This window comes from Cryptomeria japonica, chromosome 4 (genome assembly GCF_030272615.1).
Source record: "Cryptomeria japonica chromosome 4, Sugi_1.0, whole genome shotgun sequence".
NCBI classification, from domain to species: domain Eukaryota; kingdom Viridiplantae; phylum Streptophyta; class Pinopsida; order Cupressales; family Cupressaceae; genus Cryptomeria; species Cryptomeria japonica.
This window is the reverse complement of record NC_081408.1, coordinates 494,662,425-494,734,513: the sequence shown is the minus strand read 5'-3', so window position 1 is coordinate 494,734,513 and position 72,089 is coordinate 494,662,425.

The window sequence follows — 72,089 nt, the reverse complement described above, 5'->3', positions numbered from 1 at the left end:
CTCCTAGGAGATCACATACTCCAATTTAACATATCATGGTCTCAAGAGCAATGTATCATGTCAAACTCTAATGCGCAAACAAGAGTATACTATGACATAATACCAACATACTCTAAACCAAAATCACCTGTTAAGCACCACTAACACCTCAACCAAAAACTCCAAGAGTCCTCCATGGTCTCGAGATGTTACCCATCCTCAAATAGTGTACATGCAAAGGCGAAAGAACCCTTCTGCAACAACATGATCTAAGAATCCTTCCAAACCATCTGCATCACTAAAGAAGATCATCCATCACAAAGTGATGAATACACAGTCACTGCTAAAGCTCCCATTGAACCGTGATACCAATCTCTCCAAGCACATGACATACCATCTCCCAAATCTGAAAATCATCTAGGTCCACACACATACAAATGTAGTGCTAATCACAAAGTGAATCCAAGATCTCCAAACCAAGGAAATACACCATGCTAGAAGACCCCATAACTGACTATCCAAGTACTCACTTATCATCTATCCTTTCATCTCAAAGAAACCACACCAATGCACAAGTGACCACAGACAAGGCCAACTAACAAGTCTGCATAAATACTAAATCAAACCTCATGGATATAGACAGTCCACATCCGATTTCTCCCACTGCAAACATGAAGGTAAAGACAACCCACAATACTGCATAACTTGTAGATCCAATCACTGAAACATGCAAACTCACTATCACATTATTGACATGCAAAATGAGATCTCAAAGAGAACAATCATGCAGACAACATGACTCAAGCACCAGATCAAGCACAAATCCGATTTGCCAATCATGTCCACATCGAGCACCATAGTCTAAGAATCCACCAAGCATCACCATAGATTTTGAAGGAAAATCTATAAACCCCTAAAATCCAAAGAACATGAATCTAAGTCATGCAAGTACAACCATCCATAACGAAAAAGTAGTTTAGGAACTCCAGACCCATTTGTAGGTCAACTCCACAACCACCACTAGTACATGCATCCGAGAGAGAGAGAGATTATTTTAGAAGCTTAAAAATCATACAATGATAAAATCCATAGCCTTCATGTATTCAGGGATAATGAAACAATGCTTTCCAATATCAGGGACTACAACAAGTACCCAATATAAGCACATTCACACCATAGTCTAGACAACCCAAGTTTCTCCATATTGCTAGGGAGCCAAAAAAAAACACCCAACATGAAAACCTTGCTGCCCGCGACCATGGAATGAAACATCACCACCATGAATTAGTGCATTAGGGTTATAACACTATCAAATAGGAGCTCTAGATGAATATCATGTTAAATGAAATCACATGATTAACTCCACGAAACTCCATCTTCACCATCCTTCAAAATGCTTGTTGTCACCTGAAAAACTAGATCAAGTGCAAGACTTCCACTCATCAAAGGATTAATCATCAGTCGATTCATTCAAAAAAAATTTCCTCAAGCATTCCAAGATAAGAAATATGCATGAAAGTAATACCTAGAACCAGAAACACCATGAATTCCCACATGCAAGAACCATGCAAAATATGGAACAAAGCTCTGATACCAATTGAAGGGAAATGGGACATCCCAGAAAGCCATCTAAGATTAGTATGCACCTCCAGTATCCTGTATCTTCTAAGTGGGTACCAACTTCCTAGAAAATAAAGAATATGCCATTTCATCACCTACCATGTAGGATTCCACCTCACCAAGAGTTCCCACAAAGTGAATCACAACTTAGGAATTTTATATCTTAGAATAAATCAATTAGGAAACAATTAATTAATTTAGCATGTTAGGACTCTAAGGTTGAGACACCTTAATCCCAACATAATCAACTCCTTCTTCCTGTGAATAACCTTTACAAACCAATCTAGCTTTGTTCCTCACAACCTGACCTTCCTCATTCAATTTATTCCTGAAGAACCCATTTAGTTCTAATAATTTTCTTGTCTTTAGGTCTAGGAACTAGCTCCCATGTCTTATTCTTTTCTATCTAATTTAATTCCTCTTCCATTGCTTTTATCCAATTTTCATCCTTGCTTCAATAAATGAGTTCGGTTCAATTTGAGAAATTAAACATACCTCTTCAACAACTAACCTTCTTCTAGTCATCACACCTTTCCTTTTATCTCCAATAATTTTATCTTCAGAATGATTTAGTTTCACATACCTGGGAGTCTTTGAGTTTTCTTGATTTTTTGACTCTCTTTGCTATTCATCTGTCGCTGTTGAACTTTCCGATGTTACTGGTGTCACTGGTTCACTGTTCAGAATTGATTCTTGCATTACCGATTCAGGTCTGATAAATTCATCTTTCAGTCCATAGTCATATGATCTGATCTAATTACCGTCATGCTCATCCACCTTGACATTTATGCTTTCAATTATCCGATTCATTCTTTTGTTAAAAAATCTATATGCTTTGCTCTTAGTATAATATCGCAAAAATATTCCTTCATCACTTCTAGGATCAAACTTTCCTAATGCATCATCTCTTCTAATGTAACATTTACTTCCAAAAATTCTAAAATATCTGATAATAGGAGTATGACCAAACCATAATTCATAAGGAGTCTTATTGGTATCACTATTAATGTATACTATGTTGAAAGTATATACATTCATATTGACAACTTCTCTCCAATATATATCAGGCAATCTAGCTTCTGTCATCATTGTCCTTGTTTCATCCAATATAGTTCTGTTCTTCCTTTCTACTAATCCATTCTGTTGTGGGGTTCTAGGTGCATAAAGTTGTCTTCGGATTCCATTCCTCTCACAAAAGTTATCGAACTCACCAGATGTAAACTCACCGCATTGAAATGATCTTAAACATTTTATCTTCAGTCCTGTCTCAGTCTCAACCATAGATTTAAATTTTTTGAATTTCTCAAGAGCTTCAAATTTTTCCTTCAAAAATGCTACCCTCATCATTCTAGAATAATCATGAATAAGTAACATAAAGTATCTATCACCTTGAAAGCTTTTAGTCCTTGCCAGTCCACACAAATCAGTATGAATAAGATCAAGAATTTCATTAGATTTATCATGTATACTCCTGAAAGAAATTCTAACTTGCTTACCCATTTGACATTCTCTACATACTGGATTATGAGGTTTAACAATCTTGGGCAAATCTCTGATAGCTTGTGTTGAATTGATCTTCACTATGCAATCAAAATTTACATGACATATCCTTTTATGCCATAACCAACTTTCATCAATCCGAGCAATCAAGAAAGCTTTCTCACCAAAGTTCAAATGAAAGATATTACCTTTGGTCTGAGTTCTAGAAGCAATTTCCAATCCAGATCTATTGATGATATTACATTTTCCATCCTTGAATTGCAAATGAAATCCTCTATCCACCATCTGATCTACACTTAGAAGATTATGCTTTAAGCCTTCAACATAGTAAACATTATCAGTATTAGTCTTATCATCCAATGATATTGTTCCCTTTCCTTTGATCCTACATGCCTTGTTGTCTCCAAATCTGACTAGTTCGCCATCAAATTCTTGTAGTGTTAGAAATTTCCTCTTGTCACCAGTCATGTGATGTGAGAATCCACTGTCTATAACCCATTCATCCTTTTCTTCAATTTTAGCAGCCAAAGCCTTCTCCTCAGTATGAGTTGCTTCAATGATAGGTTTCAGAGAATCATCCTTGATAGCAATAAAGATCCAATCTTTACTGGAGGAAGCTCCATCATCATCATCATCATCATCATCATCATCATCATCAACTCTGATATTTCAGATTAGGCTTATAACTCTTTACAAATCTTTCATGATTCCTAGCAGCTCTTTCAGGGCATCTAGAAGAAAAATGACCAATCTTATTGCATGAAAAACATTTAAAAGGGACTTTTCCTTCATACTTACTTCTAGTTGGTCCTTTAGGAATACTTGTAGCAATCAGGGCTTCCAGCTCTTCAAGTTCTCTTTCTTCTCTGTCAATTTCCTCCATACATTTAGCATACATTTCCTTCCAATCTATCTTCTGCTTACTGGAGGCAGATGCTTTAAATGTAGTCTCAATTTTAGTATCACTATGATATCCAAGTTCTTCAATCTCAAAAGCAGTCAATTTCCCAAGTAATGTATCTTTGGTAACATGGGCACTTGACATAGTTCGGAGTTCATTGATTGCAGTAGCCTTCATCATGTAAGTCAAAGGTAGAACTCTCAGAATCTTTGACACTATCTCATCCTCACTGACTGACCATAACATTTGATACCCATGACAATCTCATTTACTCTATCCATGAAAGAACTAATCTACTCATCTTCTTCCATCTTTAAAGTTTCATATCTTACCCGAAAACCTTCAAGTTTTGCAATCTTTACTGTCTAGTCATCTTCATAAAGAGTTTCAAGCTTCAACCAGATCTGCTAAGCATTCTCCAATTCTATGACATTTAATAGCTTTTCATCAGATAGGGCACTCAACAATGCTTCATTTGCTCTAACATCATTTTCAACTTTCTTTTGTCCATCAACAGGTGTCGATGTTCCAAAATTAGGATCATGAGGTATATACTCTTTCTCCACTATCTCCCAAACTTCAGCTCCAAGACATCTGAGATGAATCTTCATTCGCTCCTTTCATATTTTGTAATTTGTACCATCAAATCTAGGATTCTCCTTCTGATAGGGATTGAATGTATAACTTGATGCTAATGCCATCAGATCTCCTCAAGAGGTTAAGCTTCTGCAAAGAGGACCATGCTCTGATACCAATTGTTAGACAGGTTTGATACCGAGAGTAAATTGAGGGGGGGGGGGGGGGGGGTGAATCAGTTTACTATCAGAAATTAGAACTATAGCATATCATAACCTTTAAACTAGAGCACAAAGAAATCAACACAATGAAAGATAGAACATGAAAGCACAATACACACAACACCAATATTTTTTACGTAGAAAACCCAGTAAAGGGAAAAATCATGGTGAGAAACCCTACTGACAATCAGATAATACTTTTGCAATAGTATGTGAAATAATTACAATGGGGATTACACTTACAATCAGGCCAACTGCCTAGAGCTCACTGCTCATCACAAAAATAACTCTCACTGACTTACATAAACATCAGACTACAATCCGGAAATAATGAACTGTGAAAGTAGCATCTACTAATGCTTGATACAATTCTGGTTAAGCACATATGTCTGCCCTGCAACACAAAACCTTCTCAAACCTTCATTGAATGATATAACCTTCTTCGCATATAAACCACTCTCTGATAATGTAGAAATAACCATCCATCAACCCAATTACATGAATAAGTCACCTATAAATATAGATCATCAACCTTATTGACAAGGTCGACTAAACTCTAAACCCATAAACCCATAATTATAAATATTACATCACACAGTATCACCAGACCAATATTATGATTTAAATTACATAGAATGGACCTAAATCAAGTATCCAAACAATTAAATTCATCAAAAATTCCATTAAGACCAAAATCCAATAGGCTTCACCAACTGGTATATCCCTCATCAAGAAGGTCTTGTATCAGATGTCGTAATTTATTGCAACTGTTAGTCTTGTGACCCTTGTGTCTATGATAGTCACAAAAGTGATCGTCATTTTACCATGGGGGTTTGACTTGTGGATTATAATCTCTCATTTTAGTCAATTTTATAAGATTGTTGTCAAGGAGTTCCTTCAATGCTGACTCGAGCGGTTGTCCCAATGGTGTAAAATTCTATTTAGGGAAGCTTACTTGTTTCTCTTTTCCTTTATCTAAAGATGAACCCTTAAGGTTGTAAACATATGATAATTTTTTAGCATTTTTTGTGTCAACAAATTCGTCATTAACCACATTCTTGTTCTTATCCCAAAAGGGTGTTTTGTGGTTTGAACTCGATCCTTTGTGATCTTCATGATCGTTTATCTTTATAATACCATCATTGATAAGGGTTTGTTTGATCCAGTCTCACATTTTTTTTACCCCATCAGAAGAGTCCAAACATTTGAGGTGAAGTTCTCTTCCAATTTCCTTGTTTATATTGCAACAAAAGAGATCAACATGTTGCTTATCAAGAATGTCGTAAGGTTCTCCTTTTGTCAAATGTCTCCATCTTTGCAAAAATGATATGAATGATTCTCCTTGTTTTTGTTTGTTAATGAAGAATTCCATCATGGAAACCTCATGTTCACAGTTATAAGCATAGTGTGAGATGAACTTATCAACCAATACTTGGAAATATTTAATTGTTGGAGGTGATCGAGAAAACCATTCCATAGCGCCTCCTCCAAGACTACAAGGGAATAGTCTCATAAGGTATGTTTCATCCACTGCAAATTCTAAGGTAGTGACACAAAATTCTCTCAAGTGATCTTTAGGGTCCCCTTTTCCTCTATAGTTATCTAGTTTTGGTATCTGCAAATGACTAGGAAAAGGTGGCATCAAAATGCTTGGATAAAAAGATAGGGACATATTTTCTCAATAGAAAACTTGTGTGACAATGCCTTCCTATTCTTAATAGTGTATAACTCTTGTCTCAATGCTCTCAATTCACTCAAAATGGGATCATTGGTAGGTATAGGTTTCAATGTTGTTGTAGACCTTTTGTATCTTGGTTGCAAGTAGAAAGGTCTATGATCTTTTATCCTCTTATCATTATTTGTCTTTGTAGGTTTAGATTCACTAGATCTCAACTTATCATTAGCTGTGAGCAACGATATGTCAAAATCAGGTGGCAATTTAATTCCCTCATCAACAAGAGCTTTGAAGTATGATCATGGATCACGTTTAACCACATCTTTAAGGAATTTATTAAATATATGATTGTGATACACCTCATCAATGGTGGATCGAGTTATTTCTTCATCGCTCGTTTTCCTTGTTTCACTAGTCGCAACGCTAATGTGTTCTTCTTCCTTAAAATCAATAAGGTTGTCTCCATCTTGAAACAAACATTTTTGAAACATTTTGATTCTCATTTTAGGAGACATAAGCGATTGATCTGATCTTTGACCTAGGACTAGAGTTATGCAAATGTATGAGACTTAGGATGGAATGCAAACCCTAAAAATATAGACTGAACTATATGATAGGATACTTATGATATGAGGCTCTAAATGAGTACTGATGACCAATGATGAACCTAGTATGATAAAACACAAGGATTTAAGGCAACTATAGGTTTGAAGGAAATTGTGATGCAAGGTGTTAGTTGTGCTATGATGAATAGACACAGGGACAAGTGATCAAAAGAGGGTGTTCCAAGTAGGAGATGATAAACTCCAAGCAGACCACCCAACTCAGAGATGCTAAAATGTTCCCTAACTCAAGGATGATGTGCCTCAAGTGATATGAGAGGATTGAAAACCAATTTTTATTTCATGATCTTTTAAGAGAGACCTAAATGCAAGGACAATATTTTTTTGACCAATGAATGAGTGTAAGGATTGAATATACAATGAGATGAATTGATCTAAAGCATGCAAAGACTAAAAGATGTAATGCAAGGAAGAAATGTATGATTGAATGGGATGATCTTAAAGATGCAAACGGTAGAGTATAAAACCAATTGAGACAATCTAAGGATGCAAAAGGATTCAATATGAAACAAACAGACTAAAGATGACACTAGATGTGATGATCTAAATATGAAAGGACTAGGTATGACTAAGTGAGATCCCAAGAACTATGCAAGAATTAAAGGTGCGAATAGGGGGAGATTATGCAAGGACCGAAAAAGATCATAAATGCAAAATGAAATCCCAAGACACATGGAAGAGATGTCTCTACAAGATTACTAGTGTTGGGAGATAAGATGATTGAATGTGTTGTCCTCTATTATGTGGTTGTGATAAGGCTCTTCTAAAAAATAAAGCTTGTGATATCAATGGTTCATGTTTAAATACTATTGTAAGACCATTTAGGGAGTCTCGATAACAATGTAGAAATGTATGATGTTTCAACAAAATTTTGAAGTTTTTGTATAAGAAGCATCCCCTCTTCTGTATAACCTTTGGGTTGCACTGATTTTTAATATGATGACGGTATATGGACTTATTCATGAACTTTTGGGATTTATAGATGTGGGGCATAAGTGTGTTGCTGGATGGACCAATGAGAGTATGGGTTTAATGTTTCAGTTTCAAGTGTGGTATTGATTTGTTGATTGGAAATGTTTGTTTTGAACACACACATAAGACATGACAGATATAATGCTTGTTTGATCTTCAAAATGAAATAAAATCACATTCAAGCACAATCCTAGGCTGGCAAGGACAATATTTGTTGGTTCCCACTTGGGATTTCTCCCAGCCATGCCTATTCAGAGCGGATGACCTAAGAACTTGGTAGCACTATCTTCCCTCCACAACACTCACTTCTCAGGCATATTAAGTTTTGAATTCCCTAAGACCACAAGGATTGTAAGAAATTTTCCATCTCTACTAAGAACTATGAAAGTGTGGGACGGCTTTAGAGGTAGGACCTCCTGCGCGAATAAATAGAAGGTTTTTGGCTACTAAAACAATAAGTTTCTAGTAAGGGCATCCATTTAGGTGGTCATGCATGTGGTGTTTTGCTCAAATTAATGATTCCTCCTAGCCCTTGCAGGTTTTTATGCATCACATGGATGCTAAGGGAGACATTCATCAGTATGACACATTGGCACGTTATACTTGCAAGTTTTCTCACACACATTTATTTATAGTGGCTTGGAAGAGCTTGACCTTAGCCTTGTTACCACTTGGGTCATTCCCTCTCACCCAACCTTAAGGGATTCTCAAGAGTTAATCCTTCTAAAAGGTAAAACACAAAGAGCCTATTGCTCAAGACATGGAGAAAACTGGTTAATTTTAAAGTGCCAATTGAAGTGTTTGCTATACTAAAAGACAAATGGTTTCAAAATCAATTCTTCGTCAAATGTCCTGCACCAAATGTCCTTACTAGTTTCAAGATATTGGCTTCGACAAGCAAGAATGGATGCCCTGCATTAGACAAAATTAAAAAGATTAGCCTCCAAGTATTTAAACAAACACCACAAGAAAATCAAACCCTATAGTTAATAGAAAAAGTTTAAACTAATACCGAAAAAATCTGTAATGACCCCTTTCTAGCACATGTTGTATGAGGTTGTAGTTAGCCTATTTCTCCATGGTCTCCTAGGCTAACTAGGACATTTAAGGTGTCTTGAGGATATTTAGCGTAGACAATTTCAATTGCAAGTGATTATGAGGTATTCTGGTGTGTTTTTGGGATACTATTTATAGTAAGTTAGTTGGCCAGGTTTGTATCATTAGAGAACTCATGAATAATATCTTGTTCATGATAATATTGATTTTGATTGGAGAGTTTAATAATCACTTGCGATTATTAATTTATTTGACAATAAAATTAAGTTATTAAGTTAAATTAAATATTTAACTTTATTAATAAGGGAACCTAAGTAAAAGGAAAAGTTATTTAAAAATTAAAAGTTCCATTTCACTAAAAGTACTTGGAGACTTGAATATTAAAAAATAAGTATAACTATTTATCCCACATTGGCTGGAAAAGTGTGTGAGCTCTCCCAAGAAAGTTATAAAAGACTCTTAAGAGTTCATTTTCAACATGCTTGGTTTATTATTTTTTCTCTTGGAGAATTTGGGAGCTTTGGCTTTCAACAGGTTTGAGGACAAAAACTTTCGAGCTTGGAGGTAGTGGACGAAAAACCATTGTCAATTGAAGATATCATTCAGGTATCTCACTTGTGTTTCACTTTTCTAGAAATGAAGGTACTACTGATCATTTGATAGGGTTTGGAAGAGCAATTTAGTTGTTTGGTGAAGACTTTCCTGGATGAATATTTTGGAGACTTTTCAAGTTTCTTGGAAGTTTGATTGATCAAGGGCTTTGAGGACGTAATCCCTCAATGCTAACAATCTCTACGTTGTTGCAATACATAGTATGGAGATTAATACAATTTTAGCAGTCTAGAAAAAATCATTGTGCACAAACAACTTTCCATGTTAGAGATTTTGATGCATTTATAGCCAAGATTTGGAAGGGCAGTTTCAAAAGAAGACAATAATATTAGACAGTTCAGATAACTAGTAGACAATTGAGAGGGGGGGGGGTGAATTAGTTGTCACAGATTACGAGAACCATTAGTAATTTAAACTTTAATACCAAAACCTAAAACATTAATATCGAAATAGCAGATAAACCAATTAAGCATAAACAATAATCACAGAATAAAAGCCATCCACATAACACCAAAATTTGTATGTGGAAAACCTGATAAAGGGAAAAACCAAGGTGGGAAGCCTACTCACAGTCAAATTATACTTCTGCAGTAAGTATGTGAATTACAATGAAGGGGCCTGCACTTGCAGGAAGGCCAACAACCTAGAGCACACTGCTCATCACAAAAGGAGCTTCACTAACTACATACAAATCAAGACTACAATCTAGAGAAGTGTTGAACTATAAAAGATAATATCTCCTATGTCTGAGTACAATTCCAATTAAGCTCAATACCAAAGGACTAAATCCTCTTACATAAACCCAATTCAATCTCTAATGATTGACCAATTCCTCTGCCTAAATGATATTACATTATTCGCACATTACATTCCTTGACCATGACCTCTTACATTAACCATGGTGATCTACAATGAGATCTTACATCTATATATACAAACCCTCAATCATAAACAATCAAGTCGACCACCCAGAAAATAAACTGATTACATAATTACAAACCATGTCAGCCTTAGACCAAACAAATAATATCAACACATAAGACATCCTGGAAATACATCAATAGGTCCTATCCACACGTTACATTAAAGTCGGTCCATAACCTAGATCAACCGGGACCCAGTATAGGTCCACACGCTTCAGCAATGATCTCCAACCACCAAGTCTTAAACACAATCACCAACAAAATCCTGAAACTCCACTAGAAGCTACACCAACACCACTTATGTAATTCATCAAATATCTCCATCAAAAGCACTACTGGTGAAACCCTCGCCGGAACCAGAAACCAATCTTCTAAGCAAGCAGGATAGCATCCAATCTCCAGACAAAAACCAACTGACCAAATATGAGTATACGTAACATGAACAAGCCAATTCCATTATTAGACTATATTGGAGCCTACGAGATCATGTTGGATCCAAGTTAACCAAAAACCACTCAACCTACCGGGACCAGAAGGGTGCCAGTAAAGCATCCAAACAACTAGTGTTGACATCAATGACAAAACATCAATGCAACACATAATCAATTCCACCAAATGGCCAACAATCTCCCCCTTTGACATTGATGGCAACACTAGATGTGAAAAACATCCAAGTACCAAGAAATGTCAAACAAGTCTCCCCCTGTGGAAGACAACCAACAAACTCCCACATATAGCTCTGAGAATCACTCCCCTTTTCACTTTCTTTTTCACATCAATATCACTCCCCCTTTGACATCAATGCTAAAAATATGACAAAAACATCAAAGCAAAAACATAAGCCTCTGAATCATACAGCTGACTACTCCCCCTGAGCAGTAGTGTCCCACATCAGTGCCAGAATGAATAGTATCTCTGATAGTGCATGTCTGACTGATGCCAAGCTGCATCAATCAATTCTCTATTGGAGGGGCAGAAACTTCCAATCTATCTCTCAGGTACTCAAATGATTCTTTGGACAAAGGTTTAGTGAAAATATCTGCAATCTGCTCTTTAGTGTTCACATAAACTAGTCTAACTCATTTGCTTCCACCTTCTCCTTCAAAAAGTTATACTTGATAGATATGTGCTTTGTTTTAGAATGAAATACCAAATTCTTTGATATATCAATAGAAATAGAGTTATCACAATTAATAACTACCAGTGCATCACAATCCACCTTTATATCCTTCAACATTTGCTTCATCCATAAAACTTGTGTACAGTTAGCAGTAGCAACAACATACTAAGCTTCAGTAGTAGATAAAGAAGTACATGACTGTTTCTTGCCAATCCATGAAACCAACTTCTTTCCAAGAAAGAAAGCTCCATCGGAAGCTGCACCAACACCACTTATGCAATTCATCAAAAGCTCTGTCAGTGAAACCCTCACCGGAACCAGAAACCAATCTTCTAAGCAAGAAGGATAACATCCAATCTCCAGACCAAAACCAATTGACCAAATATGAGTATAAGTAACATGAACAAGCCAATTCCATCATCAAACTATACTGGAGCCTACCGGATCATGCCAGATCCATGTTAACCAAAAACCACTCAACCTGTTGGCATATGATAAAGCGGTGACAATGTATGTTGCCATTGATGTCAATAAGTGCTCAAGAAGGTGAACCGGTATGCACCGATATGAAGATTGGAAGTGGTTATGGTCAACTGGGATGGAGTGGACCGGTGTCGGGGTTCACTAAGTGTGACTATTGGTTGGTAGTCTCAGTTCAGCTATAGGGTTTCCAGTTTGGCTTGTGCGGTGCAACTGATGATGTTTTGTGATGAGTTAGTTAAGAACATGGATAAGGATTAAGATGCCATGTCAGCTTTGTGCACATGTAGGACTTCTTTGAGGATCTTGTGCATGAATATTGAATGCATTGAATGTCTACCTCGGGAATGTGCATTTTTCTTATAGGTATGCGAAAAGCGCGTGATGGGTTATTGTTTTCTAGATGTGGTGAAGATTGGACGATGCAGAAGGACTTGAGATCTGTTTTAGATCATTTCATTCTATGTAATGTATTTGACGGTCAGGATTAAACCGCTTGTAATTGTAAACCTAAAATGTTTAGGGTTTAGGGTTTATGCTACCAACCTAATTGTTTTCTAAAAATTCGATGAGTTTTTTTATTGAAGTGTTGACAAAATTTGTATGTGTGTCCACATGTTTTGATACTTGCCAAACCAAAGTGAGGAATCTGCATAGTGTGATTGCAAAAGAAAGGAACTTAAAAGGATCTGCCTTAGCAAGGAGTATTGTTATCAGATCAGAGTTTTACCTATTGTCTTCTAACCATTTCAACAGAAGGTAAACCCCTTGACCGGGTAGCTTTAACAAGCTTTGTTGTAAATCCTCTAACCAGGTGGCTCAAGTTCATTGAGTTATTTAAATCCTCTAGCGAGGTAACCTTTAACAGGGTATATAGACATCCCTTAACCGAGTGATCTCTAACAGGATCAGTTCCTAACAGAACCTTTATTGTAAATTCTTTAATCGGACTAGGATCCTAACAGAGCGGATTTCAAAAGAGTTCACAAACAAGCTTGTGGGTATTCATCCCCACCGTGGTTTTTCCCATTTGGGTTTCCATGTGAAAAATCTATGTGTTATGGGTTGTGAGTTTTTTATGTGATGATTGTGTGATTATGATTAAGTTAGATATGCATGCAGTGTTAAATGGTTGTGATACTATTGATACAACTCATGCATGATTATATTAGTGAAGTAGTCATCAAGGTTTGAGATCTGTTGAATGTTGTCTAAAGTATTTCTGTTTAACTGGTATTGCTATGGTTAAGTCTAGCGATATATGACAACCAATTATATGTGTTTTGATTTGTCAAATTATGTGAACAAGTTTTTGTGTGTATGATCCACCCCCCCTCTTAGTACCGGTTAGGACCTTAGTAGTTCATCATTATTCATCAATTGGTATCAGAGCACATCCAGGTCCTTGGTGATATAAGCTTAACCGCTTGAGGCAAAAGATCCCATTTTAATGATGAAGAGGGAAGGTCCTAAGTTCAACAGGGACAACTTTACAATATGGAAGGATAGGATGAAGATATACATCAAGAGTTTGGGTGCACAACACTGGAGCTATGTTGAGAATGACTATGTAATCCCCAGTGGCACTCTCACCGATGATCAGAAAAGAGAGATACAAGAAAATGGGCAAGTCATGGAAGCCCTTATTAGCAGCTTGTCTGATGTAGAGTTCATTGATGTACAAGATAAGGACAATTTGAAAGATGTGTGGGACAAACTGGAATCCATTTATGGTGGTGATGAACATGTCAAGTAGGCTAAGGAAGAAAGCCTTAGAGGAAAGTTTGAAGATATGAGGATGGTTGAAGGAGAGACCATTCAACAGTATGGCATACGAATCAAGACAATGGTTGGAGAGATCAAAAGCACTGGTGGTACAATTGATGATGCCACTATTGTTAGTAAAGTTCTGAGATCACTTTTACTAGTCTATGCAATCAGGTTTGCCGCTATTTAGGAGCTAAGGTCTATCGACAAAACCAAGGTATCTTTAGACTCTATTATTGCAAAGTTGATTGCATATGAATTGAATAGCTATGATGGTAGTGTTCAGAAGACTGAGTCAGCCTTCAGAGTGTCTGTTTCCTCTGTACCGACTAGGAAAGGAAAAGAGGTCAGTACTGGTTATGAATCCAGGCCAAGTAGAGATATGGAAAATGAGGAGATTTTGATGGAGTTTGAAGCTCTTCTTGCCAAGAGACTTCCAAAAGGCACTGAAAAATATAGAGGTAAGCTTCCTCTGATGTGTTTTTCTTGCAATAAGATAGGACATATAGTTGTTAACTGTCCTAAAAATGACAATAAGGACAAACCGGAGAGGTTTATGAAGTATAAAGGAGTAGGTAGGAGAAATTATCTTGTTGCAGTGGATGAAGGTGTTACTGATGAGGAATATGAGGATGAAGAGAATGAGGACATAGTGTTTGTGGCTGTCGAGGAAGAGTTGTCTGACCAGAAAGCCCTTGTCTCACATATTGACAACTCTAATGAGTGGATCATTGATAGCGGGTGTTCTCACCACATGACCAGTGACTAGAGAAAGTTTCTATCTCTTGAAGAATATGATGGTGGTGTTGTCCGGTTTGGTAATGATGCACCTTGCATGGTGAAAGGAAAATGACCCATCTCACTAAATGGAAAGAGTAGTGCAGATGATGTCTACTGGGTGGAAGGCCTTAAGCATAACCTTTTGAGTGTTGCTCAGCTGAACAACAAAGGACTCATTCTAGAGTTCAAAGGCAGAGCCTGTAGAATAATTGGAAAGAGTGGTGAACTTATTGCCACTGGTAAGCAGACCAGAGGAAACTTGTTTCAGTTGAAGGCCAAGATTAGTCAGTGCCTGATGGGGAAATTTGATGATAGTTGGATATGGCATAGGAGACTCTGTCATATAAATTTTGACAATATTGTAAAGGCTAGTAAGATCAAGGCAGTAAGAGGATTGCCTTTGCTCAACAAACTAGATCTTTGTGCAGAGAATGCCAACTTGGGAAGATGTCTTCCTCAACATTCAAAGGTAAGTCCTTTTCAGCAGAGAACTTACTTGATCTAGTGCACACTGATCTGTGTGGTCCAATGAAAACTAGAAGTATTCAGGGAGATCGGTACTTCATGGTTCTTACCGATGATTGCTCAAGAATGATATGGGTCACATTCTTGAAAGACAAGTCTAAGGCATTTGGAAAGTTCAAAGCCTTTAGAGCATTGGTGGAGAAGGAGAGCGGAAGAAGGATAAAATGCCTAAGAACCCATCAGGGAGGTGAATTCACTTCTAATGAATTCAATAAGTACTCTGAGGAGAACAGTATTAAGAGGCAATTGTCTGCCCCAAGGACACCACAGTAGAATGACATAGCAGAAAGAAACAACAGGACCATGGTTGAAGCGGCCAAAAGTATGTTGATCCAAGGAAATGTTGCTCACACATTTTGGAGGGAAGCGGCGAGCACTATAGTCTATACCATGAACTGGGTACTCATTAAGAAAGGAAAAGACAAAACCCCTTATGAGTACTGGAACGGGAGAACTCCCAATGTGAGTTATTTCAAAGTGTTTGGGAGAAAATGCTATATTAGGAGAGGTGAGCACCTGAGCAAGTTTGATGCTAAGTGTGATGAAGGAATATTTCTGGGATATTCCACTAAAAGAAAAGCTCTCAAGTGCTACAATAGAAGGACTCAAAAGATTGTTGAGAGTATCAATGTCTGGGTTGATGAATCCCCTGAGAAGCCTAAGGAAACCACATCAAGCAAACGAAAGATGAACCGGGTTTAGCCTTCTGGGAACCGGTTAAGATAGAAACAAGTGACAAACACTACAAAGACCTCAGTGTTTCTGTATCGGCAAAAGCTTCAGTAGGTGAAGAAGAAGCTGAAGCGAAAAAAGAAGAGGAAAAGCAAGCTGAACTAGCTACGGTCATTCCTAGGTATATAAGACTACATCATGATCCAAAGAAAATCATAGGAGACAAAGATGCAGGAATACTTACAAGAAGAAAGGTGAAAGAATTTTTTTGCATGATTTCAAAATTTGAGCCTAAGACCACTAGAGAGGCACTTACCAATGAAGACTGGATAAAGACAATGGAAGAGGAGTTGGACCAGATAGAGAAGAATGCAACATAGTTCTTGGTACCCAAACTGGAACACAAGAATGTCATAGGTACCAAATGGGTCTTCATAATTAAGTTGAATGAAGAAGGCATAGTGGTAAGGAACAAGGCAAGACTTGTATGCAAGGGATATGCTCACGAAGAAGGAGAAGACTATGGAGAAACCTTTGCCCTAGTGGCTAGAGTTTAAGGTGTCTGAATGCTACTTGCATTTGCAACATTCAAGGGATTTAAGGTATACTAGATGGATGTGAAGTCTGCCTTCTTGAATGGAATCTTGGAGGAAGAAGTGTATATTGAGCAACCAGATGAATTTGCTTTGTCATAAGATAGTGACATGGTGTGCAAGTTACACAAGACCCTGTATGGATTGAAACAGGCACCAAGGGCATGGTACAAACAGTTACACTCTCATCTTGTGAAGATAGGATTTCAAAGAACAAGTGAGGATAAGAACATCTACCTGAAATATACAGCTGATCAGATTTTGATATGTGAAGTATTTGTAGATGATATAATATTTGGTGGAGATGATGATATGAGTCATACATTTGCAGATGAGATGAAAAAGGAGTTTGAGATGTCTCTGATTGGAGAGATACAATTTTTCATTGGTCTATAGATTCAAGAGATGAAAGAAGGTATCTTCATTACCCAGTCCAAGTATATCAAAGAGGTATTGAAGACCTTTGGCATGGAGGAGAGAAAACCGGTTGGAACCCCGATGGTGACCGGATGCAAACTAACAAAGGATGATGATACAACATTGGTGGATGAGAAGGATTACCAGTCGATGATCGGTAAGCTGCACTATGTGGTGCACAACAGACCGGATATTGCTCATGTAGTGGGTATAGTGGCCCATTTTTAGAAGAGTCCAAGAGAATCCCACTTGGTAGCGGTAAAGAGGATTCTTAGGTATCTGAAAGGGACAATTGATCATAGATTGTGGTATCCATACATTGGTCAGAGTGTTACTGATGCAAATTGGGCAGGTAAGGTGGACGACCCAAAGAGCACAATCGATGGAGCGTTCTTCCTTGGTGGAAGACTTGTCTCATGGATGAGCAAGAAATAGAGTTGTATTTCCTAGTCTACAGCTGAAGTGGAGTATGTGGAAGCATTTATGAACTGCACTCAGGTAATCTGGATGAAGCATGTACTGAACTTCAAAATGACTATATCTGAACTGGTGAGTATTTTCTGTGATAATACTAGTGCAATAAATATTTCCAAAAATCCCATATTGCATGCTAGGACAAAGCATATTGAGCTCAAGTATCATTTCTTGAGAGAAAAGGTTCAAAATAAAGAAGTTGTATTAGAACATGTTTCCAGTAAGGAGCGGCTAGCAGACATATTCACTAAACCCTTACCGAAGGCTACATTTACCTATTTGAGAGGTGAATTAGGGGTTCTTCCCCTTCATGAAGTAAAATAAAGTTGTGTGCTCCACATTAGTCAGGTACTACCATGTCAGATCTTATAGGATTGATGTGTTGAAGGATGCTACTCCATAGGGGGGAGCAACATAGTGGAGCTTGGAAGCTTGTGCCTCCACTTTGGCATTGATGTCAAAGGGGGAGAAGATATCTGATGGTGAAGATATACTGAGGAGAGGATATATGGCTAAGTGGACTCTGACTAGTTCAAGTGGTGGTGGCGATCTTTCTAGTTGAGTATGTTATTGAGTATGGTACAGATATTGAGAAATGATACATTGAGTATTACCATCAATGTCAAAGGGGGAGATTGTTGGCATATGATGAAGCGGTTACAATGTATGTTGTCATTGATGTCAATAAGTGCTCAAGTAGGTGAACCGATATGCATCGGTATGAAGATTGGAAGTGGTTATGGTCAACCAAGATGGAGTGGACCAGTGTCGGGGTTTACTAAGTGTGACTACTAGTTGGTAGTCTCAGTTAAACTCTAGGGTTTCCAGTTTGGCTTGTGCGGTGCAACCGATGATGTTTTGTGATGAGTTAGTTAAGAACAAGGATAAGGATTAAGATGCCATGTCAGCTTTGTGCACATTAAGGACTTCTTCGAGGATCTTGCGCGTGAAGATTGAATGCATTGAATGTCTACCTTGGGAATGTGCATTTTTCTTAGAGGTATGCGAAAAGCGCATGATGGGTTACTGTTTTCCAGATGCAGTGAAGATTGGATGATGCAGAAGGACTTGAGATCTATTTTAGATCATTTCATTCTATGTAATGTATTTGATGGTTAGGATTGAACCGCTTGTAATTGTAAACCTAAAATGTTTAGGGTTTAGGGTTTATGCTACCGAACTAATTGTTGTCTATAAGGTCGATGAGTTTTATTATTGAAGTGTTGGCAAAAGTTGTGTGTGTGTGTCCGCATTTTTTGATACTTGCCAATCTAGAGTGAGGAATCTACAGAGTGTGATTGTAGAAGAGAGGAACTTAAAAGGATCTGCCTTAGCAAGGAGTTTTGTTATCAGATCAGAGTTTTTGTAGGATTTTGCCAAGATCAAGGGCACAATAAAAAGCATAAAAGAGACAATAGAATGACAAGAACAAACTGTATTCTCATCAATATACAAATGATCAACTGGATTAACCAATACAATGAATAGAGGCCTGCTTATATAGGCAAGGCCATATGGATGTATGAGCACACAAATATGACATGTGGCTCAATGAGAAACAAGGGTAGGTAAGAAATACTAAGGGTAGGTAGGAGAAATAATATAATATTCCACAAGAGGTGGATGACCCACTGAATGTGGAGTGTAACAACAAAATAAGACCACAAAAGGTGGAATTTCTCCTACAAGCTCTATCCCTAAGTGCACACTTCCCTAAGTGTCTCAAATCCAAACTACGAAGAGATGCATTATCCTAAGTTAACTTAAGTAAGTGTAATAATATCCAAAATGAATATTTATTTACACCAACAGTTTTACTTGCTGTTTTCTAACCATTTCAATAGAAGGTAAATCCCTTGACTGGGTAGCTTTAACAGGCTTTGTTGTAAATCCTCTAACTAGGTGGCTCAAGTTCATTGAGTTATTTAAATCCTCTAGCGAGGTAACTTTTAACAGGGTTTCAACCTTTAACAGGGTATATAGCCATCCCTTAACTAGGTGATCTCTAATAGGATCAGTTCCTAACAAAACCTTTATTGCAAAGTCTTTAACCGGACTAGGTTCCTAACAGAGCGAAATTCAAAAGAGTTCACAAACAAGCTTGTGGGTATTCATCCCCACTGTGGTTTTTCCCATTTGGGTTTCCACATGAAAAATCTATGTGTTATGGGTTGTGAGTTTTTCATGTGATGATTGTGTGATTATGATTAAGTTAGATATGCATGCAGTGTTAAATGGTTGTGATACTATTGATACAACTCATGCATGATTATATTAGTGAAGTAGTCATAAAGATTTGAGATCTGTTGAATGTTGTTTGAAGTATTTCTATTTAACCGATATTTCTATGGTTAAGTCCAACGATATATGACAAATGATTATCTGTATTTTGATTTGTCAAATTATCTGAACAAGTTTTTGTGTGTACCGATTCATGCCCCCCACTCTTAGTACCGGTTAGGAACTTAGTAGTTCATCATTAGTCTTCACAACCTACCGGGATGAGAAATGTATCGGTAAAGCATCCAAACAACTAGTGTTGACATCAATGACAAAACATCAATGCAACACATAATCAATTCCACCAAATGACCAACAAATAAAGTTCATTTTCTGAGTTTATTTGCATTTTTGAGCTATACATTTCAACAACTTAGAGCAATACTTTCATTGTTGGGGTTTTCTTAACATTGCTAGGTCACATCTATCTATAGTAACAACCTTGCTCAATATACCATATCATCCTTGTCGACCTTCAACTGGCTAGAGATTAGAGTCTTGTTGCCATCGCAACCCTTGGAGAAGGTATTTGGTGATCGAGGGTCCTAGATGGCTAGAGATTAGAGTCTTGTTTCCATCACAACCCTTGGAGAAGGTATTTGGTGACTTTAGGGGTCCTTTCTTATGCTATAGCTAAGTTGGTGCTAGACATCCCTATGTATTTTTCAGTTTGGGACAATGTCTATGGTTTAAAATTATAGATTTGAATTTAAAAAAAATAGTTAATAAGGATTGCATCTTATGGGTATGTCACAATTTGATTTTCTATGAAATTTCCTTGATGAAAAGTAACTTGAACTATTGAATCAGATTTGCAAATTTAGATATAGTGGTGTTGTTGAATATTCTACATTTTCAGTTGTTAGATTATAGTTGTAACTATGTTAAATGCATTTAATTCAAACACATATCATCTATATAAACACAAATTAGACTGCAACATGAATTCATTCCAAGTGTTTAACAAAATGTCAAACATCTCAAACTAAAAATTTTAGGCCAAATTTTGCACGAACATTACAGTGGTATTAGAGCACTTGTATCCTACCATCCTAAAGGGTTAATCAGAAAGATGAAGACTTATCAAGATCTACAAGAAGATCTTTAGTACTTGCGTGAGCATCTTGGTTGGTTTAGATCCATATTTAAAAAGAAATCAAAACCAAAGAAAAGGACTTTTTTAGTGACAAAATTCAAAATGTCAGCAAGAATGAATTAAGAAGGAAAAACCTATGCTTCTTGTGCAATAAAGATTGGAAGCCTAATCATCAATGCATGGGTGAAAGGTTACTGGAAGACATCCCATCTACTTCTAAGTCTATCTTGCCATCATTCCAAGAAGAAATACTTGAGCGAGCAATACAAGTTTGCTTCAAAAAGATCATTTGGATGAGGAAGCTAATTCTAAGAGTGAAGTTGTATCTAACAAAGAAGAGGATAGGTTCCAACATAATGAATCTTCTAATTCTTTACGCAATAGTTGCATGAGCCTCTTTGTGGGCAATTTAAAGATTATGCTTGATGATTCTAGGAAGGTAATGGCTTCTTTTGATGACTCCATGAGTTATGCTACTATTGCTCCACTTTCTCCACATAAAAAGTTTGATCCAAATTATGATGGTGATTCTATGATTGAATCTAATGCTGCTCTACTTCTAAATTAGCAAGAGTGCAAGGAAGACATCACAGAAGAAGACTTTGATGAGAGTCAAAACTGTCAAGGTCCATTAGCTACCTCATTATATGAAGAAGAAGTTGTTTATAAGTAGAATCCTAGTGAGCCTGATGATTTGGAGGATGCACATAAGTTTTGGGATGGTCATGAAGACACAATGGATCTAGCTATGGGACTAATTCTAATCTTAGCATGCAACATCACAACAATTCATCACCTTTGTTTGATCATGACTGGACAAGACATTTCTTGGTATCTGTTGAAAATGAATTGCATGTTTTATCAAGATTGGATAAAACTCATAAGAAAGTTGAAAAATTTATTTGTAGAGCATCAAGAAAAAAAAAACCTAATATCTCCCTTGTTGATTTGTAAACAATGAAGAAAGCTATGGAAGAAATAAAAGCGGCTTACCTACACATGACTCATGACAGGGATGTAGATACTGAGGTTGTGGATGAAGTTCATACATTATATAAGGAGACTAAGGATAAGGTAGACGAGCTTACCTTGGAGCTTAGAATAGATAGAGTAACTTTGGAGGATACTCATACTTCATTACTCGAAGTTGAAAATCATATTAACATCATCAAATAGAACAAAGGACAAGAGAGCAAGGAAAGGGCTAAGGAGATCAAACAGGTAATGGATGAGCTTGAATACATTTAGGAAGAGTATGACCTTGCACATTTCCCCCTAAAATATGAAATTAGGAGCTTGGATCATCAATGTGATTGGATGCAACATAGGGATATTGTTAAACCTCAATAGATTGATAACCCACTCTTTGAGATGGGTGTTGATTGGACATTTGATAATCCACTCTTCGAGTTGGATGTTAGAGTTCTTTCTGATACCAGTGATGAGAAACCAACATTTGAAGATAAATTGATTGAACACTATGAAGAATCCATTAGAGGATCTGAAACAAATGTTGATTTCGTATCAATGAACAACAGTCCTTGTGATCTTGTTTGTCATAAGAAATTAGGTATGAACTTTCAAGTCAACATAGGTTTGGAAAATCAGCTTGTTAATGATTAAGATTGCAAGTCTAAGCATGAAGATGTCTTCATTGTTTCAAATTCCTCATAAGGTATGAATTTCCCTTATTATTTGAGGATTAGCATAAAGGAGTATGAGGAATACAAAGTTCTTGTTTGTATGGATATACCTAGAAGTTTAAATGAACATTAGAATCATGGTATTGAAGAGTTGATTGTTAAAAATAAGAGGAAGACAATGCAATTTGAAATTGCATGGTTTGTTAAAATAAAAAATCTTTCTAGTTATGATGAGCAACAAATCAGGGATGGACTTTCAGATTTGGCTCCTTGGTTTTCATTTAGCTCTTTAATATTTAAAGGTTGTCCTATGTTGTTAATCATGAAGATTCCAAATTTTGTAGTGATGATAATTGTTGATTGCGTGATTTTGTGTACACATAAGATCTTCATAACAATTGGGAGTTGAGTGTGGATGAGAACTTACTAGTTCATGACAACAAGGGCACTCCTGAGGTGATTATCAACCAGAAATTTAGAATTAATACTGCTGTTATGATTTGTTCCAACAAATTTGAGGAAAAGAAGAATGTAGATTTTGGAGATGACCAAATGGGGTATGAATTATTGCAATTTTCAGATTTCAATTTGGCATCATAGATGGGATTCCAACTGTATGTTTACATCAACATTCAAGGCTTCTATGTGTCTGAGTTTGGTGGAGGTTGCTTTGGGAATTGAGTGGATGCAACCACATTAATAACACAATCATACAGTGTTGAAAGCTTTGGTGGATGATACAACATAGATGGCAATGGTTGTGGGTGGTCATAATGAGGTTGCATGGGCAGTCCATTTGTATGTGCTTCTTCAATTTCCTTCCTTAGGGGATATGTTAACTCAAGGAGCTAGCGTTGGTAAGTTAACCTCACCAAGTATGTCTTTGGGTAATGAAGTTGCTATTCATGGTTTCATAAGGGCATATCTTTGTGAGAGCTTGGACTTGGTGATATGTTTGGATTGGCAAAGGTGTATGAATGGACTACTTCATGAGAGCTAATATTCAAAATGGTGATATCAGTTTCTAGAATTTGCATTTTTAAATACAACTGAGTATGTGGTCTGGCGTCAAGAGGATTATACTTTCAGTTTTGAATAATGGAGTATTGATGAAACACCAACATTTGGAGTTTGGATGAGAGATACGTATTTCATCTTGCAGGTCTATAATAGCCTTATGGTTTGGATTCCATGGAGAAGTCAATTGCTTCACAGGATGTTGGTTGTATTAGAGTGGCATAATGTAAGATGGTGGTTCCTTTTTTAGATTGATTTGGAACCCTTGGATCACTTGGGTTTGCAATTCAATAGTTGAGGATGATGAAGCCAATGTTGGCTTACTGGAGTTTACTCCCATGGTGTTCCAGTTTAGTTTTTTTAGAGAGAAGTTTCTTGGGGAGTTGAGAGAGATGGTGTAATATTTGATTGCTCTACTTACTAGTTGTTATCAAGAGGTTTCTTGTGTTGGAATCCAACAGGGCAGTGCTTTCAATGGTTGGTGCTATAGATCCCCAAGGTTGACTTGGGACCCTGGGATCATACTCAATTTCAATTTGGTTCAACATAGTGATCTTGGGGCTTCATTTGAATTGCTTGAGGACAAGAAAATTTGGGAAAGGCAGACTGTAATGTCCCCTTTCTAGCACATGTTGTATGAGGTTTTCATTAGCTTATTTCTCCATGGTCCCATAGGCTAACCGGGATATTTAAGGGATCTTGAGGATATTTAGCCTAGACAATTTCAGTTGCAAGCAATTCTGAGGTGTTTTGGTGTGTTTTTTGGATACTATTTATAGTAAGTCAGCTGGGCTAGGTTTGTATCGACAAAGAACTCATGAATAATATATTGTTGATGATAATGTTGATTTTGACTGGAATTTTAATAATCGCTTGTGATTATTAATTTATTTAACAATAAAGTTTAGTTATAATGTTAAATTAAATAATTAACTTTATTAATAAGGAAACCTAAGTAAAGGGAAAAGTTATTTAAAAATTAAAAGTTCCCTTTCACTAAAAGTACTTTGAGACTTGAATATTAAAGAAAAGGTATATCTATTTATCCCAATTTGATTGGAAAAGTGTGTGAGCTCTCCCAGGAAATTTATAAAAAACTCTTAAGAGTTCATTTTCAACATGCTTGGTTTATTAGGAGAATTTGGGAGCTTTGACTTTCAATAGGTTTGAGGACGGAAACCCTCGAGCTTGGAGGCAGTGGACGGAAAACCATTGTCAATTGGAGATATCATTCAAGTATCTCACTTGTGTTTCACATTTCTAGAAATTAAGGTACTATTTATCATTTGCTAGGGTTTGGAAGAGGAATTTGGTTGTTTGGTGAAGGCTTCCTTGGATGAAGGTTTTGGAGATTTTTCAAGTTTCTTGGAAGTTTGATTGATCAAGGGCTTTGAGGATGTAATCTCTCCATGCTAACAATCTCTACACTATTGTAATACACAGTTTGGAGATTAATACATTTTCAACATTCTAGAAAAAATCATTGTGCACAAACAACTTTCCATGTTAGAGATTTTAATGCATTTATAGTCAAGATTTGGAAGGGTGATTTCAAAGGAGGATAGTAAAGTTTTTTTTGAGTTTATTTGCATTGTTGAGCTGTAAATTTTAACTAATGGGAGTTGTACTTTCATTGTTAGGGTTGTTCTTAACACTGTTGGGTCATACCTATCTACAGTTGCAACCTTGCTCGCTATCCCATATCATCCCTATTGACCTTTAGCTGGTTGGAGATTAGAGTCTTGTTGTCGTAGTATCCCTTGGAGAAGGTATTTGGTGACTTCAAGGGTCCTTTCTTATGTTGTAGCTGAGTTGGTGCTAGAAATCTTATCAATTTGGACATCATCTAGGGTTTAAAATTATAGATTTGAATTTAAAAAATAGTTAATAAGAATTGCATCTTATGGGCATGTCACAATTTGAGTTTCTATGAAATTTCCTTGATGAAAAGTTACTTGTACTATTGAATCAGATTTGCAAATTCAGATATAGTGGTGTTGCTGAATATTCTACATTTTTCAATTGTTAGATTATAGCTTTAACTCTATTAAATGCATTTACTTTAAACATATACCATCTATATAAACAAAAATCAGACTACAAGGTGAATGCATGCCAAGTGTTTGAAAAAATGTTAAACAACTCAAACTGAAAAATTTAGGCCAAATTTTGCATGGACATTACAAAATCTAGCCTAAAACCAGCTAGCTTAATATAAAATTGTACATAAAAACAAATCTGTCTAATTTGTTAGCCAACTAATCTAAGCTAAATTAGTCTTACTTAAGCTAATTAAAGAAAAAATTAAACTGTGATCTAATTAACAAAACTAACAATTTAACATAAATAATGAAAATTAAAAAAACTAACTAATCTAATTAACAAAATTTAAATCTAATTTACTCTAATCTAATCTAACTAATAATCAAAATAAATTAAAAATCAATCAACAAAACAAATTAAAAATCTCTTTGGCTGCCGCTTTCTATGTCTATCCTTGCAACTTGTTTTGTTTTGGAAGTTGCTATCTGATTCTAATCCTCTTTGAATCATTTTGTAAAGGGTTTCAGGGCCCCTTCAAAATCTATTTTTTCTTTAATCCAAAACAAAATTAAAAAAAGTCTATTTTAAAAAACTAATTTAAAAACTAAATTAATTTTTTTAAATCTTAAAAACTATTTAAAACTATGCTAATATTAGCCCTCACACATGCCTGGCACTGAGTGGGGCTGTAGGCTACAAGTGGGTGGTAGGGAGAGGGTGGTGAAGGTAGAGCTTGACATAATGTCTATCTTTTTCACATCTCTTGCCATAAGCATCGATCATTCCAACAAAATCAAAGACTGGTAGATTCTTTCAGGTCGCATGGCTATAATTGTTTTTGTTGCAATTCTCTATTTAAAAATATGGATGTGTGGGGCAGTGGGAAGGTGCATGGGAAGAGGAGGGGGTATATGGAGTGTAGGGGTTGAAGGAAGGTGGAGTGTGGGAGGAGTGTGACTACTGCAACACATTCAATAGGAACAAGTGCAAAGGTGAAGCCAAAATGGCATGTGTAAGAAGGTGGGGTGATAGGGAGTGTTGGGTGTTAAGAAAATGGGAGATGCGTGGGAGGTGTAAGATGAAGGGAGATGTGGGGTGAGTGTGGGAGAAGGGAGGTTATGTGAGGAGTGGGAAAAAGAGAGCGATATGTGGGGTGTGAGTATGTGGTGAAAAAGAGTAAAGAGGCAATGTGGAGAAGGGTGCACATGGGATATGTTGTGAGTATAGAGGGGTGTGAATGCAACCTCAAAAATTGTAAACAAAATATAAAAAATCCCTAAACACAACCCGCAAACAAGATATAAGAAATCTGTAAACAAAACCCCACAAACAAAATATCAAAACCTCAAGCAAACCTACAATAAAACAAGTCATAAATCTAAAACTTTTGTCAAGCGAAGGCAAAACCATGAGAGGACAAGTGCAAGTCCCACTGGGCATGCCAATTGTAGATGCAAAAATTTGGTATGAGATCTAATGGGAGAAGATTTAGATAGATTAATCATTCAAGGATGAAGTACCTACAGTAGACACACATGCAAATTAAACCATAAATCTAAACTAAAACACATATGCATGCTATAAAAAACCACTCCATTGCACTCCTATTCCTCAAGATTTCGTATTTCAGCAATATTGCTCTCAAAAGAACATGCACGAAAGGCTATGAGAAACTAGAGATTTGAAAATTTTAATTTAGAGAAAGCAAAAGTGTGAGATAATAAGAATGCAAGAGTGCAAAGTGAACTAAAATTCTAGATGATTGAAAGAGAGAGGGGTTGGGTTTAAATAGTTGTCCTCCAAGAGGAATCATGCATCAGGATGAATATAGGATAATAAGAGATTAGTAGTATAGGAAGAATGAGTGGTAAGGGGAGAAGATAGGTGGTAATGGGAAATGGTAAGGAGTGCTTATTAAAGCTGTTTTATTTTAAATAAATGGAACGGATAAATGATAATAATGGAATATATATTTATTTAATGGGTTTCATGAATTATTGATATGAATATTAATAATATAATAGAGAATGAATATATTATAATATAGTGAATAATGGGTAATGGAAATAATAGAATAATAATATGATATTATGGATAATAAGAATATTATATGATAAAGATCCATCTGATGATGTAGGAATAATTAAGATTAATTAAGAGGAAAAATTAATAAAAAATGTCTACAAGGAAAAATGTCTTAAAGCATTCATTTCTTGACAAGATTACACATACCTGCCGTATTTTGTTGTAATTCCTTCACTTGTTGTTGCAAATCATCGTTAGGTGGTGTATTCCTTTGATTTATCCCTATGCTTGAGCCATCGAGTGGAGGAGGAGGGGGAATTCAATTATTGTAATGAGTACTACAAGGAGGAACGAAACAAGGATATCAAGTACTAAGTGGATGAATGTAACTATATGGGTCTTTAGGAGGTAGTGGAGGAGGAATGTAGATGTTGTATTGACCACCTGGGATATGACTTTGGTATTGATTATAAGGCCTTGAACAAGTGTGAGCATCATGACTATGAGTATGGTTGGTATTAGAAGCATGACCTTGGTTGTGGTCATCAAATAAAGCTTGAGGTCATCTAGTGGAAGCATGACCATGATTATAACCTTGATTGGGATATTGATGTTGACCTTTTCTATGACCTTGGTGGTGATCATCAAATAAAAAATGAGGTTGTCTCGTGGAAGCACAACCATGATTATGACCTTGATTGGTATCATGATGTCGATCTTGGTGTTGGTCATTAGTATGTGCATTGGTGGTTCTTCATCCATGAAGGTCATTGGTATGAGATTACTCATGGGTTTGAATTCTGAATGAATTAAGAATGTTAGGATAATCCCTTCTTCCTTTGTTTGATTTGGAAAGGAATTGATTAGATTATGTAGTGCAAAAGTGACAAAGAATTGATTATAAATTGAGATCAGAATATGGGATGAAGCTATGCACTTGGATTTGGCAGTAAAATGTCGAGATGAATTCGCCTTGCAAATTTGACGAAAATTTGTCTGGACCGTGGCGGGAATGTACATGGTCCTCCGAAAAATCCACGAAATGAAAAGGGTTTTTCCACCTTTGCAAATGAAGCCCAAATCTGAAAGTATAGCTACGCACCTACAACCTACACACAGAAAAGAGAGGGAAATGTGTTGGGATTGGGGGTTTGCCTTTAGGTCAAACCCTAGTTTTGGAATTAACCAAGTAATGAAAGAAAGTACTTGCAAGTAGATGTAAATGAAAGACTAAATTGTAAATCACCTCAAGGGAGATAGTAGCAGCAGTGTTGATAGAAATGCTTGTGTGGAATTGTATGTTGAAATCAATCTCCTCTTCAATGGTTGAATCCTTGAATTGAATGCAAAACCTAGCCTTGAAGGGAGACTTGAGAATGCTCAATGTTGGAAAAGAATGCTTGAATGCTTGATCACTTATGCAACATGACCTTATCTAAATTCCACTTATTCAACTTATCCAAATGAGAGGATGAATTCCCCTTAAATACATGTTGGTGGATTTGAATTTCATCATGGGCCGACATTGGGGAGGTTTCCCGCCTGAGGCACAACCCACAAGACATGCTCTAGGAAGGGTCTTGCCCTAAAATAGGGTAGGGATAGGGGAGCCATGCCCCTGTCCTAGGAGGACAAGGGTTCCATGCCCCTGTCTAAGGGGGGACAATGGTGCTATGCTCCTATCCTACCCCTTTCTCCAGAGTAGAATGCAGTCAGGTTGATGCAGATGCCAAAGAAGAAGCTGCTTTCGCAAGTCGAGCACTCTCCAGTCTTCAATCAAGCTAGAGAATTCAAGTTCACATGCGTGAGGACCCTAATGCAGTCGTAAATTACTAGGGTCATAATTTTATGACACTACATTTAGCCACCACTTTAGCGGGAGTATAAGTGTATGCCAATACTACTGGTAAAGTACAAGGAAACAAGTTTTAAAGACTTTCACCATGTCAAGGAGGCAAGATGCACCAAGCCCCCAATGGACTTAGGATCTTATGACTTTGATTGAAAAAGTAAAAGGGAAGATCAAGAAGGGGAGAACCATGATTGCAAGTAGAAAAGTTCCCTTCACTATGAGTCGTGAAAGCAAGGATAAAAAGATTACAAAGCAAAGCAAAGTTCACTAAGTAATTCTAAGTATCACAAGAAGGAAAGTATGAGCAAAGTGTATGACCCCACATTAAAGCGATTGCACGTGCCTTATGGGGAGTGATTTCTTTAAGGTAGGATACACCCAAAAGAGAGAAAAGAAAGGGAGCACATTATCACAAGGATTTAGCTCCCAATCAAGGTATAAACCCAAGGATAATGAACACAAAACATGAGGTAGTGTCCCTTTCCTCGGGGTCAGTATGCTGTATGATAACTCATGTATATCATGTATGTATATACATATAATAATCTTCATTACCCAAAGAAGGACACTACCTTAGAAGAAAGGGAAGAGAGGATGTCTTTTGAGCCAACATAAAAGAGACCAAGAAAAGATCTCAATGATTTGCATCGTCCCTAACTAGACATTAAGGGAACAAATAGAAGAACATGGATACATATAGAAGAATGGTCACAAAAGAGAAATAAAGGAGAGAAAGATATGCAATGCTAATATTGCTAATCTAGCATGACATCCGCCTCCCGATCTTGTTGATCACTATTTCAGGAAGGCAAGCAACATGCCAGAGGAGCGATATCGAGCACAACAGATAGAGCTATCACAAGATCCAAACAAGGACTATGCTCATGTTGTAAGTCACTTTGTTCAATTCTAGGAGCTAGGCTTAAAGTTTGTGAAAAATCATCCAATAAATGTTTGTCCACATCAACATACTCATACTCACTATCAGAAGCATTAGGAGTTGTATTGTCATTATGAATAACATTTTCACCCATTTCTTTATCAAAGTTTAAAGAAAGAGGAGCAAGAACACGAATAGGAGTAAAAACATCACATGTTTTAGGCAAATTATGATTTGGAGATGTTGGTTGAACATCTTGCTTAGGAGAAAAGGGAATCATGTCAACTATTGGAGTCTGAGGAGACTGAGTATTTTGAGGGATAACTTCATGATCTTGAACACAATGTCTTCGTCGATATTCTCTTACACAATAATTTCATCGAGTCTTGGTGGAAGGATGAGAAGGAGGAGGAAAATTTGAAGAATTAGGAATGATTTTCTACTTTAAAGTGGAAGGTTTAGGTTGAGGTCTTTTTGGTTGAACAATAGGAGAGGTAGGCCTATTCTCTCGATAAGAGGAAGGAGGTAGAATTGTGCCATAGAAAGGAGGAATATTAGGTGTAGGGAGGAGAGCAAGTCCATCATGGGGAGGAGGGATGGATCTAACCTTAGGAATAATATTGGTGTTCTCCTTAAGAGAAAGTAAAGTCACATCCATAGGAGTAGATGGACAATTTTCCTTAGGAGGGAGATTAGTTCTATCCGAGAGGGGAAGAACCTCATCTTGAAGAATAATAGGAATGTCAAGTGTTGGAGATCTAGGTTTATTTAAGGATAAGATCACATCATTTTTCCATTTTTTATAAGATTGAAAAAGAGAATCGCTACTTGATGGAAGAGATTGAAATTGTTTAGGCCAAAAGAGATCAATAGGAAGACCAGGGCTTCTTTTGGATGGACAGAATAAGCTGTGGTTCACGATTGTGATTTATCCATTGTGATGAAATTTAAGACACTTGTGGATTAGAGAAGTAATATCCTTCATGGAAGATAGCCAAGGATATCCCAACTTCACATGAAATTGCTCAGAGGAAGGTATGATAACAAAGTCAAAATCCATGGATTTACTATGAATTTGAACAAGAAGGGTGATAGAACCAATGGTAGGACAAGAGAAACCATAAAATAACTTCACAACTACATTAGAAGCATCATATAGTGGTTTATGCAATTGTAAAGTGAAAAGATACTCTTCAGTTATGACATTAACCATGCAAGAGGGATCGATCAGTGCACCATGACAAGGGATATCCTTAACCTTTGCAACTATTTATAAAGGTCCATCAGGTGCTTTAATGGTTTCACTAGGGTCAAATGTAATATGAGGATCCTTAGGAATATCTTGTGTTTCTACCATATTAACCAAATTTGGAGCCATATAGATGAATGCTTCAGAAGTGAGAGAATTAGGCACAATCTCAATAACGTTAGAGGTATGAGATGGCAAGGGATCACTGAAAATATTAAGATTTTGATTAGGAGGAGCAACTTATTTATTCCCTTTATCATTCACACCTTCCACAGATATAGTATTATTGTCAATCAAGTCTTGAACCTTATTTTTCAATGCAAAGCATTTCTTAGTATCATGACCAGGTTGATGATTAAATTGGCAAAAGGAATTGTTATCAAAATGAGGAGATGCAAGTTTGGAAGGATCAACTTGTTTTATAGGAGGAAGTTTGATAACATTTCTATGCAATAACTGAGACATAATACTATGCAAAGATTCATTTAAAGGAGTAAATTATCTTTCTCTTTGGAAAAATTTAGAAATAGGAGGCACACCTGTTGTAGCATTCACATGGTTGTTGTTGATTGGATCATTGAACTTGATGAAGATTTTTGTTGGTTTGAACTTCGCAAACGGTTGTTGAACACTCTCCCCCTTATCACTCAAAACCATAGGAGTGGATTACTCCATTGACTCACAACCAGTTGATAATTATGGAGTGTTGGGCACAACTGCGGAAAGGAAGTAAACTCAGACAAAAGAAGCTTTTCCTTGATATATTTTTGTAAATTAGAAATAAAAATTCTTTGAATATCATTATCAGGCACATGAAAAGAAATTTGAGCACACAAATGCTTATATCTACCAATGAAATCAGTCACTTTCTCTTTAACACCTTGTTTACAATGCATTAAATCAGTCAAAGTGAATTTAGGACCAATGTTGTTTTGAAATTGTTGGATGAAATAAATTGGTAGTTGTTGAAAGGAAGTGATAGAATAGGAAGGCATCAAGCAATACCATTGTAAAGCCTTATCTCTTAGTGTTCTTGTAAACAATTTTGCAAGCAATCGTTGATCATAAGCAAAATCAGTACACAAGGTTTGAAATGTTTTGACATGCGTAAGAGGATCACCTTTTCCATTATAGAGTTCTAATTGAGGGATATCCACATGTTTAGGTGGCACGACTTTAACAATATCAAAGGAAAGTGGGCTCACAATATTAAAGGTGGGTACACTAAACTTGGATTGACTCATAGAAGCAATTTGTTGTTGTAAGGAAGACACAGTTTGAGCAAGATTGTTAATTGTCATTTCCGTAGAAGAATTCATGTTGGACATAGGTTATTGAGAAGGTGGTGTGATGTTGTTGAAAGAAGGCATGGACTGAGAATAAGGTGGTGGGACACTATGATAAGTAGGCATAGGTGATGATTGGGTAGGAAAATGGAAACTTAAAGGAGGAATAAAGTTGTTGAAGGAATTGCCCCCTTGTGTCACATTGATTGGTTGAGGAATAATAGAAAAACTCATGGAAGACATAGGTAACGATGGAGGATTAAATGAAGAAGAGGGATTTCCCCCATGCCCTATGGTTGTAGGAATGACATTTTGAGTTGAATTAGCCATGATGTTAGATGTGAAAGTAGGAATACTAGTTAGATGTGAAAGTAGGAATACTAGTCATAGGATTGGTCAAAGGAATAGAGGAATTGACTTGTGTTGAAGGTTGTTAGTAACCTAGGGTTTTGACACAACTCTTGATAAGCATGACATTATAATCAACAATATGTGCAATGCCACACAATATATCAATTCCATTCTTATCACTTTGAAGCATGCACTTAAGACCTTCAATTAATGGAAGAGCTTCACTATTAGGGTATTCATGGGACATCAATTGTTGAAAGCTATCAAATTGATTGTCCAATGTGGAAAGTTGATCTAAAGAAACATGAGTTAAAGCTTCTTCTTCATCATGGGATCCATGAATGGGGTGAATAGGCACATGAATAGGATGAGAAGAATTAGCACGATCCTCATTAAAGAAGTCACCCAAATTAGGTTCTATCTCCTCGGTAATTAAACCTTGGGAAGCCTTAATTATAATGCTTTGTCTAACGGGGATAGGATAGTTAGGACTAATAGTTGTAAAACTCATGCACTAGGAAAACTTGAATTTTGAATTGTAGAACAAAGCTTACAAAATCGAGTAATGCAAAATTTAAGAAAATAATGATTACACAATTTGAACTTTGGAGGAAGAAGAGGATGACACAATTTCCAAAAATGAAAGGAAATTGGAATTTTAAAATTAGGGCCAAGGGAATACCACTTAATTTTAAAATTAGAATTTTAAAGTTTTTCTTGAAATTTGAAATGTTGAATTTTGAAGGTATTTCCAATTCTAGAGGGATCAAAAATTGATAAAATCAACCAATCTTCCGGATTTAGGCTATTAAATACAGTCATAACAATCTCCTGAAATTTCAGGAAAAAAGTCGAGGACAGTGGCGGGAACACACATGGTCTGACCAACTTTTCTTGAAATTTTCAGAGATGGATATTATGATGATTTTAAAGCTAACCCCAAAAAATTGGCAAATTTTACGATCTCTAGATGGGAGAAATGAAGGCGCAAATGTGAAAATAGGACCCTATTAGGGTTTTGAAGAAAAAGAGGAATTGAATTGGAATTTTGAAAAGGGTCAAACCTAAAGGATAGGGACACCTTGGAAAACATTTATCAATCTGAATGTAAATGAAATTGATGTGAAATTCAAACAAAATTTAATTAATTCTAAAAATTAGCTAACCACTTAATTTTGAAATTTGAATTTTGGGAAAGAGGAGGGAAATTGAAAATTTGAATTGTAGAATTGAAGACAAATCTGAGAACAATCAAAAATCTGAAAATTAAATGGAAATCCAATTTTTGCACAAGTTCAAGATGATCTTTGAAAATTAGGGTTTTAACAAGCAACCTCTTAATCTTGTAAATTTTAATTGCAAATTGAACAAGACAATGAGGAAATTGAATTTGACAAACAAAGCAATTTTCAGATCTAAGATAACCACAAGCAATTTTTACAAATCTCAAGTTCAATTTTATATTTAAAAACTAGGGTTTTGAATGAATTAACCACTAAGTTTGTAGAAAGTTGAAACTTGTAAATGAAAAATATTTAATTTTGTTTCAAGGAAAGCATGCAAGATGTCGGGTTCACCAAAATGTAATGGTGGGAAAATGATGAGTGATAGATCAAGAGGAAAACTAACCATTTCCCTCAAAGAGAGATGGGAGTTTCACTATTGATTATCCTTCAAGCACTTTTCACCATTAGATTAGGAAGATACGGGATAATTCTCTAGATTCAATCTTCGCACAAAGATGATAGATTGAATTCTGAATGAATTAAGAATGTTAGGATGATCCCTTCTTCCTTTGTTTGATTTAGAAAGGAATTGATTAGATTATGTAGTGCAAAAGTGACAAAGAATCGATTATAACTTGAGATTGAAATATGAGATGAAGCTGTGCACCTGGATTTGGCAGTAAAATGTCGAGACGAAGTCACCCTACAAATTTGATGAAAATTTGTCTGGACCGTGGTGGGAATGTACACGGTCCTTCGAAAAATCCGTGAAATAAAAAGTATTTTTCCGCCTCTGCAAATGAAGCCCGAATTTGAAAGTACAGCTGCACACCTGCAACCTACACACAGAAAAGAGAGGGAAATGTGTTGGGATCGAGGGTTTTCCTTTAGGTCAAACCCTAGTTTTGGAATTAACCAAGTAATGAAAGAAATTACTTGCAAGTAGATGTAAATGAGAGACTGAATTGTAAATCACTTCAAGGGAGGTAGTAGCAATAATGTTGATAGAAATGCTTGTATGGAATTGTATGTTGAAATCAATCTCCTCTTCAATGGTTGAATCCTTGACTTGAATGCAACACCTAGCCTTGAAGGGAGACTTGAGAATGCTCAATGCTGGACAAGAATTCTTGAATGCTTGAATGCTCTTGAATGCTTGATCGCTTATGCAACATGACCTTATCAAAATTCCACTTATTCAACTTATCTAAATGAGAGGATGAATTCCCCTTAAATACATGTTGGTGGATTTGAATTTTGTCACGGGCTGACATCAGGGACGTTTCTCGCCTGAGGCACAACCCACAAGACATGCTCTAGGAAGGGTCCTGTCTAAAATAGGGCAGGGACAGGGGCGCCATGCCCCTATCGTAGGAGAAAAAGGTCACCACACCCTTGTCCAAGGGGGGACATTGGTGCCATGCCCCTATCCTAACGCTTTCTCCAGGGCAAAATGCAGTCAGGGTGATGTAGAGGCCAAAGAAGAAGCTATTTTCGCAAGCTGAGCACTCTTCGGTCTCCGATCAGGCTAGAGGATTCGAGTTCTCATGCGTGAGGACCCTAATGTAGTTGTAAATTGGTAGGGTCATAATTTTATGACACTAAATATATGTATATGTGTATGTACATGTACATTTATATTAATATATTGTCTTTTGATATCTTATTGTACATTGTATTCCTCTCTCTCTCTCTCTCTCTTAGGACCCCACATAACACCTAATGATATCATGTAAGGTCCCTTAGCACACATGTGACCCGCTAAGACCATATGATGTCCTAAGGGGTCATATGATGTTCTAACACATGTGCGACCCCATTATGACCCTACATGACCCCCAATGATGCCATATGACCCCTTCAAACCATGTATTATATCTTAAGGTGTCATATGGTGTCTTAAGGGGTCATATGGCGTTGTAACACATGCGTGGCTCAATTAGGACCCCATGTGACTCCTAATGAAATCATGTGACATCTCTTTGTTTCCCCCCTTCTCCCTCCCTCCCTTTTTATTCCTCTCTCTCTCTCTCTCCATCTCTCCATCTCCCTCTTTCTCTCCCTCCCTCTTCCTCTCCATCCTTTCTCTCTCTCTTAGGTCCCCAAATAACAATACATGACCCTTTAAAAGAATATGATGTCCTAAGGGGTCATACGGTGTCCTAAGGTGGCAAGATGAACTATTATTACAATATAAAAAGCAGTACCAATACTCCTTACAAAATTTGACACCTAAGGGGTCATATGGTGTCTTAAGGGATCATAGGACACCATATGACCCCTTAGAATACCATACGACCCATAACAACACCAAATGGTGTTGTAAGAGGTCATATGGTGTCTTAAGGGGTTGTAGGATATAATATGACCCCTAAGGACATATTATGACCCATAACAACACATAGGGGCTCATATGGTGTCCTAAGGGGTCATAGGACATTGTATGACCCCTTAGGAGATAATACGACCTCTAATGGTACCTAAGGGCTCATATGATGTCCTAAGGGTTCATATGACACAATATGACCCCTTAGAACACAATATAACCCATAACGACACCTAAGGGGTCATAGGATACCATATGACCCCTAAAAACAACATATGTCCCATAACAATACCTTATGGTGTCATAAGGGGTCATATGGTGTCCTAAGGGGTAATAGGACACAATATGACCCCTAACGACACCTAAGGGGTCATATGGTGTTCTAAGGGGTCACAAGATACCATATGACCCCTAAAGACACCATATGACCCATAATGAAACCATATGGTGTCCTAAGGGGTCATAGGACACAATATGACCCCTTAGGACACAATATGCTACCTAACAACACCATATAACCCTAATCTGGTGCTCTAAGGGGTCATGTGGTGTCCTAAGGGGTCTCTCTCTCTCTCTCTCTCTCTCTCTCGCTCTCTCTCTCTCTCTTAGGACCCCACATAACACCACATGATCCTTTAAGAGAATATGATGTCCTAAGGGGTAAAGATGGCAAGATGAACCATTATTACAATATAAAAAGCAATACCAATACTGCTTACAAGAATAACAAACCAACATGCTCCCCCTCTCTCCCTTCCTCTATACCCCATCCCTCCCTCTCTCTCTCTCTCTCTTCTTCTCTCCCTCCCCACTCTTTCTCTCTCCATACCCCCTTTATATCCCTTACTTTCCCATCCCCCCCTCTCTCTCCCTCTCTCCCTTAAGACCCCACATAACACCTAATGACATCATGTGACCCCTTAGCACACCACATGACCCTTTAAGAGCCTATGATGTCCTAAGGGGTCATATGGTGTCCTAAGGTGGAAAGATGAACCATTATTACAATATAAAAAGTAGTCCCAATACTACTTACAAAAATAGCAAACCAACATGCTCACCCTCTCCCCCTTTCTCCATACCCCATCCATACACAAATTCAACTTGGTAAACAACTTATTTATTTGAAAATTGGTTGCAAGCCTTGCAAGTTGTTTCGAATTGGCAAAAATTTCACTATCACCCACTTTTCTTATGTAGAGAATATTCAAAAACACTTTCAAGCTTTCTCCTCCTACCTCCTCCACTATCACTTCTTTTCTTCCGTTCTCCATGAAACTTGCAACCTGAAACACAATACTTTCTCCTCCCAGCTCTTTCATCACTATATTTTGTTTACCCATCTCATTATATACCACTTGGAACATAATAATCTTATCTCCAACCTCCTTTATCACAATGACTACTTTCTTTTGAAGCATCAGATCCCCTTCAAACAAGGCCCAAAAAATATCTGACATGTTCACCAGCCAATATATTATAAAACAAAAGACAATGGAATATCCTTAATATGAGCTCTCTCTCTCTCTCTCTCTCTCTCTCTCTCTCTCTCTCTCCCCCCTCCCTTTTCCATCATCTCTCTCTTCCCCCTCCCTCTCCCTCTCCCTCCCCCCCCCCCCCTCTCTCTCTCTCTCTCTCTCTCTCTCTCTCTCTCTTTGTCTCTCTCTCTCTCTCTCTCTCTTTGTCTCTGTCTGTCTCTGTCTCTGTCTGTCTCTGTCTCTCTATCTCTCTCCCCCTTTCTCTCCCTCTCCCTCTCCCTCCCTCTCCCTCTCCCTCTCTCTCCCTTCTCCTTCACATTTTCTTTACTACAAGTAACACGCACGGGGTACTAGGAATATGGACGTTGGTCTGCTAAGCATTTTTAGTGACTAAAAGCACACACGAGGTTACTGAACATACTATAACCATGGTTCTTGGACATACTTTTAGTTACCCAACAACCTCAATGGCCTCAAAAGAAGTTTTTGAGGTCGTTGAAGGCCCCACTGCAACTGTTATTGCACTTCTGTGACAATTTTATATGTAGAAGTAAGTAAAAAATTTGTTTTGCATGATTTCAAATGATTGAATTGTTGTTCTTATTATTTTGGTCAATGTTATTGTGATTGTCTAATAGTTTTGATATAAAAAAAAATGATAATGCTCAATTTTATGGTTATTTGATTAGTTAAGAACTTTTGTTTACATATATATGTAATATGATTCTATTTAGGACAACCGATATTAATGATGAAAAAGAACAAGCGAGGAATGGTGGAACAATGAGAGGCTAAAAAGGAAAGACAAAGGTAATGTATGAATAAATTACGTGACATAAGAACAATGGGACAAGAAGGTACATCATCCTCAACATCTCAATTAGATTTACCAAATGAACATAATGCAATTGAAGAAGTGATCACAATGAATAGTCAAATAAACGATGAAGATGCACCAACAATATTTGATTTACCGTATGAACCTAATGCAATTGAAGAAGAGACCACATTAAATATTCAGTTAAATGATGAACATACACCAACTCTATTTGATGCGATGAATGTACCTAATGCATGCAATGCACTGATGTTAACACCTCCTATAATCATTCGTAGGAAACCAAAGTATCTAATTGACATTGATGAGAAAATTTTGAAGCCAATGCCCGATAAAATGAATGAACAAACTTGTAGGAGAATGGTTAAAAGAATATGACAAAACTATTTTAAAAACTTAAATCAAATTGAAAGATGCCAATTAATTGTTGAAATGATTAAAAATTTGAATTTTAGAGAGAATAAAAATTCTAGGCCTAAGATCATCTGAAAGTAATAACGAAATAACTATTGTGAGAAATCTATTTGATGCATATCAAGCTATTGGTTCAAAATCATGTACTAAAGATTATAATGTTACTCGACGTGTTATTTAATGAGCAAGAAAATAAAAAAAGATCATTTGACAAGAAAAACAAGTAAGTCATTAAACATAAGTAGAACAACATTATGTAAAGCATTAGATAGGTGGGAGAAAATAGAGGATCGTAACAATAATTCTCTTTGGGTGTTCTTGGGTAGACTACCATGCAAAGACAAGGTTGTTGTTGATGTACTAAGAACATTAATTGAAACTTTTTGGCATGACAACACAAGGGTTTCACCTAACCAAAGAGATGTTGTTAGAAGGCCAATTGGATCTAGAGATCGTGAGCCACATGCCAGACACTATTTGGATATGACTAAATTTTTTTTATGAAATATTCCTTCAAAATTTTCCTCAAATAAGAATTAGTCAAAGATTTTTTGAAATGGAAAAACCTTTTTATGTTAAGATTAATTATGTACACACCACGTGTTGTTGTAGGATGCATATTAAATTTTTCATGCACTATGATATTTATCATCATATATGTTGTACTTTGCACACTAATGATGTTTTGTAGGAATGCAATATACAACCACCTCCTAAGTCACCAAGAGAATTTATTTCAAGTGTGTTATGTAAAAGAGATGATGGTTGCATTTATTATAAGATGATGTGTTTGAAAGGTTCTTGTGCTACATGTGGTGGTTTGCAACATTTGCAAGATGTCTACATTTGGATAGCACAAATGAAATTGGTAAGAAAGTAGTATCTTTTGGAAAGTACAAGACAATGAAATATGGGGTTGAAGATGGAAAAGGATTGAAGAGATGTGAGTTAGTGAAAAATGATATATGTGTAGCTGATTTTATGAGAACGTTTAAAGACAAAATAGTTTATGAGTACATAATGCATACACATAAAGATCGATGGTTAGATGAGCAATTCAAGTTATGCAAGGACACATTTCCTCTTGGTACCATTGTCTCTATAGTAGATTTTGCTGAAAATTATACACTACAACCTCAAAATGAAGTGCAATTTATGTATTACCATTCTACACAAGTTTCTATTTTTGTACACATAGCATTCATGCATGCAGATGATAGCACAGAGGAGGATAAAAAGGTTGTAAGAGAGTATCACTTCTACACAAGTGACGATCGTACACATTTGTCAGAGTTTGTACAAGGATGCTTTAAAGTTTTATATGATAGTTTAAGGGAAAGGAAAATATGATACAAGCAACACATAATATGGTCAGATAATTGCACCTCACAATTAAAAACTGCAAGGATGTTCTATTGGTTGAGTAGGATGCATGTGACAAGTGGTGTACAACATTTTGGAATTTCACTAAGGTTGGACATGGAAAGGGAGAGCACAATGGTGTAGGAGCATGCATAAAAAGAGCCCTAAATAGAGAAGAATTGAAGTACGAAGATGGTGTTGAGTTGATAGATGCAACAACAATTGTGCGATGGTTTAACTCTACAATAGGACCAAGTAATGCAGGTACGCCAATGGTTCATATATATTTTTGGTTGATCACTGAATCTAACATTGAAAACTATCAAGATTGTTGTACAGTTGTAGGATCCAATGACATGCACTCATTTTGAAGTTCAAATGCAAGTTCACCGATAATTTATATTAGACATATTGTATGTTTTTTCTCTTCATGTATGTATTTTTTTGGGAAGAATTTGAATCACAAGAGTGGGTTGACAAATGGTCTTGTAGACTGTTGGTTCCCATTGATACCTACCAAATTCCCAGAGCACTGCAGTTGAACCAGATGGAAGCAACACTTGATTTCGATCATGTATCTGACCTAGTGGAACAAGGTGATTTTTTGGATAAATTTTATTGCAGGAATTTTTTTTTGGCTCATTTTGTTACACCAAACATTATTTTTGGTATTAATTATCATTCTATAATATGCAGGTCATGTGTACGCAGTTGTTGTAGAAGAGAACAATGAAGAAGGAACGGATTACTTTTTGTGTCATTGTACAACCACAATCATTGATGGAGAGGATATTGAGTATCCAGTAGGGTCTATTGTCATATAGGCAAATGGCTTAGGAGATACCCTATCAAGAATTTTGATGTTTGGTTGTTCGAGGACTTTGAAACACACAGATATATTGTTCATTTCTCCAACCTTGTTGTTGCAACAAATATTCATTTGATTAAGTATCATGGTAGACCTCATAACAAGATTTTATGGAAAGTTCGTGAATCTGACCACAAGGCAATACTTGACACAATATGGGTTAGAGCCGATCCAGAAGGCTCACTTGATTGATTCTACGGTTCAGGGTAGAATCATTTTGAGAATTGTGTATATATCATCGCCGAATTGTTCTATATTCATTTTTTGTATATATAAATGCCCATGAGCTGATTTGTACATATTTAGGGCCATAATTTTGTATATTTAAATGACCATGAACTGATTTGTACATATTTAGATGCCAAATTTTATATATTTAAATGGCAAAGAGCTGATTCACACATATTTAAATGCCAAATTTTGTATAAAAGCCCATGAGATGATTTGTAAAACATTTTTTAAATATATGTGACTATTTTTTGAATATATGCGAATATATTTGACTATGTTATGAATATCTTAAGGGTTTTGAGTTTATGTGATGTGAACAATAATGATGGGAAAGAGATTGGGCTAGTCGGCTTGGATTTGGCATTGAGATAAGCCACGTTTGGAAGTGGGAGTTTTGGCTTTTCCTATGGTGGGTTTGTAGTTAGAGAGCTTGGGAAGGAAGAATTTTATAGGTGTTGTTCAATGGGAACAATAAGAATAATAACTCTAGTTGAAGTCTCAACCCGAAGTTTGGACATTCACTTGGTAAAGTCACTATTTCTATAGCTAGTGTTCATTTGATTGTCAACCCGGGGATGTAATACTTGAAATGGCTCTACACTATATATGCACTAAGTTCTTGCAATAGCTACTCTACATTACTGCAACAACTAACATTACGTGGAAAAGATAAGAAAGAATTGAAACTATTGAAAGGCTACAGGAAAACTTCTGCATTAACATAAATTCATTCAAGCAATACTGGCTAAGTTCAATGCTGATAAATATAAATTACTCTATTTTGGTTTGGCTGTAGGAACAAGTAGTAGATCTACCAACAATAAGACTAATAACTCTAGTTGCAGTCTCAAACCAAAGTTTGGACATTCACTTGGTAAAGTCACTATTTCTATAGCTAGTGTTCATTTGATTGTCAACCCAGGGACGTAATACTTGAAATGAGTTTGTACTATATATGCACTAAGTTCCTACAACAACTACTCTACATTACTACAACAACTAACATTACGCAGAAAAGATAAGCAAGAATTGAAACTATTGAAAGGCTACAGGAAAATTTTTGCATTAACATAAATTCATTCAAGCAATACTGGCTAAGTTCAATGCTGATAAACATAACTTACTCTATTTTGGTTTGGCTGCAGGAATAGTCAGTGGATTTGCTTCCAATAGCTGCAGGAATAGTCAATGCAAGAACGTCTACTGCAGCTAAGGAAAGAAAACTGATCTTAACAAATGCACAGGAACACTCACCAAGTGGGCTCCCTTGGGTGAGTGAATCTAGGCTTCCTAAAAACAACTCTAAGTGCTCAAAATAACATATTTTTATTCATCATTCTTTGGAAGTCATTACATGATTCAACATAAAAAGAAACTCAAAAATTCTTGTAAAAATCCTCTGCTCTGCTTTCTCTCTTTTTCTATCTAACCTCTGAGAAGAGATGAAGAGCTTATTTTAAAATAAATCATCTACTTTAGACAACACAGATCATGCCAAAGAGTTGAGGTGGATAATTAATCAAGAAAGGAGATAGCTGGAGTTAAGCTACAAAAAATACAGATCTAAACTGAACCACAGTCATAACATACTATGGCGGTTTTTACAACACCAATGTCCACTTGAGTTAGACATTAGTAGTATCACGTGATTTCTTCTCCTATGCTGTTCCTTACACTTTTCAACATTTCTACTATTCGATCTTTCAGTCATCTTCTTGAATATCTCTTCCTGCAACTGGCGTGATAGGCGAGCTTCCACCGCAACATCATTTATTCCCTGCACTTCAAAAGAAATAACATACATATTTTATTTAATCAAGACATCTATTAATTTCACACATGATATTGCCCTAAACAATCTGCATGGCAACATGAATGAATCACATGGCTGCAGGAATAAACTAGCAAAGACAAAACATGTTTTTAATAGGTTCAGGCTAACATCTGAAATACATATACTAAACTTTTGATACATCATTACTATTATGTAAATCAAAATATGACAAAAGCTCAAGAGTTATAAGGATAAAAATATGCCAATGTCTCAACTCATCATGCCCCTGAACTTTAAGATCTTGCTGATCCTCCAGCAAGAGGAAAATTTATGATTCTTGCACTAACTCTTAGGTCACCAATGGTTCCTTGACCTATTCCTCCTGAAGCTAAATTCTAGTAAAATCCTTTCATCTTTTCCAACCTGGACCATCTGGCTTCTTTTGTAACTACTTCATAGGCTTATTTGTAGTCTTACATCCCAATAGTGGCCACATAAGAATAGGAGGCTGAAAGATCAAAGGTACCCAATTATTGGTTTTCTCTTTGCCCAGTTGTATATATTTAGGGGCTCTTTGCATAACTGCCTGGAAATTTGGTAGTGAATGAGGTTCTCCCTACTTCAATTCTTCTGGCAAGTTATTCCAGTGCTGAGTTAAACCATCAATTGCAGCTGCACTTTCAATTTGAACTAAATGCTCATATGCTTGGTATATTTCTTCCCTCATCGACAACACTAGATTCCTAACATCTTGCCTTACCAGTAACTTCTGACATTCATAATAAAGAATTCTTGGCTCTTTTGTTTCCTTCCTCAATGGAAATGGACAATCAAATTCAAAATCCTTGTGTGTTTTGGCTTGTGCCCCCATGCTGATCTCATTTTGAATCCATGACATTAAAGCTTTTATATGGATATCACCAATATATAACAAAGGATTCCACTCACTATTTGAAACTACAACATAGTTATGTAAATAAAGTTCACATAACAAATTTTTCATAGTTGCTGGAGAAGTCTGGTAAGCATCATAAAATTCCTCAGGGGTTTCTAAAGAGGGGCTAAGGTCCCTGACAATGCGGTTCAATTTAAAATTTAAATACCACTCCCTTAAATGCAGAGCATAAACCCTTGGCAGTGCCCTACATTGCATCAATTCGGGAACCATACTAGTGATTGTATCAACTTTAGCCTCTAATTCTTCAATTTTGTTATCCCTCTTTTCAATTTCTCCTTGTTGTTTGTCAATAACCCCCTGCAATCTAGCCCTCTCTATTTCCCATTGTCTATAAAATGTTAACGCAATAGATAAATTGCTTAGGGATGATGGAGGTCTAATAGGTGTTACCTTAGGCCATGGAATCTCTTCAACAGGTTCCTCAAGTTGCTTTGTCACATATGCAAGATTTGAGTATATCAACATCATCTTCCTTATGAGTTTCAACATCTGTAGGGCTCCCTTCTTCTGATGTTTCCACTGAAATAACCTCTGTTGGATCACCTGCTAGACGAGCCTTCTAGGTTTTACTCTGAGTCCTTCTCACATAAACCTTTGGAGTGGCTGCAGGAATGGTTTCTACCTGTGGCTTTGCTGCAGGAGTATTTCTTTTAGATCTACGCCTCTTGGCTGCAGGAGAAATTTGAGTTGCCTGCAGCTGAACCATAGGTTCTTCATCTGCATCAATTATTTCCAATTCCTTATCTTTTCTTTTAGAAGATGGTGATTCTCTTTGAAGAGAAGTGGAGGGTTGCTCCGCATTTGTCTCAACCATCTCTTCTTCCATAATAGCCACAACTCCTTCAACGATGGGCAATTCATTCTCTGTAGAAACTATAGGAGAAGAGGGTTCTTCAATATTTTCTTTTTCAACTATTGGCTCATCTGCAACAGGAGCATCTTCAACCCTAAACTACAATATGTCTTCAAATACCCCCCATTCTATCTGTGAAACATCTCTAAGAGAATGTTCTACAAGAAATTTAATCAAACCATGATGGCTGACAAAACGATTTCCATTCTTCCGTGTTTCTTTGGCACTTATGGAAATGAGGTGATATAGAAAATTAGGGACATTCACTCTCCGACCATGCCGTAAATGACTAAGCAATTTGAAATGGGGTGGATGTAAATTTGAATACCTCCCTTTGCAAGTAATGTATTTTATTACATATAAAGCCACGTGGGGCCACTCTACTACTAGGGAAACCCTCCTGGTTCCTTGCTTGTCCACTGTTAGAGGTCCATCTATGGGAAGTGTAAACTCTTCTCTAGCACTTCTGGCGTCTTTTGATTCTGGAAACAATTCTCCTTCTTGCAGAAACCCTATAACTTCAGTTATCCACTGCTCCATATCAATGACCCTTAATCCTTTAACAATAGCCTCTCCTTTGTTGAATGAATGCATAAACTTTGCGGTAATTTATTCATTATAATCCCTAATTTTCAGAAAGTAAACAATCCAACCATGCTGCCTAAAATAATGCTCACAAAGAACATCCTTTAACAATGCATCATGGACTGTTGGTTCATGGCAGATTGGATCGCCACCCATTTCTTACTCTATTAATGTAGCAAAGTCCGCAGCTGAGAAACAAAGAACCAAAATATTCTACAGACTGAAAATTGAAACTTCCTTACATATCTCCAAATTTGGTGGCAGAGTTTGGTGGCAAAGTTTATTACTTTCTTATGCCAAAGAATATCTTGTTAAAGAAATGATGGCAAGCAATCAAATCAAGGTACCGAAAAGGATGAGTAATTACTAATTTTGGAAACCGAACCATAAAACACCCCCCAACTTACTTTGGCACATGTCCACATAGGCTGAAAGGATTTAGGGAAGTGTATGCAGATTTAGGAAAGGCAATAATCATAATGAAATCATAAATGTGTAATTAAAATAAAATAAAATATGTACATACCTGCAGTCGTACGAAAAGAAAGGCGAAATGGAAGGAAATGACAGATAAGAAAATGAGATGGGATGATGTGGATGGAAATTTTATTTATGGAGAATAATATTTCCATAAGACATGGAAATATTTTTGTAAAATGACGCGAGGAGAAATATGAAGTGGCAAGCATGTTCATTGTAGTGGCTGCAAGAACCTTACCTCCATTACTTTGCTCAATCCCTGAAGGAACGTGATCAATGGCTGTAGGAACCTGATCAGTTGTTGTAGGAAATTGTGGTTGATCCTTTTGAGAAAATTGCTACGGAACTCCTCTTTGCTGGTCGACTTATGATAAAGACGCAATCAATGACCATTCACCAAAAGCTTAAACCAAACAGGGTCAATTATGGTCAAACAAACAACTCCATTGTTGAAAACTTCCTCTATCTCATATGGACCTAACCATCTGGTTTGTAGCTTTCCCATAGTATCTTTATATCTGGAGTCATACAATATTGCCCAGTCACCAGCTTTGAACTTTTTCTCTTTGATATATTTATCATGCCACTTTGCTCTCTAATTTTGTATTAGTTCTGTCTGTTGGACAACCATTTTCCTCCATTCATCCAAAGAATTCAATTGCTGAATATGTTCCTTTTGTGCTTCAGAAAGTGTCATATTTAATTGCAAAGCTATCCGCAGAGTTTTATGCTCAAACTCAATAGGCATCATTGCTACTTTTCCATACACCATCTCAAAAGGTGTAAAACCAATTGGCGTCTTCCAAGTTGTTCTGTATGCCCAAATTGCTTCTGAAAGCCTATGAGACCAATCTTTTTTATGAACAACAACTGTCTTGGTAAGAATAGCCTCAAGCTTCCTATTTGTAACTTCTACTTGTCCATTAGTTTGTGGATGATATGGGGTAGATTTCCTGTGCCTTATATTGTATTCATTGACCAAGGCTACAATCAATGTTGAAGTAAATTGTGGGCCTTGGTCTTGTACAATTTCCCTTGGTACTCCATATCTTGTAAATATCTCCTCATAGAGAACTCAGCCACCTTATTATCTCTTGCATGTGTCATGGCACGAGCCTCCACCCATTTGGTTACATAATATGTACATACTAAAATGTAGGATTTGCCACTAGAAGGTGGATCAATTGGTCCAACAAAATCTAATCCCCATTTATCAAATGGTGCAACCAATATTTGTGGATACAATGGCATCTCATCAGATTTAGTAGGTCTCCCTATGCACTGACATCTGTCACATTTTTTTGTATACTGTGCTGCATCCTTATATAATGTGGGCCAATAGTATCCTATATTCAATATTTTGAGTGTTGTTCTTTTAGCAGCAAAATGTCCTCAACACGGCTCATCATGACATGCATGTAGGATATCATATGTTTCATCTTCTCATGACTTGGTTAGGTCTAGTATAAAACAAACAATCAACAATCCATGCGAAGTTAAAGCTTTTCTCTACTAACAACCTTCTTTCCTTAGGAGAGAAATGAAGTGGCATTTTAGCAGTAGTTAAATAGTTGGCAATATCAACATACCAGGGAGTGTGGGCTTGTATAAGGAATAGATGTTCATTCGGAAAATCATCATCTATGGCTATAGAATCTTCCTATAACTAAAGTCTTGAAAGATAATCTGCAACCACATTGGACTTCCCTGGTTTATCAACAACTGTGATATCAAATTCCCACATCAACAATAACCAACGAGCTAATCTACCAGTAATTGAAGGATTATTCATGAGATATCTGATTGTAGTATAATCAGTATGCACAAATATGGGACACCCTGTGATATTGTGCCTAAATTTGTTGAGTGCATATATAACTGCTAACATTTCCTTTTCAGTGACTCTATGCATATATAAATAATATATTGCACTTTCCGAGTTATCAATCTTCTGTCCTAATACTGCTCCTATTGCATAATCAGATGCATCTGTATGAATTTGAAATGGTAAGGACCAATTCAGACCTTTAAGAACTGGTGCTTGGGTCAAAGCGTGCTTAATCTTCAAGAAAGCTTCATTGCATGAAGAAGTCCATTTAAATTCCATATCCTTGGTAAGTAGAGAATATAAGGGACTTGCAATTTTGCTGAAATCTTTGATAAACTTTCTATATTATCCAACATGACTAAGGAAACTTCTTACATCTTTTTTCTTCACCAGTGTATTGATATTCTGAATAACTTCAATCTTTGTTGGGTCAACCTGTATTCCTTTTATAGAGATATGATGACCAAGGACTATTCCTTCCTGCATCATTATGAAGCACTTCTCACTGTTTAATGACAAACTATAGTCTTCAAACCATTGTAAAACTTTTTTTAGGTTCCCCAATGCTTCTTAAAATTCAGAACCATAAGTTGTAAAGTCATCCATATAAATTTTCATGATGTCTTGAGAAATATCTGAAAATATACTAATCACTACTCTTTGAAAAGTGGCTGGAGCATTACACAATCCAAAAGGAAGAACAAAATATGCATATGTGCCCCAAGGACAAGTAAATGTTGTCTTTTCTTGGTCCTCTGGGGCTATCTGAATCTGATTATAACCATTGAATTCATCAAGAAATGAAAAGTATCTCTTTCCAACCAAAGAGTCTAATACCTGATCCACAAATGGCAATGGAAAATGATATTTTCTTGTTGCTAAGTTCAAAGCTCTATAATCAACACATACCCTCCATTTTCCTCCTTTCTTAGGAACTATTACCAAAGGTGATACCCATTGGCTATCATAGATAGGATAGATAAACCCAACCTTTAACAACTTCTGCAATTCCTCTTTAACTATTTCTTTTAATGCAGGATTGATTCTTCTTTGTGGCTGTCTGAGTGGGCAACATTCTTCTTTTATATAGATACGCTGGGTGCAAACTGTTGGATCTATTCCATGTATGTCCTTGTAATCCCATGCAAAGGCATGTTTATGACATTTAAGCAAGTCCACGAGTGCTACCTTTTGAGTATCTGCAAGATCACTATTGATATTTAAATATTTATTGAAATCAATTTCTATTTTGATAGTAAGATCAATCTGGGATATGTCAGAAAAATGAGAAGTACAGACTTCCTGCGGCAACAGAGTATGCAATATATCAGTGGCCGCAGGAAAGTCTAAATTTGCAACATTTGGTACCAACTCCTGCAATTGTTGTTCTTGTGTCAACTCATTTGTCAGAATTTTATAAAGAATTGAGTCTTCATCATGTAATTGCATGAATGACCCTCGATTAATCATCATAAGGTGATTAATAGAGTCAACTACCTCAGATTCTTCTCCCAAAGTAGGCCAAACAACTTGTTGTTGATCAAACTGGGGTTGTGCAGGAGAATACAAAGCTAATGTTTTTGTAGAGTTCCCATCTGAAATAGTCATATCCCCTGATCTACATCCAATATATGTGTAGACGTACCCGCATACAATATGCATCAGTCGTGGCAAGCCAAGGTCTTCCCAAAATCATCGGATATCCTCCTAGTGTTGCCTTTGGAGAGATAATCATAAAGTCTGCAGGATATTCCCAGGAATCCAAAATAACAACCACATCTTCAATCATACCATCAGGTTGCACTGTAGAGCTATCAACAAGCTGTAAAATTGTGGGTGTAGGCCTTAGACTATTGATTTCAAGCTGTTGCATTACTTCTCTTGTCATCACATTAATGTCTACCCCTAAATCAACTAAAACATTCCTTATCTGGCTGCCATTTAATGACTATACTCACAATAGGACTACCTAGATCATAATATTTAGGAATTGAAACCTTTCCTAACATAATATCTGTCAGTTGACCCATCACATGCATTGTTTGCAGATCCTTCTTCATCCTGCTAGGTTTTTTTAGACATGCCTCTCTAAGTGCCTTACTGTATATAGGAACATCTTTTATTGCTTGCAACAATAGAATTTTAACACAAACATGTTTCAGTTGATCTATGATATCAAAACCTTGCTCCTGTTATGTAAGAACTTCCTTTTCTTGCAATCTCTGGGGAAATGGTGGTAATCTCTGCTTCTGAGGTATTGGGGCTGTTGGATTAGAGATTTCTTGTTCTTCTTGTACCTCAGTGATAATTGAAGGAGATGGATTAGGCAGAGTTGTCCCAGATCAGAGGTGAATATCACTTATAGATAGAGAATAGGTTGGGTATTGATTAGGATCAGCTGAATAAGCTTGTTGTTGTTGCTGAGATTTAATATTAGGATTTGGCATTGGCTGAGTGGGCAACTGTGTTGGTTTAGGTGGGACAACAGTGGCTGCAGGGGGAGGCATTATTGCAGGTGGTTGTGGTTGTTGAATAGGCTGTTGATAACCAGAAGATTGGGTAGTCCATGGCTAAATCCCTCTCCATTGAGGAGTAGGTTGCCAATTCCCTTGAAACTGGCTCCCTTGGCCCTGAGGTGGATACCAATTTCCCTGTGGCTATTGCCACTGTGGCATTTGATTAGCAAAATGCTACCCTTGGCCTTGTTAGCACATATTTAAAAAAAATATTTTATGCTATATGGAGGCCTTTTCTTTTATTATATGAGCATTTATTGCTGGTTTGTATGTGTAAGAACTTTATTAGCACAGGTAAAGTTCTCTAAAAAGATTAGTTGTTTTAGGAGTATCAAGGTATCACTTAGGAACACTAAGGGCATGCACTAAGTATAGATTGCACAAGGAATCCATTATGGAAACATTTGTCAGTAGAGAAGTCATTATGGTATGATCTAGGATTGTCTTCTAGTATGTATTAGACCTTGTGGGAAAAGTTGGGATCACCAATATTCAGGATGGATGACTCATTTGTGTTGGATTGCAAAATTTCAATTATTGGCATAAGTAATCCCGATGAAACAGAAGGAAGATGCATTGGAGCACTTAAAAAATACTCAACATGGTGTGCGCTCTTGAAAAAATGATACCATCGGCATAGCTTGTTTTGATGAAACAGAAGGCGGTTGTTTCCTATTGGCATATATCGGCTTATCAGCAAAACATAGAAATTGTTATACCGATAATCTATGAAGCCATTTGTGTAACTTGTGACGATAAGGCAAAGCGGATCACGGACTCATGGTATTGGGAGATCGGAAGTAATAAGAAAAGTCTATCTTGATACCCGATGACTGAAGGGAATCGAAGGCGGGCCCATCGGAAAAAAGGACCATATCAGAGTAGTCCAAAAATGGTTAGGTCGATCCCTAATGATTTGAAGAATCGGAGGGCGAAACTATCGGTATTACCTATACCGATAAAATAGACTCAGAGGTACAAATCATATAGGTGCATTGAAGACTTATCGGGACTTCGGGAGGAATAGAAAAAGGCTATTTCGACCCTCGATGAAGATAGAAGCGCCTGCGGGGATATCAGTGTAAACTATACCGATAAGGTAAACTTTAAGTGAGGACTCATTGGGACATCGGAAGAAGAAATTTTATACTATGTCGAGATTCGATAGGATTGTTGAGGCGGATGGTGAGTTGCTAGGAGTTCTTTGAGGTGAGTTATGCCGATAACACGAGGGACTTAGTCAGAATGCGGATTGGTATATTGAGATCATCGAGGCATCAGAGGGACATAAAATGAAATATGCCAATACCCAATGGGTTAAGTAAAATAAAACTAGAGGCAAAGGCATCGAGGAGAGTTATGCCAATGGAGCATTAAAACAAAAAGCATAGCCGAAACTGAAGGAGTGCTCATCGGGATAAAGTGAACCATCGGGATAAGAGAAAAATTGCTATCCTGAGACCCGATAAGTGGTCAGGATAGCTTGTGCCGATCAGAAGGTGAAAAATGATAAAGTCATAACAAACGACGCCAAAAAATTGAATCATTAGGAAAAGTCTCACCGATTAGTTGTTGGAGGTCCTGATGTAAAAAACTGACATAATGGCTTTAATTAAATGCATCTGTTAAGTAGGTCCATCGCCACCTGAAGCAAATCCATCAAGATTGTGGTAATTAATACAAGATTGGATTCCCTGGGATATATAACTAGTGTTGCATAACAACATTTGGCATAGAGCTATTGCAAAAAGATATCAGGTGTTTATTGAGAAATCTTCTGAGTTGATGAGCATAGAGTAAAGAAATTTACATAGATGGAAGGGTCAAGCTAAAAAGGGAAGCGAAGGGTTGTTGAAGTATCTAGTACCACGACAAAAAAATTGAAGAGTGAAGTCAGTGAGGTTCGAAGAAAATTAAACCAAGATATGATAGATCAGATGGGCTCTCCAGGAGCTAGGTCACACAAAGCTAAGGTGAATTTTCCTATTCGCGACCAGCTGGAGGATAGATACAAAGAGATTGGAGATGTACTCACAATAGTGCATGGGCATGAGTTGTTTCTTTTTCATTACCTCCGCAAGGATGAGCCTATGCCAATTTCAAAGCCATGGAACACCAATTTAGGTAAAATCGTGGTACCTAATGTCTTTGTAAATATTGACTTATTGAAGATCTTGGTAAAACATTATGATGCAAAAAAATGATGTATTTTGTTTCCCGATGGGACTGCTTTTGTTCACTTTGCAATAGCTACAATTCAAGAAGTTTTTGCAGTGGATCTGGAGGAAAATGTGCCTTTATCATTTATGGATTTGGAAGAAGAATACAAAAAAATGGATACTACATATCATGGTTGGAACCTCGCTATCCACAAAGTGGAGAAGGGGAGGCTATCAAAGGAAGATGGTCCTCCTTATGATATGACTATTTTCAAGAAGTATCTACAGTATGCATATATGGCTTGTGGCCAGGTGGGAGGAGTTGAAGCTCCTGATGTGGCAAACATAGGACTGTTGGTTTTAGCAGCAGATATCCAGAGACATGAGCCTAGAGCTTTTGATTTTGCTTCATGCCTGGTGGACAGATTGGATGAAGGCTTCATGAACTTGAAAGATAATCTAGACAAGCATTTCAAGCATTATTTGCTGTTAATGCATATTATTTTATTTTATGGGAGATTCAGGGGATTATGGTTAGAGGGTTTGAATGTAAATACAGTAGGGAAGAATGGACAGGGTCAACCAGTGCAGTTGTGGGTTTCTTTCTAGGATTACAGATATGTGAATTCTCATTACCTCAAATTTGAGGAATTCTTTGTTAAACCAATTTTCTTTCTCTTTGGTGAGCCTCTGCAGGGATCATTTCCTGAGGATGTCAAGAAGTTTCTTAGGCCTCATGAGCACAAAAATCCAAAGGTTAATTACAATTGTGGTGATTGGTACTCATGCCAAAACTTCACTTTTGTTCGATGCTATAGATTTGAGGGTTATCCCTATGTGTTACCAAAGCCTACACCAGACATGATTGCTTTTTTGGAAATTATAAGGCAATTAAGTGTCTCTAATGCCAAGCATTTTGGAGGTGCACACAAGCAAGCCTTCCTCCCTGGTACACTTCATTTCCAGGATTTTAAAGTTGTATCTACTAGAGAATATGAAATTATTGATAGGAAGCTAGTGGATGAATACAACCTGTTCCAACACATGTCTAGAACACATTATGATCCCGAGGGTTACATCCATACAAGCAGGAAGAGGCAAGAGTTGGGAGATTATTTTCATCAGGAGGATAAATTTGAAGACATGTGTAGAAATAAGGAGGTGGAATAGCTTGTGGATGTTATGGAGACCTTAGAGAAGAAACTAGAGGAGAGAAGATAGAGATTAGAAAACATGGAGGAAGAACGAACCCAAAGTGATTTAGGGGAGAACGAAGTAGTTTCCAAGCTCTGGGCACCTAAGAAAGAAAAGGATCCAGAAGAATAGGATAAGCTCATCATCACACTGAAGGCAGAAATAGATGAAAGAATGACATAGCATGTTTCTTTTGTATCAGATGATCAATTCATAAATTCTAAGGAGTTCAAATAATTCCTGTACCATTTCAAGGGTAAGAAATTAAGGGAAGTAGTGCCAAATATTACCCCTGAGAATGAGGCAGAAATGAAGAAGAGGTTGAAGGAAGATATCAATATGGAAGTTGAGACTATGACCCCACAAAAGGGGAGGCAACTACTAGTAGAGGGTGGAATAATTGTGTTTCCAGGTTGGGACCTGAGTGCCTCGTTTATCTTTGATTCTTTGCTTCAATCGGACAATAAGGACATGAAATTGAATATCCAAGGAGTAAAAGATATTTTTATTGGATCAAGGTACGATCCAAATGAGGAAGAAATGTTGTTGTGGGCCTTATACCCTCCCCATAAAATGCCAAAAATCATAGATGTGGATAAAGCTTTTGGTCACATGATGACCCCGAAATTTGGAGAGGTAGATCCTATGGTCATGACTGATATAGGTATTAATATTTCAAAATTCAACAAGGCCCAGAGGAAACATGAGATAGAAAAGAAGAATAAATATAAGGCCTTATATGAAGAAACCATTAAGAGGAGTGGGCATCTGATCCCTCAAATTACTGATTCAGGAGGTTAATGGAAGAAGAAATTTGAAAAATTAGCTTATGAGCATACTAATTTGAAGAGGGAGATGAAGAGAATTAAGGTTGACACTGCTTGTATTTTGCTGAGTAAAAGATATGACAATATGGAGAAGGCGTTGGATGAGTTCTAGGAAGTCTATCAGAGGAATATGGACAATATGGTCTCAAACACTAGAATTCAAGATAGACTTAACTTGTTGCTACAAGATGCATCGACTAGGGAAAAAGTAAAGAAGAAGGTTCAGGGTTTGCTCGTCACACATGATGAATTCACAAAGGAATTGAAATCTGAATTCGACAAGTGCCAACAAATTATTCGGCGTGGGGTTCCCCATTTGGTAGACGATGTAGGGGTTGTATATGGTGAAAATGGATAACAATAATAACAATATTGAAAGGCTAAATGAATTCAACCACAAAAACCCTAGCCTAACAACAACAAGGATCCACCATAACATATGAAGATTACCTAAGACAATGCAAATCAAACGAAATCACAAAGATTATACCATCACATGTCCAATAGGGTTTGGATCTCCATTCTTCCTATCTCCATTGATCTTGTTTGATGTATTTGCTCTCAGATTTTATGTGCACAAGAGCTCAACAAAGAACGAAATGTGGTTGCAAGTAGGATCGCATATGCCAAGTAGTCAATTGATCAAGTAGTTAGAATGATTGATTAGGGTTTGATAATGAGGGAAACATCTCCTTATATAGAAGACACAATATGAAATGGAGGGATAAGATTGAGAGGTGTAAAAGGAGGTCGGCTATGATTAGAGGGTAGGTAAAAGAAATAATAAAATAATGAAAGGGGTAGGTAGTGTATGAATTAAGAGATGAATGACATGTGTCATGGGTAGAAAAGGTTAATGAATTAATTAAATAAATAAAGATTTATTCAATTAATAGAAGAAGTGGGATCAATTAAATAAATAAAATATTTATTTAATTTAGGAAAAGGATAATTTAAATAAATAAATGTATTTATCTAAATGAGAAATAAGGCTAGAAGAGGATAAATGAATTAATTAAATAAATAAAGATTTATTTAATTAATAGAAGAATTAAGCTTAGATAATTAAATAAATAAGACATGACAATTTTAGGTGTCTACATTTTGCCCCTCTTTGAGACAATGTGGCTTGTCGCATTGTTTCAAAGAAGATAAGATGAACTGATACAGAGTTGCCCCAAGATGGGAATGATATGCCCCCTCGAGAGATTGGATGAAAATGTCTGGAAAGGTTGTAGACAATCTCTCGATAAGAAAGAAAGGCTAGAATGGATTGACCAGATAAAGTGACAGAGTCACGGGATAATGAAGATTGACTCGGGAAATGAGGGCTAGGGGTAGGGTAGGCTATAAGATAGACCACAGGAGAAATACATCCTCATTGTCATCTACACATCCACAAGAGCAGATTGTAGAGAGAGAAAAGAGCAACAACAGTCAGCAGCGATGGCCTTTGTTCATAGATTCGACCGCGTTCGTCGATTCTAGAGGCCAGCAGAGGCAGGAGAGCCGATAAGTACCATCAAACCTCCTCGTACTTCGATGCATTTAATATTGTCATTAATGCATGGTAGATAGGGCAATAAATGCGCTTAGACTAGGGTCCAAAAAATGTCCAAAAACATCCAGGCGCGTCTGCTTTGGTGCCAGGCATGTCTATGCTCGTGAGGCACGTCTGTGTTTGTGTCAGGCGCGTCTATGCCAAATGCGGCCGCGTTTGTGATGGTCAGGTGCTTCTGTGCCAAGAAGGCATGTTTGTGTCGCCTAGGCGCATCTGTGCAGAGCATAGGCACGTCTGTGTTGGTCAGGTGCGTCTGTGTTTTTCAGGCGCGTCTGTGTAGTCTTCAAGCGCGTTTATGTTAGGTAAGCGCGTTTGTGTTTAAAAAGTGTGAAGTTTTGTCGTCTAGGTCAAATCGACAGTACTGTGATGAACATACGCTGTCGATTGGATAAGCTGCTGAGAGGATACACTCAAGCAGGTCCTCTAGGGAAGACTAGGATAGATCAAGGCACTTTGTGATGAACAGTGAGTACAAAGATAGAGTACTTTGTGATGAACAGGGAGTACTTAAAATATGAGTAGCACTTTGTGATGAACAGTGAGTGCAAATGTGAGTAACACTTTGTGATGAACAGGGAGTGCCACACACGTAGTACTTTGTGATGAACAGGGAGTACCACTAGGATAGAAGCAACACTTTGTGATGAATAGTGAGTGTCACTGGGATAGATAACCATAGGCATTTAGATAAAAAGTAGCATTTTGTGATAAACAGGGAATGCCACTATGACTGACATGAGTGATTTGCTTGACTTCAAGAGTATTTGCCGATGCTGGAGTCACGGGAGAGATTCCCGTCTACTCAGAGATTGCGACCTGAGCTGACAGTTGAGGAGAGAGCTGCTATTGAGGCGATGGGATTGAGACATGTTCTATATGTGCCTAAGTTTCGGGTGAACATGGGACTGTTGACTGCGCTGGCCGAGAGATGGCACTTTGAGACATGTACTTTCCATTTGCCGATGGGTGAGATGACAGTCACCCTTAAGGATGTATACAGGATTATACGGATACCGATCGATGGGGAGCTGATCCCATATGATCCAGATGGAGATAGGGAGGCCCTGAGATGAGTGTTCCAGGACCTAGGACTAGAGATGAGGGCTGGACATGTGGCGTGGGATACTATGACAGCTACAGGGCTAGCACTGCCAGCAGTGGCAGGAGGAGCGATCAGTGGGTTCCTGTGTCCGGATAGGGCGACACGGGGGTTGGTTGTGGGCTGGGGAGGTGCATTGGAGACACTAGTGACACAACACACCAGATATGCCTGGGGACCGTGTGTGCTGGCACACTTGTACTATGAGCTACATCAGTTCGTATACCATGGATCAGTGGGATTAGGCTGCAGGGTGAAATTGCTACAGGTGTGGGCTTATGAGCATCTGCTAGTGACGAGGCCAATACACTTCAGAGGCAGGGGTCATGGATGCAATTTTGTGCACTTGTATGACATGATCACGTCACAGCCATGGATTGGCAGGTTAGAGCACTGGCGGCGGGTGATAGATGATATTGATGTGGTCATATGGAGGCCATATCTGGGATGCGAGCAGTGGGAGGATGATGTAGTTGAGCTTCCTTACACCTTCCAGAGAAGGTATCTGATTGGGTGGATGCCCTATGTGCTGGAGAGGCAGCTAGTGGACAGGGTTGGCAGGCAGTTTGGCAGGATCCAGAGGATGCCACGGGGCTCAGGCATGTATGCATGGACTGTGAGAGATCAGGCACAGTTTGGGCCCCTGTTATCATATGATCAGGTGGTTACGCAGCTGGTAGAGATGATGCCCCTACCCTGGGACATGTGGCCAGAGATTGAGGATGCCGGCATGGATGCCGAGTACATAGCATACTGGGCAGAGCATCCATTCCCACGCTTGACGGATCTGGGAGAGCCATTAGATGGGGATGGTGGTGGGGATGATGATGATGGTGGAGGTGATGGGGGCAGAGGCCAATGGAGGAGGAGGGGAGCAGTTGGAGAGAGGAGGGTTACACCTCGGAGGGAGGGTGGAGAGGAGAGGCAGGCTCGAGTGGTGAGGGGTCGCGGTGGATTGCCGCTACAGGTGCCAGCAACACAGGGTCCCAGACAGGTACAGGTACAGGGACAGGGACAGATACAGGGACAGGTAACAGTATAGGCACCAGTACAGGTGCAAGCACAGGCACAGGCACAGGGGTAGGCACCCGTATAGGGGGAGCCACAGGAAGAGGCGGAGGGGGCTGACGCAGAGGAGGATGAGCTGATAGAGCTAAGGGAGATCTGCCAAGGACAGGCAGATGAGATCCAGGAGTTGGAGAGGGAGAGGGATCAACTCAGGAGGAGGCTCAGAGATACTGAGCAGGAGCAGGATCAGGCTATTCAGCGTTATACAGAGGCTGAGACAGCATTGTGGGCAGGGAGACAGGAAGCGAAGGACACAGGGGCAGGATATGCTTATGTCCTACGAGCAGGGAAGGAGATTTCCTACTTGTGGGATCTCTATTATGGTGTAGTGCCAGCGGATCAGCGGGCGAGGAGCTTCCATAAACCATCGCGGACAGCGACAACTATGGGAGGGAGCCGAAGGAGACAGGCATCTAGTGGTGGGGTTATGGGTCCTCCACCACCACCAGATGGAGGAGACAGAAGGGATGATCCTGGGGCGGGTCCTTCAGGGGCTCAGATTCCATCGAGGCCAAGTGGCTCTGAGGGAGGGAGTTCATCATAGCCATAGAGGGCTCCCTATGTATCAGTATTATACCATTTTTTAATGATGATGTAGACACCTACGGGTGCTTTTGTAGCCATATGATTTTGACATCATTGTATCATGACACTTTATGATTATATATATGAGATGATTCATTTTTGCGGCAGCTATATGCATGTGTACCTTTATGATGAGATGTTCTTATGTGATGTTTGTTTTATGTTATGGATGCAAATGTGTATATGATGCAATGCAATATATTTTTTTGTTCTTTTATGTTTTATATGTTATGCCAATGCAAATGTGAATGTATGTAATGCAGATGAATATGATAATGCAAATGTAAATTGTGCTAACAGGTGTTGTGTGCAGGATGTGATGCAATTGCGATATCTATATGTATGTATGAAATGCTTATATGTGGTAATGCAAGTGCAACTACATGAAATGCAATTGTTTTTGGTGTGTCATTATACTCAGTCATGTGATAGCAGGCTATGCGGACTCGAGAAGGATGATGGAAGTCAATCAAGAAAGGGGGATGAAAGATAGAAGATATGAAAGTGAAAGAGATTCTTGTGCGTTATCATCATTGAGCTTTATTATGGCACGTAGGTTATGACAATCGAGGCATATGTTCGACCTAGAAAGTCATTATACCTGTTTGCATGGAGATAAGATAGTCATAAACAAAGAATGCCCCAGTTCACACTTGACTCTCAGTGTCCTCATATCCTTGGACAAGTCATAGCATTACTAAAAGACAATCCACAGATAGCAAATACAAATAGGTGACGATACCCCATCCTCGCCTTTCTAGTCAAAGACATCCTGGAGATAAAATCTCTAGTTTGAGACATCCTGGAAAAGATAAAAGACATGTCACCAAAAGATAAGATCAAAAGAAAACCAAGACTTGACACCAACATCCATTGTAGTCTTCAAGTTTAGTGTCTCTTGTCACTTGTATAAGTCTTATTTGATTGTGGTCACAATGTTTACTTTCACAGAAAGGATAGATAGCATTGAACCATATGTTGTCTGAGTCTGTTGAAAGATTTGATTTGTTGAAGCCCATTGTTGCTATTGTGTCTCATCTGAAACTGACTGAATCCATGAAACTGATACTTTATTATGGAGAAGCTAGAACTTTATTGCAGATCTGTGATGCAAATGTTGCTTTATTGTGGATTGTGCACGGATAGACTGAAGGAAGCTGGAAGAAACTGTACTCCTCGAAACATGTGATGTTCTTAGTTCCACACCCATCACTAGATGTAGGATTTGCCTTAGCCACAGATAGGAGCTGGTTTATTATGGATGGAAAGGGAGGTGAAAAGGGAGGTGAAAAGGGAGGTTTATTATGAATGGCGAACCAATCTTAGGTAGATCAATAACAAGCCATGATGTGAATGGGTAAGTTTATTATGAACGAATAGGTTGTGAGTGTGTGCAAAGTGAAAGGATGAAAGTGAATCCTGAAGGAGGGAGGAGCAATGTCTCTACACATGGCACTGATGACCCAGTTTTCACCATGGTACTTGCCCAGGGCACCACCGAAGTGGTTTTCACCGTTGGACAAAATTATTTCTCTTTACTTTTTTTTACTTTTCAATGTTTTTTGTGTCACAAGGCGCCTGTTTGCCAGGTTTTCACCAAGTAACGATTTTTTTATTTTATAATTTTTTTTTTGTATTTTTGAATTTTTTGATTTTTTTGTATTTTTGAATTGGGATACTCTGAAGAGCTACGTGTAGAACCTGCGAAGGTGCATACTGTTGATAGGATCCTCCAAAGGTTCACCTTCTATAGTTGAGAGCTTATATGCCCCATATCCATATGCTGCTGTAATGATGTAAGGACCAAGCCAATTTGGTTCGAACTTGCCCTTCTTCTCTCTGTCTTGCTGATTTTTGGGATTTTCTCTGAGAACAAAATCACCTACCTCAAATGTGCGAGGCTTGACCTTCTGATTGTAGCTGCGACTCATTCGTTGTTGGTAAGCTTTGAGATGATTAAAAGCAGTTTGTCTTCGTTCATCCAGTAATTCAAGCTCATGTAAGCGAGAGACTCTATAGGCTTCATCACTGATGATGTTTTGCAAAGAGACCCATAAAGAGGGTAGCTCAACCTCAATAGGCAAGATAGCTTCAGCACCATAGACAAGTGAATAGGGTGTAGCTCCTGTAGGTGTGCGGACACTCGTGCGGTAAGCCCAAAGTGCAGGATTTAGTTGGATATGCCAATTACGGCCAGCGTCGTCGACTGTCTTCTTTAAGATTTTAAGGATTGTTTTATTAGATGCCTCAGCTTGACCATTACCTTGGGATAATATGGCGTGGAGAAATGATGAGAAATATGGAAGCGGTCACAAAGTTCACGAACATCCTAATTTTTGAAGGGACGCCCGTTATCAGTGATAATGGAAAGAGGAATACCATATCGGCAAATGATATAGTTGAGGATGAATGTAGCAATCTATTTTCCAGTGACTTGTGTGAGAGGCACAACTTCAATCCATTTTGTGAAATACTCTGTGGCAGTGATAATGAATTTATGACCATTGGACAAAGGAGGGTGAATCTTGCCTATGAGATCGAGTCCCCACTGACAAAAGGGCCAAGGAGACGCAAGTGGTTGAAGTTCTTATGCTGGTGCATGTATGAGGTCTCCATGAATTTGACATTGCTTACATTGCTTGACAAACTGATATGAGTCTTTTTCCATATTGGGCCAGTAATATCTAGTCCTGATGAGTTTCTTGGCCAAGGTAGGACCACTAGCATGTGGACCACATATCCCTTCATGCACTTCATGTATCGCAATTTGAGCTTCGTCGCTTTCTAAACATCTAAGAAGAGTGCCATCTAGACCTCGCCGGTATAGGATATCAACTAAAATGACATATCGAGAGGATTGGCGAATGAAAGTGCGACGTTGGTTATTTGATAGATCGGGAGGTAGAGTATTGTCATGTAGGTATGTGAAAATGGAACCATATAACTGGGATTCGGTACTGACAACACATATCATCTTAGTAGGCATGATCTCATATGAAGGAACCAAAAGGTTATCCACTAAGAACTCATAGCGGGTCTCGTTTGGAGGTAGATCAATCAGTGAAGCAATTGTAGCCATAGCATCTGCGACACGATTCTGCTCTCTTGGTATCTGCTCAAAGTCTATCTTTGTGAAGTGTTGTTTCAGGTCATCCACCATTTGTTTATAAGGCATTAATTTTTCATCTTTTGTTTGGTAATCATCAGTTGCTTGACGAATGACAGGTTGGGAGTCCCCAAAAACACAAAGTTCCTGGATCTTCCATTGAACTGCAATTCGTAATCCTATTGTTAATGCCTTATATTCCGCTATATTGTTAGTACAAGGAAATGATAAGCGGTATGATTTTGGTATAGAATCCCCTTGAGAAGTTATAAAGAGGATGCCAGCTCCTGCCCCATGCTGTGTGTATGAGCCGTTGAAGTACAGTTGCCATGGCTTTGCATGTGACATTGTCAAAATAGATTCATCTGGAAATTCAGAACTTAGAGGAACATCATCTATCATGGGAGCATCTGCTAATTGATCTGCGATGGCTTGTCCTTTTATTACTTTTTTGTCCACATACTCTATGTCGAATTCACTCAGGATCATTACCCATTTGGCTAGTCGCCCAGTAAGTGTTGCTTTATTGAGAAGGTATTTCAATGGATCGATCCTTGCAACTAACTTAGTCTTATGAGTGAGCATGTAATGTTGTAATTTATGCGAAGCAAAGACCACAATGAGACATGCATGCTCAATTGGTGTGTAGTTTAGCTCATATCCCACCAATGTGCGATTGATATAGTATACTGCTTTTTCTTTGCCCTCAGCAATTTGTTGTGCTAAGAGTGCCCCCAGTGCTGTTGGAGTAGCTAATATGTATAGTAACAGTGGTTGATCTGGAATTGGTGGCATCAGAACTGGCAGATTTAGAAGATAATCTTTGAGCGTCTGGAAAGCCTGTTGACAGTTATCATCCCATTTGAATTTGATGTTTTTATGTAGCAGGTGCTGAAAAGGATTACACTTATCTGCAAGTTGTGCTATGAATCTTCGTATGGACTGGAGTCTGCCTTGTAAGGATCAAAGTTGACTGATATTTCTTGGTGGTTGAATCTCCAAGATGGCCTTGACTTTTGCTGGATCAGCTTCAATTCCTCTTTTGGATACAATGAATCCTAGGAGCTTCCCGGAGGTTACTCCAAAGACATATTTTTTGGGGTTTAATCTTACTTTGTATTTTTCCAACCGATCAAAGACGACTGAAAGTATGTCCAAATGTGTATTTCTATCTATTGATTTTCCCAAGAGGTCATTGACATAATCTCCCATGGTTATGTGCATGAGATAATGAAAGATAGTAGTCATGGCTCTTTGATATGTAGCACCTGCATTTTTTAGCCCAAAGGGCATGACGTTCCAGTAGAAAGTTCCCCAAGGACAAGTAAATGATTTTTTGTGTTGATCCTCGGGCGTGATCCTTATTTGATTATAACCAGAGAATCCATCCATTAATGATAACATTTCATGACCTGTTGTGAGATCAACAATCAAGTCAATATTTGGTAATGGGAAGTCATCCTTTGGACAAGCTTTGTTGATGTCTCTGAAATCTGTGCAAATTCTGATGCTGCGATCTGGTTTACTGACAAGCACTAAGTTGGAGATCCATTCGGGATAATCGATTGGGTGTATGAATCCGACATCCAATAATTTTTCAAGTTCTGCTTTGACCAGTAATGCCACTTGTGGATGCATCTTTCTTAATTTCTGTTTCACTGGTTTTGCTCCCGGTTTAACTGTCAAATGATGCATTACTAAATCCGAATCTAATCCAGGCATATCAGCGTATGACCAGGCAAAGTTGATTTGTCGTTCTTTGAAGAAACTTATGAATTTTGACCTTTCTGACTCTGTCAACGATTGAGCTAGGAATATGTTGTGTGGAACCTCTTCTGTACCAATGTTTGTTTTGATAGTCTCCTCTACCAACATGGATGACTTTTCCTCATATGATGTTGGGAGAATGTTGAGCCTTCCATCTCCGGGTGCCTCAAAGAGGTTTTTGCCCTTAGATACGTCCTTTCTTTTTACTTTTTTGGGGTCAGACAGCGCCACAGTGTGGTTTTTGCCATAAGACCCTTGATTTGTTCTTATTTTCACATTTTTGCGACTGGAAGGTCCGACACCCTCACCAAAATATGCCACGTTGTTGAGTTCTATAGTGTATCCCGCTTTATGGTCTCCAGGAGGAAGATCATCTCATATGCCCAAATAGTCAATAAAAGCTTCATCATTTTGGAATGTGTCAAACTGTGCAAGTCCTTCATGATCCCAGTCAATGAGTTGGTGGTGAACAAGGGGAAGGCCGTTAATGTCTTCGAAGTTAATGGGGCTAAGAGTGAAGATGCAGTTATATTCAGGTATGTCAAGGTAATTATCAAGGCCATCAATGGCACTCTCCTCATTAGTCTCGATCGTGAACGAATCCAAATTATCATCACTAGTAGCGCATTCTGGGACAGGTGTTCTCATCCTATGTGATTTCAACCTAGAACCTTGAGAAAAGGACTGTGTGGAATCCTCATGGGTTGTTTCTTGACCAACTCTGAACTTGTTATAAAATTCCTCTTCTTCTGTTGGTTCATCTGGCTCTTGGAATATCTCGGTGAGCTCGTACTCACTAGAGGACTTATCTGAATCCCATTCCCATTCGTTGGAATCTGTGGAATAACCATCCTCTTGTTGAATTTTGGTAGCTTTGATTTGTAAGGCTTCTTCTGTCCTTTGGGTGTGGACCTTGGAAGTTAAGAAACCAAGTCCTTTTGAGCATTCCTTTTTGAAAGTCAATTCAGGTTGTAAAGGTTCAATGATGCCTTCCTTTCGTAACCCAAGAGGGCTTTTTCCATCATACCCAAATTTTTGTAGAATTTTGAAGCCTTTGCCATATTTCTCACATGGTAGACTGATGTGATCTTGTGTGTCATCTTCATTGTCTTTGTAAAGCATTTTGTATAAATCTCCCTCTTCTAGTTCACCCCATCTTTGAAAGGTAGTAGGGTCCCATTTGAGTATCATGATGGATACTTGCTTGTTAGGATGTGGTCTTCCATATTCTTTTGGGGAACTCATGACTTGTCGTAAGTACATGGTCTGATTTAAAGTATATTCCCCCATGCCCTTGTCTTGAATCTTGCCTTTAAGCTCACCTTGTTTTGATGTCGAAGGTTTTAACGACTCAGGATCAATGTATGCCGACGAAGGAACAACCTCATGATTACTGGGAATGATGGTCTCAGTATTTGATTTTAGGTTATTGCAGTATATGAATGGATTAGGATCACCGTTAACTGTTACTTCCACTCCATTATGAGGAAACTTAATGCATTGGTGATGTGTGGATGGGACTTCTCTCATTTCATGAATCCAAGGGCGTCCTAGCAATATGTTATAAGTGAGATCTAGATCTAGGACTTGACAAACCACATCCTTCATAACTGGCCCAACTCTGAGAGGTAAGGTGACTGTGCCCTTGGATGAACACTCTTCATCATCATATGCCTTAATGGTGATTTGATTTGTAGAATTCACAGCTTTGTCAGAATATCCCAATTGTGTAATAGTGCTTAATGTGCAAATGTTTAAACCTGCTCCTCCATCTATCAGGACTCTTTTTATTCGATGTTTGTGTATGAAGGCTTCAACGTGTAGCGGTGCATTATGTGGCTGACTTACAGAGATGTCATCGGCTTCTATGAATGTAAGTGAATGTGGAATAGAAAGATATCCCACCATGGCTTGAAACTGGTCCACATTCAGATCAGTAGGAACGACAGTATCTCTCAAGATTTTGTCAAGAATGGCTTTATGAGCGGGGGATATGCGTAAAAGCTCAAGGATGGAGATAAGTGCGGGTGTCTTCCCTAACTGTTCTACAAGGTTGTACTCAGGTTTGGTTGATGAAGAAATGGTGTTTTTAGTTGGAGCACCTTGCAAAGTGATTTTACCTCGGTGGGTTGTAACATTACATTCAGAGGTAGGTTCGGAAGAAGATCCAACACCTTTTAGGACAATCCTGGGTCTTTGAGTAGAATTCTCAGACGCTTTGTCTTTGATGATAATGGTAGAGACATAATTGTCCGTCGAGATGTGATTGATAGTTGAATCATAGTTGTAGGATGCTCTGGTATAGTTGGTTTGATCCTCTGTGGCTTTAGCTTTTCCCTTGTCATGTTTTGGGAATGGTTCCTTAAACATCTCATGTTCTTGATTGGATGAGTGTCCTTCAATTTCAATATCTCCTCTATCAATGAGATCTTGTATGATGTTCTTCAGTCAATGACAATTTCCTGTCTTATGACCCTTGCTCTTATGAAATTCACAATACTCATCATCATTCCACCAATTTGGCTTAACCTTTGGTTCATATGGAGGAAAATCTGGAATTGTGATTACCTTGTTTGCCACTAGCTTCTTGAAGACTGACTCAAGTGGTTCTCCCAAGGGGGTGTACTTCCTTCGTGATCTGGAAGTTGTTTGAGTATTCACTTGAGTCTTTGTAGAACTTGATCCCGAAAAGATAAATTTGGGTCGCACTGTGTTGGCATCAACAACACCATCATTGACTATATTCTTGTTTTTGTTCCAAAATCTTGGCTTGTCTTTTCCCTTAAAGTCATCTTTGTTTTCCTTGAATATCTTAATGACTCCTTGTTCAATTAGGACCTTTTCTATTGCTAAGCCTTTTTCAATGATGTCCTTGAAGGTGGACAAACAAGCTTTCCTTAAGTCATAACCAATCTCTTTGTTAACATTCTGGGTGAACATTTCTACCATTTGTTTTTGTGAAATTTCACAAGAGCATCTGCTGGCTAGATTTCTCCATCTTTGTAAAAATGATGCAAAAGACTCTCCCTCTTTTTTCTTGGTGTTGCACAAAGTAGTGACTGATATGTCTATCTCTATGTTGTAGGAGAAATGTTGAATAAATGCCTCTGCTAGGTCACCCCATGACTTAATGCCAGGTGGAAGTTGGGAGAACCATTCCATAGCTTGATCGCCTAGGCTCTGTGGGAATAATCTCATCAAGTATGTCTCTTCTGCTGCTACCTCAATGCAAGCTGTGAAAAACTGCCTTATGTGTGCCTTAGGATCCCCTTTTCCTCTATACTTATCAAATTTAAGCGTCAGAAAGTGTGTAGGAAAAGGAGGCATTGGAATGCTCTTGTCAAATGGATAAGGACATATGTCTCTCATTGTGTATGTTGGCTTCGGTGTATTTATGTCCTCCATTTTCTTTTGTAAGTCCCTGATTTGTTGTTCCAAATTGCTCTTAGGTGGAGATCGACTTCTTGGACCATACCCCATGTTTGAGGCACCAATTGGAGGAGGAGCATGTTGCATACATGGATGATATTGATCATACACATGTTCTTATGGAGGAGGTCTATAGTGATGCTGCGTATATGGACCACTTGTTATAGATTCATGTTGAGGAACACCATATCTATTTTGTGCATGTGTACCATACTCTACAGGCATGTCATGTTCTATTGTGTTGCCCCCAAATTTGACACGGGGTTTCCTTGTGTTCAAATTTTGAGCACGCCTTTGAATATCCAATTGCTTTGGTGGTTGATCCTTAGCATTGGTATGTGATTGAGCATATCTGTCTGCATAAGACCTCCATAATGGTCTGCGAAGGTGAGTATCATTTGCTTGACCATGTGTGTATGGGACATCTAGTTTTTGAAATAGAGATGATGGTGATTCATGTACCATATGTGGTCCTCTATTGCCTCCACTATTAGGCCTTCCTTGATCCATGTTGGAGTGAGTTTGTTGCAAAGGTCGATTTTCCATGATTTGAGACATGTTAAAATCATGAGGTATCTTGGCTCCACTTTATGCCATCATTTGTAAGAAGTATTGTCTATCCCTCCTCATTATTACCTCAACCAATCGATTGAAATGGGGATTCATAATGGATTCTTCCACATCTGCTGAATGTACGGAAAAGTTGTCCATATTGTCATTGTGTGTAGCATTGTTGTTTGTAGTGTCCATGTTCTCAACATTTGGAATGTTTCTATAGGCATCCATGTCAGGTAATGTGGTATGATCAGAATTGAAAAAGGTATCATTCTCATACTCATAAGAACTCATGTTTGCGGACTCTTGAGCCTCTTTAGTTTCTCTCCTAGATTTTTGAAGACGGGTTTCAACCATGAACTAGGTATTGACCAAGATGTGTGAGACTCGATGAAAAATGGAAAAATTATGGAAGACCAAGAGTTGGATGGAATGTAAATGAATCTGAGGTGTACTTGCAATGTCCAAAGTGTAAGACCAAGTATGTATGTAGTAGAGTAGGTGTGACTTCCAAAGAGAGGATAGTTTCTCTTGATGAGGTAAGTTGACCTTGACTCTAAGTAAGACCAAATGAGACCCAAAGGTAAGAAACCTTGATGAGGGACCACTTAGTAAAGTGTTGTTGTATGTAGTATGTTGACAAAGTATAGCGAGGACAAGCAAGTGACCTTTTGACTCAAGTTTAGACAAATGTGAATGTAAAGTGAGATGTGAAGCAATGATGGACTTTGTGAGACCCCAAGATAGGTTGAATGCTAAATGAAACCCTGGAGAAATGACCTAGGAAGCTCAAGAATTCCGAAACTGACTGTGTTTATTCGCTAGACTGTAACAGTTTTTTTCAATTCTGAACCTAGACGCGCCTGTATACTTCACATACGTGGTTTCCCGACACAGACGTGGCTTTGTTCAACACAGACGCGCTTCTGAGATTTTTTTGCAAAGTGTAATATTTATTCTGGGAACACAGACATGATTTTTCCCTTCACAAACGCGGTTATACAACACAGACGCTATTATGTCAGACATAGACGCGTTTCTGCAAAATTTGTGCAATTTTTTCCAATCTATGAAGTTGTTTTTGTTGTGACCAAATCTGACTATTTGACTATTTTTCGTGACAAGAGGACACAATGTTGATGAGGACTCAACGTTTGCAAGTGTCTAGATTCAAAATGACTCCAAGAAAAGTGTGTTGTTTGATATAAAAATGTTTTGCATACACTTGAAGACACAAAAGACACAATGTTTTGGTGTTTGGTCTTGAATGTTTTGAATGTTTAAAATAAGTCAAGCACAATTCTTATGGCTGGCCAAGACAATAGTTGTTGATCCCACATGGGGTTTTACCCCTGAGGCTACGCTATTCAGAGCGGATACTTAGATGCTTGACCTCACTGGCTCCACCCTCAACACTCACTTCTCGGGTCAGCCAAGCATCAGTCCCCACGAAAACTCCCTGTGGTGAACTTTGTATCTCTACTAAGAACCGTATGTGTGTGGGCCGCTACCAGAGGTCCAACCTCCTGCCCCAACAACTAGAAGGATTTGGGCTTCTAAAACAAAAAGGTGCTAGTAAGGGCATCTGCTCATGTGACCATACATGCAGCACTTTCAGCTCTATAAATACAGAAGGCTCCCAGCTGGTAGGGGTTACGCCCTACAAATGATCAAATAAATTTGATCAAATGGGTTTATGGGGAGACATAGTGTCGGTATGAACTAATCAACACACATTATTCATAGTTTTCACCATGAATACATTTGTTTATAGTGGTTCGGAAGAGGTGGGTTTTCCTCACTACCACTTGGGTCGTTCTCTTCTCACTAGTACTCCTAATGACCACATGAGAAGATAGGCCCTCTAAAGATTAAACAAAAAGAGCCTATTGCTCAAGACACAAAAGACAATGATTCAATTTTAGTGTACCAATTGAAGTGTTTGCTAGTCTATGAAAACAAGGCACACAATAAAAAAACCAAAAACCCTTGCTAAGGACCTGCAACAAAGAGTTGTTAGTAGTTTGGATTGTTTGAAATAATCACCCCTTCCTACAAGCACACAAGTTAGGTAAATTTTAAACCCAAAAGACTTTGTGAAAATAGGGGCCTTCAACCAAATGATTTATCTTTCAAGACAAGCTGCACCAATTTCGTTAGCTAGATCTGAAAATGTTAGCTCAAAATAAACCAGATCTAAAACCCTAAATGCAAAATCCAAAAATTGAATCAATAAAAACCTAAAATTTGAAACTGGTGAACACAAACGCGATTACCCTCAACACAGATGCGACTTCGTGACACAGACACGGTTCTATGAGACACAGACGTGGCTACAGAATGCAAACGCGACTTCTGGACACAAACACGGCTAAAAACACCGCAGATGCGACTTAATAACACAAACGCGCTTTCCCAGAACCTGCAAAATAAAATATTTCCAATAACACAGATGCGATTCCAAATGTCGTAGACGCGCCAAAAAAACAAAAACGCTATCCGAAAGTGCGCAGATGCGGGAATATCAAAATGCTGCCGAAAACGTCAGATCTGCAACTTCAAAATACAAAATCTGCAACAAGGATGTTAAATGCAAAAAGGGACAAGAGTCCCACAGGGCGTGCCAAAATGTATATGGTGAAAGTGGATAACAATAATAACAATATTGAAAGGCTAAATGAATTCAACCACAAAAACCCTAGCCTAACAACAACAAGGATCCACCATAACATATGAAGATTACCTAAGACAATGCAAATCAAACGAAATCACAAAGATTATACCATCACATGTCCAATAGGGTTTGGATCTCCATTCTTCCTATCTCCATTGATCTTGTTTGATGTATTTGCTCTCAGATTTTATGTGCACAAGAGCTCAACAATGAACGAAATGTGGTTGCAAGTAGGATCGCATATGCCAAGTAGTCAATTGATCAAGTAGTTAGAATGATTGATTAGGGTTTGATAATGAGGGAAGCATCTCCTTATATAGAAGACACAATATGAAATGGAGGGATAAGATTGAGAGGTGTAAAAGGAGGTTGGCTATGATTAGAGGGTAGGTAAACGAAATAATAAAATAATGAAAGGGGTAGGTAGTGTATGAATTAAGAGATGAATGACATGTGTCATGGGTAGAAAAGGTTAATGAATTAATTAAATAAATAAAGATTTATTCAATTAATAGAAGAAGTGGGATCAATTAAATAAATAAAATATTTATTTAATTTAGGAAAAGGATAATTTAAATAAATAAATGTATTTATCTAAATGAGAAATAAGGCTAGAAGAGGATAAATGAATTAATTAAATAAATAAAGATTTATTTAATTAATAGAAGAATTAAGCTTAGATAAATAAATAAATAAAATATTTATTTAATTAGACATGAAAATTTTAGGTGTCTACAGGGGTAATTAAAGATAAGACCATATGACTTTCTGAGTGTAAGTCTTTACTTAGTGCAACCCAAGCCATTGCCAAAATAGATATCCTTGATATGAATGACACAATCGACCAGTTTGAGAAATTTTACATGGTCGAGAACACAGCCAAGGATGCGATCTTCAACGCTACAACCTACAAGGATGCGGGATATTTGCGGCATATTCAGAAGTGTGGATAGTGGCTGGATCGAAAGTCTTAGTTCATTGTTTTAGTTTTTGTAATGTAATTGATGATTTAGTTAAGCTGGTTAGTTGTTGTTCAGTTAGTTGTTAGGATAATGGAAGGGTGTGTCCTTCCATTCGTATCTCTTAGCATATATATTTATAGAGTCATTCTGTATGTAAA